This window comes from Lithobates pipiens, unplaced genomic scaffold (assembly GCF_037356315.1).
Source record: "Lithobates pipiens isolate NorthernLeopardFrog02 unplaced genomic scaffold, aLitPip1_a1.2 Scaffold_19, whole genome shotgun sequence".
Lineage (NCBI taxonomy): Eukaryota > Metazoa > Chordata > Amphibia > Anura > Ranidae > Lithobates > Lithobates pipiens.
The window spans coordinates 1,276,372-1,348,460 of record NW_027507764.1 but is presented as its reverse complement, the minus strand read 5'-3'; the positions used below and the strand labels follow the sequence as shown (position 1 = coordinate 1,348,460).

The following is a 72,089-nucleotide window of genomic DNA, read 5'->3' as shown; positions in this document are numbered from 1 at the left end:
TCCTTATCCCCCCCATCCTGTCCTTATCCACCCCCAATCCTGTCCTTATCCCTCCACCCTGTCTTATACCCCCAATCCCGTCCTTACCCCCCCCCCATCCTGTCCTTATCCCTCCCATCCTATCCTTATCTCCCCATCCTGTCCTTATCCCCTCCAACCTGTCATCCCCTCACCCTGTCCTTATTCCCCCCACCCTGTCCTTATCCACCCCCATCCTGTCCTTATCCCCCCAACCTGTCCTTATCCCCCCCACCCTGTCCTTATCCCCCCACCCTGTCCTTATCCCCCCCACCCTGTCCTTATCCACCCCCCAGTCTTTCCTTACCCCCCCATCCTGTCCTTATCTCACCATCGTGTCCTTATTCCCCCCATCCTGTGCTTATCCCCTCCATCCTGTCCTTATAAACCCCCCATTCTGTCCTTATCCCTCCACCCTGTCCTTACCCCCCATCCTGTCCTTATCCCCCCATCCTGTCCTTACTCCCCTTATCCTGTCCTTATTCCCCCCATCCTGTCCTTATCCCCCCATGCTGTCTTAAACCCCCCATCCTGTCCTTATCCCTCCCATCCTATCCTTATCCCCCTTATCCTGTCCTTATCCCCCCCCCCCCAGTTCTGTCCTTATCCCCCCATCCTGTCCTTATTCCCCCCATCCTGTACTTATCCCCCCATCTTGTCCTTATCCCCCCCATCCTGTCCTGATCCCCCCATTCTGTCCTTATTCCCCCCATCCTGTCCTTATCCCCCTTACCCTGTTCTTATCCCCCCATCCTGTCCTTATCCCCCCATCCTGTCCTTATCCCCCCGTCCTGTCCTTATCCCCCCATCCTGTCCTTATTCCCCCCATCCTGTCCTTATCCCTCCCACCCTGTCCTTATCCCCCTTATCCTGTCCTTATCCCCCTTATCCTGTCCTTATCCCCCCATCCTGTCCTTATCCCCCCATCTTGTCCTTATCCCCCCATCCTGTCCTTATTCCCCCCATCCTGTCCTTATCCCTCCATCCTGTCCTTATTCCCCCCACCCTGTCCTTATCCCCCTTATCCTGTCCTTATCCCCCCGACCTGTCCTTATTCCCCCCATCCTGTCCTTATCCCCCCATCCTGTCCTTATCCCCCCATCCTGTCCTTATCCCTCCCATCCTGTCCTTATCCCCCCATCCTGTCCTTATCCCTCCCATCCTGTGCTTATCCCCTCCTTCCTGTCCTTATCCCTCCCATCCTGTCCTTATCCCCCTTACCCTGTCCTTATCTCCCCTATCCTGTCCTTATCCCCCCCACCCTGTCCTTATCCCCCTTCCTGTCCTTATCCACCCCCCATCCTGTCATTATCCCTCCCATCCTGTCCTTATCCCCCCCATCCTGTCCTTAGCCACCCCCCACCCTATCCTTATCCCTCCCATCCTGTCCTTATCCCCCCCATGCTGTCCTTATCCCCCCCCATCTTGTCCTTACCCCCCCACCCTGTCCTTTCCCCCCCACCCTGTCCTTATCCCCCATCCTGTCTTAATCCCCCCCATCCTGTCTCAACCCCCCATCCTGTCCTTATACCTGTATCCCCCCATCCTGTCCTTATCCCTCCCATCCAGGTGGTCCCTCTTTGTGAATATGGGGGTCAAGGGGTCCCCTATTTGTGTATATGGGGCCCTCTTTGTGTATATGTGGGCCAGGGGGACCTCCCTCTTTATGTATATGTGGGTCAGGGGCCTCCTTGTGTATATGTGGGTCAGGGGAGCCCTCTTTGTGTATATGGGGGTCAGGGGGACCCTATTTGTGTATCTGTGGCCCAGGGGGACCCTCTTTGTGTATATGTGGGCCAGAGGGACCCTCTTTGTATATATGTGGATGAGGGGGGACCCTCTTTGTGTATGTTGGGGTCAGGGGGCCTCCTTGTGTATATGTGGGTCAGGGGAGACCCTCTTTGTGTATATGAGGGTCAGGGGGGCCCTCTTTCTGTATATAGGGGTCAGGGGGGCCCTCTCTGTGTATATGGGGTTCAGGGGGGCCCTCTTTGTGTATATGTGGATCAGGGGGGACCCTCTGTGTATATGGAGGTCAGGGGGGCCCTCTTTCTGTATAAGGGGGCCCTCGTTGTATATATGTGGATCAGGGGGGACCCTCTGTGTATATGGAGGTCAGGGGGACCCTCTTTCTGTATAAGGGGGCCCTCGTTGTGTATATGTGGATCAGGGGGGACCCTCTGTGTATACGGAGATCAGGGGGGCCCTCTTTCTGTATATGGGGGTCAGGGGGGCCCTCTTTGTGTATATGTGGGTCAGGGGGGACCCGCTTTGTGTATATGTGGGTCAGGGGGGACAGGGCCATCTTTATTATTGATTGGACCCTGGGCAAAAATTTTCTTGGGCCCCCCCCCATGCAATTTCACTCTCCACCTGCTCTGAGACATCCAATAAATAGCAGCAATACTATTACGGCTCACTGATTAGTTGCTAGAGGTTACAGCAAATGATTTCTCCTTATTAATTGGTTGCTAAAGATTACAGTACAGTAATACTGCTCACTGATTGGTTGCTAGAGGATCATACAAATATGAATGCCTCCTTTATTTACATAACAATGCCTTTGGCTGCAGCTATTTACATATGAATGCCGTTATTTACATGTAAACGCAGCATTAGTACCAGCACTTCACACTGAGATATTAGAACACAGCACGGGACTAAAACCTCAAGGGACAAGGGAATTTAAACTGGGATAGTTGGCAAGTATGAGGCAGCTGCTTTGGGCTCCACAACAATGACAGGGCCCAGGGCAGTTGCCTCTTTTGCCTTGCCTTAAAGACGGCCCTGAGGGGGGACCCACTTTGTGTATATGTGGGTCAGGGGGGACCCACTTTGTGTATATGTGGGTCCGAGGGGCCCTCATTTACACAAGGTATGCCCTCAATGACCAATGGTAAAAATAAAGTCTATACTCACACAATGAAATGTGGGTCTACAGTGTATTGGGAATCTAGAGGGCTCTAGGTGGGGCTGGGGGTACTAATGGAGAAAGAGGTTTCTGGTGGAAACTGGAATGCACTGTGGGAGGTTGGCAGGCACTGTCAGTGATGAGGGTTCTAAGGGGGTCTGGAGCTGGCTGGAGATTTGGGAGCAGGCAGGCGGCGGCAATGACCCAGTGATTGACAACCCCCTGGTGTAGGGGGGTCAGAGGGGACTGATGCAAAGGTCCCCATTGAAAGTTTTATATGGTTGACTTTCATGACATGGTGGCCCCTGAATTGGATCCCTGACATCACTAAAGGGCCACACTTATTTTGTGAATTACAGGAGATGGTCAGAGACTGCAGACATACTAAAGGGAATAATTAGAGACAGGTCACACTGGGGGTCTTTGCAGCATTGCCCCCCCCATCACTGCTTCCCAGGTCTCAGTACCCCCGACTTTGATCACTCTCTGATTGGAGCCCCCCCCTCCCCCATCCTCATTAATGATGGGATATTATGGACTCTAGGTGGACAAGGTCGTCTCTCATACAGTCCTGATGATGTATGGATTCTATACCTGGGGGGGGGGGGATGGATCTACGTCACACTGACCTTCACACACACCATGCTGGCCTAGAAAATGAGTGAGGCCCGGAGCATGCGGTGGCCCTGGGGTGCGCGGTGGGGGAGGGGACGTTCTATGTCTGTTCCCTGGAAGGGTGACATTGTACGTCTTTCAGTTACGTGATCTCAGAAGAAAGGAGAAGATATTGTCAATGTAACAAACGTGATAAAATACAATGTATTACTTCCATGACACTCTCCCCATTAGATATATATATATATTGAATGCATTTTATTCCTGTGATTTCCCTGTAAAATCCTCCCCTATATAGACATCTGCTGGGTGCCGCCATCACATAACACTTCATACTGCCTCTTCTCCAGATCTCCTCTCTGTCATGGCTACATCTGGGACATGGGGTAGTGTGAGGCTCATGGGAAAACGGTTACAGCCAAGAGTTGGAGGAGACCATAATCTGCCTTCCAGAGCCAGTTCTGGATTCCGGGCTTGAAAAGGCCACAGCCTGTCTTCAAGGATCGGTTCTAGATTCAGGGCTGAAAGATTCCATAGTCTAGCTTCCAGAGCCAGTGCTAGATTCAGGTCACAAGGAGACTATAGCCCTGATTCCAGAGTCGGTGCTGGATTCAAGGCTAAAGGAGGCCATAGTCTGTCTTTAAGGATCAGTTCCAGATTAACGGTTGAAAGATGGCATAGTCTAACTTCCAGAGTCTGTGCTGGATTTGGGGCACAAGGAAGCTATAGCTGGGATTCCAGTGTTGGTGTTGGATTCAAGATTGAAGGAGGCCACAGCCAGTCTTTAGGAAATGGTTATAGATTCAGGTCTGTAGGATGCCATAGCCTGTCTTTAAACGTGATATCTAGATTCAGGAGGCCCTTGTTTAGCTTTCATTGTTGGTGGTGGATTCAGGGTATGGGGGGGGGGAGCTACATATAACCTGGATTGTAAGGTTGGTGCTGGATTGGGGGCTGGAGGAAGCCAGGGCCAGTCTTAAAGAATTGGGAATGAGGAGGCCATAGCCTGGCTTCCAGAGTCAGTGCTGGATTTGGGGCTGAGGGAGGTCATAGCCTGGCTTCTAGAGGTGGTTCTAGATTTGGGGCTTGAGGGGGCCATTGTCTGGTTTTTAAAATTGGTTCTAGATTCAGGGCTGGAGGGGGCCATAGCCTGGCTTCCAGAATCAGTGCTACATTTGAGGCTGGCGAAGGTCATAGCCTGGTTTCCAAAGTTGGTGCTGAATTTGGGGCTGGAGGAGGTCATAGCTTGATTTCAAGAACCGGATCTAGATTCAGGGCTGGAGGAGACCATAGCATGATCTCCAGAGTTGGTTCTAGATTCAGGAGTGGAGAAGGTTATAGTCTGGCCTTAGGAACTGTCTCTAGATTCAGGGCTTGATGAATCCATGTCCTGGCTTTCAGAGTTGGTTCTAGATTCAGGGCTGGAGAAAACCAAAGTCTATGTAGCACCCTGGTGTTTAGGCATGGTTGCTCTTAAATTTCTTTGCCAAGAGATAGTTGCCTTGGCCAATTGCTAGGAGGTCAACTTGGAATTGCTGCACTTCTCTCTTTTGTCACTAGATGGCTGGGTATCTGGTGGCATTCGATAAGACAAGGGCATTGCAAGGACAGCTTCGGAGTATATGGGGTATCTCAGCCAATGGGCAGGGATTTTCTTGAGTCCCTTGGCCTATTTATTTGGGTGGAATCAGGTGATCAAGGTTCGGTGCCAACTGGGCGGCTCTCAGGCTGGACATCTGGCTGCTAGGCTGTCTGAGGGGCCTATCCAGAAGGAAGAGAGCAGCGCAGGTTTAGGACTGCGGCTTTCAGTCCAACCAGAAGTGATGGTTCTGTCGGCCGGGGACCCTGTTGTGGTTGGTGGTAGAGGGGAAGCAGTAGCCACTAATGGACCTTTTACCTTGCTACCAGGTGACTCTTGCAGAGCAGTACTGTGTATCAAGCCAGGGACCCGGCCAGTAGAGGTGACGCTTGCAGAGCAGTACTGTGTATCAAGCCAGGGACCCGGCCAGTGGAGGTGACGCTTGCAGAGCAGTACTGTGTATCAAGCCAGGGACCCGGCCAGTGGAGGTGATGCTTACAGAGCAGTACTGTGTATCAAGCCAGGGACCTGGCCAGTGGAGGTGACGCTTGCAGAGCAGTACTGTGTGCCAAGCCAGGGACCCAGCCAGTGGAGGTGATGCTTACAGAGCAGTACTGTGTATCAAGCCAGGGACCCGGCCAGTGGAAGTGACGCTTACAGAGCAGTACTGTGTGCCAAGCCAGGGATCCGGCCAGTGGAAGTGACGATTGCAGAGCAGTACTGTGTGCCAAGCCAGGGACCTGGCCAGTGGAGGTGACTCTTGCAGAGCAGTACTGTGTGCCAAGCCAGGGACCCGGCCAGTGGAGGTGACGCTTGCAGAGCAGTACTGTGTGCCAAGCCAGGGACCCGGCCAGTGGAGGAGACACTTGCAGAGCAGTACTGTGTGCCAAGCCAGGGACCCGGCCAGTGGAGGTGACGCTTGCAGAGCAGTACTGTGTGCCAAGCCAGGGACCCGACCAGTGGAGGTGACGCTTGCAGAGCAGTACTGTGTATCAAGTCAGGGACCCGGCCAGTGGAGGTGACGCTTGCAGAGCAGTACTGTGTGCCAAGCCAGGGACCCGACCAGTGGAGGTGACGCTTGCAGAGCAGTACTGTGTATCAAGTCAGGGACCCGGCCAGTGGAGGTGACGCTTGCAGAGCAGTACTGTGTGCCAAGCCAGGGACCCGGCCAGTGGAGGTGACGCTTACAGAGCAGTACTGTGTATCAAGTCAGGGACCCGGCCAGTGGAGGTGACGCTTGCAGAGCAGTACTGTGTGCCAAGCCAGGGACCCGGCCAGTGGAGGTGACGCTTGCAGAGCAGTACTGTGTGCCAAGCCAGGGACCCGGCCAGTGGAGGTGACGCTTGCAGAGCAGTACTGTGTATCAAGCCAGGGACCCGGCCAGTGGAGGTGACGCTTACAGAGCTGTACTGTGTATCAAGCCAGGGACCCGGCCAGTGGAGGTGACTCTTGCAGAGCAGTACTGTGTATCAAGCCAGGGACCCGACCAGTGGAGGTGACGCTTACAGAGCTGTATTGTGTATCAAGCCAGGGACCCGGCCAGTGGGGGAGACGCTTGCAGAGCAGTACTGTGTATCAAGCCAGGGACCCGACCAGTGGAGGTGACGCTTGCAGAGCAGTATTGTGTATCAAGCCAGGGACCCGACCAGTGGAGGTGACGCTTGCAGAGCAGTACTGTGTGCCAAGCCAGGGACCCGGCCAGTGGGGGTGACGCTTGCAGAGCAGTACTGTGTGCCAAGCCAGGGACCCGGCCAGTGGAGGTGACGCTTGCAGAGCAGTACTGTGTATCAAGCCAGGGACCCGACCAGTGGAGGTGACGCTTGCAGAGCAGTATTGTGTATCAAGCCAGGGACCCGACCAGTGGAGGTGACGCTTGCAGAGCAGTACTGTGTGCCAAGCCAGGGACCCGGCCAGTGGGGGTGACGCTTGCAGAGCAGTACTGTGTATCAAGTCATGGACCCGGCCAGTGGAGGTGACGCTTACAGAGCAGTGCTGTGTATCAAGTCAGGGACCCGGCCAGTGGAGGTGACGCTTGCAGAGCAGTACTGTGTGCCAAGCCAGAGACCCGGCCAGTGGAGGTGACGCTTGCAGAGCAGTACTGTATGCCAAGCCAGGGACCCGGCCAGTGGAGGAGATGCTTGCAGAGCAGTACTGTGTGCCAAGCCAGGGACCCGGCCAGTGGAGGTGACGCTTACAGAGCAGTACTGTGTATCAAGCCAGGGACCCGGCCAGTGGAGGTGACGTTTACAGAGCAGTACTGTGTATCAAGCCAGGGACCTGGCCAGTGGAGGTGACGCTTGCAGAGCAGTACTGTGTGCCAAGCCAGGGACCCAGCCAGTGGAGGTGACTCTTGCAGAGCAGTACTGTGTGCCAAGCCAGAGACCCGGCCAGTGGAGGTGATGCTTGCAGAGCAGTACTGTGTGCCAAGCCAGGGACCCGGCCAGTGGAGGTGACTCTTGCAGAGCAGTACTGTATGCCAAGCCAGGGACCCGGCCAGTGGAGGTGACTCTTGCAAAGCAGTACTGTGTGCCAAGCCAGGGACCCGGCCAGTGGAGGAGACGCTTGCAGAGCAGTACTGTGTATCAAGCCAGGGACCCGGCCAGTGGAGGTGACGCTTGCAGAGCAGTACTGTGTGCCAAGCCAGGGACCCGGCCAGTGGAGGTGACGCTTACAGAGCAGTACTATGTATCAAGCCAGGGACCCGGCCAGTGGAGGTGACGCTTGCAGAGCAGTACTGTGTGCCAAGCCAGGGACCCGGTCAGTGGAGGAGATGCTTGCAGAGCAGTACTGTGTGCCAAGCCAGGGACCCGGCCAGTGGAGGTGACGCTTGCAGAGCAGTACTGTATGCCAAGCCAGGGACCCGACCAGTAGAGGTGACGCTTGCAGAGCACTACTGTATGCCAAGCCAGGGACCCGGCCAGTAGAGGTGACGCTTGCAGAGCAGTACTGTGTGCCAAGCCAGGGACCCGGCCAGTGGAGGTGATGCTTGTAGAGCAGTACTGTGTGCCAAGCCAGAGACCCGGCCAGTGGAGGTGACGCTTGTAGAGCAGTACTGTGTGCCAAGCCAGGGACCCGGCCAGTGGAGGTGACACTTACAGAGCAGTACTATGTATCAAGCCAGGGACCTGGCCAGTGGAGGTGACGCTTGCAGAGCAGTACTGTGTGCCAAGCCAGGGACCCGACCAGTAGAGGTGACGCTTGCAGAGCAGTACTGTATGCCAAGCCAGGGACCCGGCCAGTAGAGGTGACGCTTGCAGAGCAGTACTGTGTGCCAAGCCAGGGACCCGGCCAGTGGAGGTGATGCTTGTAGAGCAGTACTGTGTGCCAAGCCAGAGACCCGGCCAGTGGAGGTGACGCTTGTAGAGCAATACTGTGTGCCAAGCCAGGGACCCGGCCAGTGGAGGTGACACTTACAGAGCAGTACTATGTATCAAGCCAGGGACCCGACCAGTGGAGGTGACGCTTGCAGAGCAGTACTGTGTGCCAAGCCAGGGACCCGGCCAGTGGAGGTGACGCTTGCAGAGCAGTATTGTGTATCAAGCCAAGGACCCGGCCAGTGGAGGTGACGCTTGCAGAGCAGTACTGTGTGCCAAGCCAGGGACCCGGCCAGTGGAGGTGACGCTTGCAGAGCAGTACTGTGTGCCAAGCCAGAGACCCGACCAGTGGAGGTGACGCTTGCAGAGCAGTACTGTGTGCCAAGCCAGGGACCCGACCAGTGGAGGTGACGCTTGCAGAGCAGTACTGTGTGCCAAGCCAGGGACCCGACCAGTGGAGGTGACGCTTGCAGAGCAGTACTGTGTGCCAAGCCAGGGACCCGACCAGTGGAGGTGACGCTTGCAGAGCAGTACTGTGTGCCAAGCCAGGGACCGAGCAGGCCAGAGGGGTGACTCTCCAGGAGTATCTGTGAGTGCCAAGCTAGGCACCCAGCAGGGACACGAGGGTGACGCGGGGGTTGGAAAGTTCAGGGGATGCAGTGGATCAGCAAGTCTAGTGAGAGAGACCGGGAGCTCAGTGGAGTGAAGATCTACAAGACATTGTAGAGGAAGTAAAGGAGTCGTTGCAATTTGTGTTAGAAACTGTTACAAGACTGTTGCCATAGGAGACAGCGATCCTTCTCGTGCATATATGGTGTCTTGCTGGATGCCTTTCCCTGCATGGCTGTCTACCTGTAGCAGTTACCATTGTAACTACTAAAAGGTGTCCTGGCCCTCACCCTCTCTCCCACAGTTCTGTTTAAGAGACAACAAATCTCTTGGCATTCAAGAAGTACCGTGCATTGCACCTGCCATGCCTTATAACCCGCTCTGCATAGAAGGACATCAGCTGTCTCTAACCCTGGAGGTCACCATTAGGCCTGGAGAGGCCCCGGACTTGGCTACATCTGGCTTCCAGAGCTGGTTCTAGATTTGTGGCAGCGGGAGGCCTCAATGTCACAGATCAACAGCAAACCTCCATCTCTGTGTAGTCTGTCCCCGTGTTATCTCTGTTCCTTTGCTCTGATCCCCAGGACTGGGAGCCAGAGGATGGATTTCACATGCTGATTAATATCGCAGCTACCCAGCCCCTCCCCCACCCAGCCTGTCAATCAAACTCACTATTTAGCTGTGGTCAGGCCAAAACCCGTTTCCTGAGCAGTGGGTTCCTTTCCCAGCCCGAGGCTCCGGTCTGGCGTCACTCCTGTGGTTTTGCTTTCTCTGGTTAGTGACTTTGGTCTGTATTTTGATGCCCATGGATTTTGGGAATTGTTTGACCTTATTGGGTCATGTTGTATGTCATATGAATCAATAATGACCCTCCTGGAAAAGGAGGACTGGGGGTCTTTGTCCTGGGGGGGGGGGGGGGCAAACCCAGCCAGTCGGGCCCCTCCTGGTAGGGGCAGGTTTCTGTACACTGGGTACCGTGGTGCCTCATTGATTGGTGGGCATGGTGGAAGGGGGGCATGGTTTATTGTGACACACCTTCACCTCTTTCAGCAGCGGCTTCCTTTGCGACTCTCGGTGTTCAATCACATGATGTCTCAGAGCTGCAAAGCCATTTGGTTCTGGAAGACTTGCAGCTGGCCAGTGCTGTGATCACAGGTCTGTACTGGGGGCAGATCGGTATATAACACCCACCATGTACCACTGGCTGCGGGGTCCACCCTGACTGACCTCTGAATAGTAAAGTATCTCCACCCAGGGCCACCAGCCCAACAAATCTGTAGCACCCCTCTGACACCCCAAGGGCAGAATAGCACCTCCAGAGGCCAGGGGCGGGCTAGGATTTCATCCCAGGGTTGAGACCATGGCTATAATGGGGGGACGGAGAAAAGGACATTGGACCCCAGGCTCCACCCCTTACAAGCTGCCTGCAGAAAACTACAGAAAGGGCGGAGACGAGACCAGTCCCCCTGCACAAGGAGAGAGGGCAGCAGTGAGCGGTCTATTACAGGAAGTCTCACACTGGATGACGGCACAGATCTGGGAGAAGATTCCAGAAGAAGACACATGATGACCGATGGATTTATTATCCTGGAGATCAGATTTAATGTAGAAACCAGCCAGAGCTTTGTAAGAAGGAGAATGATCAGTATTGTCCCCTAAGAGTTGTGCTCTGTCACTGGTGCAGCATGTTGTCCCCTGTCTCTGGTGCAGCATGTTGTCCCCTGTCTCTGGTGCAGCATGTTGTCCCCTGTCGCTGGTGCAGCATGTTGTCCCCTGTCTCTGGTGCAGCATGTTGTCCCCTGTCTCTGGTGCAGCATGTTGTCCCCTGTCGCTGGTGCAGCATGTTGTCCCCTGTCACTGGTGCAGCATGTTGTTCCCTGTCACTGGTGCAGCATGTTGTCCCCTGTCTCTGGTGCAGCATGTTGTCCCCTGTCTCTGGTGCAGCATGTTGTCCCCTGTCTCTGGTGCAGCATGTTGTCCCCTGTCTCTGGTGCAGCATGTTGTCCCCTGTCACTGGTGCAGCATGTTGTCCCCTGTCTCTGGTGCAGCATGTTGTCCCCTGTCACTGGTGCAGCATGTTGTCCCCTGTCTCTGGTGCAGCATGTTGTCCCCTGTCTCTGGTGCAGCATGTTGTCCCCTGTCTCTGGTGCAGCATGTTGTCCCCTGTCACTGGTGCAGCATGTTGTCCCCTGTCTCTGGTGCAGCATGTTGTCCCCTGTCTCTGGTGCAGCATGTTGTCCCCTGTCACTGGTGCAGCATGTTGTCCCCTGTCTCTGGTGCAGCATGTTGTCCCCTGTCACTGGTGCAGCATGTTGTACCCTGTCTCTGGTGCAGCATGTTGTCCCCTGTCACTGGTGCAGCATGTTGTCCCCTGTCTCTGGTGCAGCATGTTGTCCCCTGTCACTGGTGCAGCATGTTGTTTACTGTCACTGGTGCAGCATGTTGTCCCCTGTCACTGGTGCAGCATGTTGTCCCCTGTCTCTGGTGCAGCATGTTGTCCTCTGTCACTGGTGCAGCATGTTGTCCCTTGTCTCTGGTGCAGCATGTTGTCCCCTGTCTCTGGTGCAGCATGTTGTCCCCTGTCACTGGTGCAGCATGTTGTTTACTGTCACTGGTGCAGCATGTTGTCCCCTGTCACTGGTGCAGCATGTTGTCCCCTGTCACTGGTGCAGCATGTTGTTTACTGTCACTGGTGCAGCATGTTGTCCCCTGTCACTGGTGCAGCATGTTGTCCCCTGTCTCTGGTGCAGCATGTTGTCCCCTGTCTCTGGTGCAGCATGTTGTCCCCTGTCACTGGTGCAGCATGTTGTCCCCTGTCACTGGTGCAGCATGTTGTCCCCTGTCTCTGGTGCAGCATGTTGTCCTCTGTCACTGGTGCAGCATGTTGTCCCTTGTCTCTGGTGCAGCATGTTGTCCCCTGTCTCTGGTGCAGCATGTTGTCCCCTGTCACTGGTGCAGCATGTTGTTTACTGTCACTGGTGCAGCATGTTGTCCCCTGTCACTGGTGCAGCATGTTGTCCCCTGTCACTGGTGCAGCATGTTGTTTACTGTCACTGGTGCAGCATGTTGTCCCCTGTCACTGGTGCAGCATGTTGTCCCCTGTCTCTGGTGCAGCATGTTGTCCTCTGTCACTGGTGCAGCATGTTGTCCCTTGTCTCTGGTGCAGCATGTTGTCCCCTGTCTCTGGTGCAGCATGTTGTCCCCTGTCACTGGTGCAGCATGTTGTTCCCTGTCACTGGTGCAGCATGTTGTCCCCTGTCACTGGTGCAGCATGTTGTTTACTGTCACTGGTGCAGCATGTTGTCCCCTGTCACTGGTGCAGCATGTTGTCCTCTGTCACTGGTGCAGCATGTTGTCCCTTGTCTCTGGTGCAGCATGTTGTCCCCTGTCTCTGGTGCAGCATGTTGTCCCCTGTCTCTGGTGCAGCATGTTGTCCCCTGTCACTGGTGCAGCATGTTGTTTACTGTTACTGGTGCAGCATGTTGTCCCCTGTCTCTGGTGCAGCATGTTGTCCCCTGTCACTGGTGCAGCATGTTGTCCCTTGTCTCTGGTGCAGCATGTTGTCCCCTGTCTCTGGTGCAGCATGTTGTCCCCTGTCTCTGGTGCAGCATGTTGTCCCCTGTCACTGGTGCAGCATGTTGTTTACTGTCACTGGTGCAGCATGTTGTCCCCTGTCACTGGTGCAGCATGTTGTCCCCTGTCTCTGGTGCAGCATGTTGTCCTCTGTCACTGGTGCAGCATGTTGTCCCTTGTCTCTGGTGCAGCATGTTGTCCCCTGTCTCTGGTGCAGCATGTTGTCCCCTGTCACTGGTGCAGCATGTTGTTTACTGTCACTGGTGCAGCATGTTGTCCCCTGTCACTGGTGCAGCATGTTACACCTGATTGGGGTGTTTCCCCCTTTCATCCCTCAGTTGTCAGCTGTGATTGTACTGCTGACATTGCTGGACCCCCTCCCCCCATCACACACACAAAAAAGGGGCGGAGTCGTTGATTGCTTCAATACTTTATTGGAGGTGCAATAAAAGGCCTATGATAAGAAGTACATTGTGCTTTCATACTGCTAACAGCTCCCCCTCAAACTGCGCAAAAATAGAAGACCGCCAGGTGAGCCCCCCCGGGGGCCGGGGGGCCAGAATCCAAAAATCCCTCAAGAAAGAAATCGCCGCAACCTCCAAACTAAAAAGACCCGGCTGAGGGACTATATACAGGAAGGCCGCTGGCGGCGGACAGCTTCCCGCTCTCCGTACAAAATCCCGGAATTCCTGGCGGACAACGTCCCGCTCTCCGTACAAAATCCCAGAATTCACGGCGGACAGCGTCCCGCTCTCCGTACAAAATCCCAGAATTCATCCCGGAATTCCCGGCGGACAACGTCCCGCTCTCCGTACAAAATCCCAGAATTCATCCCGGAATTCCCGGCGGACAACGTTCCGCTCTCCGTACAAAATCCCAGAATTCATCCCGGAATTCCCGGCGGACAACGTTCCGCTCTCCGTACAAAATCCCGGAATTCCTGGCGGACAACGTCCCACTCTCCGTACAAAATCCCAGAATTCACGGCGGACAGCGTCCCGCTCTCCGTACAAAATCCCGGAATTCATCCCGGAATTCCCGGCGGACAACGTCCCGCTCTCCATACAAAATCCCAGAATTCATCCCGGAATTCCCGGCGGACAACGTCCCGCTCTACCCGTACAAAATCTCAGAATTCATCCCGGAATTCCCGGCGGACAACGTCCCGCTCTCCGTACAAAATCCCGGAATTCCCAGCGGACAATGTCCCGCTCTCCGTACAAAATCCCGGAATTCCTGGGGAACAACGTCCCGCTCTCTGTACAAAATCCCGGAATTCCCAGCGGACAACGTCCCGCTCTCCGTACAAAATCCCGGAATTCCCGGCGGACAACGTCCCGCTCTCCGTACAAAATCCCGGAATTCACGGCGGACAGCGTCCCGCTCTCCGTACAAAATCCCGGAATTCACGGCGGACAACGTCCCGCTCTCCGTACAAAATCCCGGAATTCACTGCGGACAGCGTCCCGCTCTCCGTACAAAATCCCGGAATTCACGGCGGACAACGTCCCGCTCTCCGTACAAAATACCGGACGTCCTGCTCTCCGTACAAAATTCCGGAATTCACGACGGACAACGTCCCGCTCTCCGTACAAAATTCCGGACGTCCCGCTCTCCATACAAAATTCCGGAATTCACGACGGACAACGTCCCGCTCTCCGTACAAAATCCCGGAATTCACGACGGACAACGTCCCGCTCTCCATACAAAATCCCAGACGTCCCGCTCTCCGTACAATATCCCGGAATTCACGACGGACAACGTCCCGCTCTCCGTACAAAATCCCGGAATTCACGACGGACAACGCCACGCTCTCCGTACAAAATCCCAGACGTCCCGCTCTCCGTACAAAATCCCGGAATTCACGGCGGACAGCGTCCCGCTCTCCGTACAAAATCCCAGACGTCCCGCTCTCCGTACAAAATCCCGGAATTCACGGCGGACAGCGTCCCGCTCTCCGTACAAAATCCCAGAATTCACGGCGGACAACGTCCCGCTCTCCGTACAAAATCCCAGACATCCCGCTCTCCGTACAAAATCCCGGAATCCACGACGGACAACGCCCCGCTCTCCATACAAAATCCCAGACGTCCCGCTCTCCGTACAAAATTCCGGAATTCACCGCGGACAACGTCCTGCTCTCCGTACAAAATCCCGGAATTCACGGTGGACAGCGTCCCGCTCTCTGTACAAAATCCCGGAAATCCCGACGGACAGCGTCCCGCTCTCCGTACAAAATCCCGGAAATCCCGACGGACAGCGTCCCGCTCTCCGTACAAAATCCCGGAATTCCCACATTTTTGATTCCATTTTTTAAATTTTTTTTTTTCATTCAATGAAAGAAGTGCAGAAATACCTGAAGAAGTCGCCGCCCCTTCCTTGCCCGAGGCGCCTCTGGAGCAAAGCGGGCCTTTTCCCCCCGCCCCCGCTGACCTGTGCGTCATTGTACCTGGATACCAGATGGGAGTGCTGGCTGAGGGCCCCGCCTTGGAGGAACCGTCCAATGAGATTGGTCCCCGGTGCTCCGCGCACGCTCAGGCCGGGAAGGAGTGCCGAGGTTTATTTCATAGTCTTATTGGTAATATTTGTGCTGCGTTCACATTTTTTTTTCAGTTTTTTTTTATTCTTATTATTATTATCGTTCGATTAAACATTATCGCTATAGTAAGAGCAATACAAGTGCTAACTGTAAAAAGAGATGCGCATGGCTTTTCTGGAATACTATCAAACGCCCAAACTCTGGCTCTCTTGTCCATAAAATTAGCTTTTTTTAAAAAAAAACATTTTTTTTTTTGTGAAAAATAAAAATGACTTCCAGTCACATCATCACCATTCATCGGCTGCATCTTGATGCAAAGATCCGTCTGGCACTAAAAGCTAGAATCATTTCCATTAAAAATTCAGAAGTAAGTTCTATGTTCCTATGTCTAAATTCGAGCTACTATGCAGGCAATGCATTACATGGAAGAGAAGAAAAGAAGAGAAAAAAGATGGCCGCTTTCCTGGCGAGGTGGATGGTGAGAACCGCTCTGCCAGAGAAAGGGGAACTCAGCACTGCATGTGTCCGTCTGGAGTCCCTGTACATGGGTGACTTCTATTGCTAGATAGGTGATTAGATAAGGGGGTACCTGTCCTTCCCATCTGGGCTCTAAAGGAGACCCTCCAGCTCTGAGGAGCTATTAAATGCAAATATTCAGTAACAATAAAGTGGACATGATAACCATCAATCACCGAGCTACCAAACTGAGGCACTACTTGGACATTCTGCACTAATATGAGTATTGAAGAGTCAGTCCACCCAAGAGACAACCCACCCAACATGGATATTGAAGAGTCAGTCCACCCAAGATTCAACCCACCCAAGGTGGATATGAAAGAGTCAATCCACCCACTCAAGATGGAAATTAAAGAGTCAACCCACCCAAGAGGGATATTGAAGAGTCAGTCAACCCAAGAGTCGGCCCAACTAAGATAGAAATTGAAGAGTCAGTCCACCCAAGATGGATATTAAAGAGTCAGTCCACCCAGGAGTCAACCCACCCAAGATGGATATTGATGAGTCGGCCCACTCAGGATGGATACTGAAGAGTCAGTCCACCCAAGTCTCTATCTTGAGTTCTCCAATCTTCACACCTGCCCTTGGGGAAGGAGGGGGTTTCTATCTCTTGGATTTTTAAAGCACAACTCAATAGAGGTCTATAGGGGTTCCCTCCCCACTTAAAATAAGGGTCCCAACCCAATACTCTCCTTGCTCCTGTGGTGCATTCCTCATCCTTCTCCAATCCTGGCTGCTGGTCCTCTTCTGAGTTGCATGATGCCTAGCATCCTCCCCCCACCTTTGATGAGCCAAGGCTGTCAGACTATCCCCCTTGGAGTGCATCATCCAATCATCTTGGATTTATGGAGGTGAATGATACAGAGAATAGAGTCTGTCCTTACATGGCACCATCCTCTGCATAAACCCACTGTGGCCACAAGAAGAAGTCTGACTCTATGGAGGTTTATTTCAAATAGCTCTTCCCTCTCCACTTAAATAAAAAGGGTACCAGCACAGTACTCAGCCCCATTCTCCAGCACCACAACCCTCATCCTCCTCTGGTCTTGGCTGCTGCTCCTCTTCTGGGTTGCATGATGACCAGCATCATTCCCCCACCTCTGATGAGCCCAGGGTGTAAAAGACTCCCCCCCTTGGGTAGCGTCATCCAGTCATCAAAGATTCATAGATGAAAGATGCAGAGGACAGTCCATGTCATTACATGGCACCATCCTTTGTATTGTTAAAGACCACCCACTGTTGCCACATAGAGAAGAGGGCCTTCAGAAGTCACAGACAGCTCCATAAGTAGGGGGTTCTTGATGGGGATGGGCACTCTGGGGGTCAGCCAAAGTGAACAAGAAAGAGCCAGTAACTATGAGGTGGCAGGAAGACCTGACTAGACCTCAAAGAGTTTTAAGAAGCCACAGTAATAGGTCCACCTACCCCCAAAATATCACACTGTCTGGGAATAAGAAGTCCACAGAGACTTTTACCGTCCCTCAGACCTCTACCAAATTTTCATTGGAAACCAAGAAGTATGATGTCTGAAATTCAGATCATCACGCTGTCCGGTCACACCAGTCAGAGGTTCCTTAGCTATTCCGTATGTGGGATAAGGTTTTGCATTCTGCCACTTGGGTCCATCCAGTGGTAGGAAATAGTTTGGCGTTCAGCATAATGTTTAGTCTTTTTGGGCTTAGGTTAAGAGTTCAGGTATGGTGAAGTTAAGTAGGAGCTTTAGGATTTTCCCCACCCTGGTCTCCCGTCACAGAGAATCCATGTACCCTTCCAGATGTGGGGGAGTGGGGTCAGTAAACTTTGGTGTATATCTGAAAGGTTGAATTGTCTAAAGACCTGATGATAAATTAGAAGTTTGGGGATGATGGTTATAGTTTCCCTTTTCTTTGGCTCTGCAAATAACACGGATAATTTAAAGAGAAGAGGACCTCCTCCGTTCTATAGGATGCCACACATTTCAGAAAGGCAGGTCCCGTGTTTCTGTATGGTTCACCTAAATTTGAATGAAAGTGCTACAGAATGTCATTTGTGGATAAACAGGGAATACATGACACCATTGGAGGAGGATTAGGAACTAGGGGTCCAATCTTATTCTATGGCCCCACCAGGGCGGACCGAGGACAATATCGTAAATATCCTTCTGTACTTTACAAGGGACACATTTATTGTATCCGATGGGTCGATGGACTACATTTAAGGTAGTGTAAAATCACTAATGTTTTGGGTTTATGCTGGATTGTCCATCTTGGAACAAATGGAATGATTTATTGCATTAAGTTACTGAACATTTGCATGGTGCCTTCGGATAAACCCTTGGCTGCCGGCTCACTTCTCCCAAGGGAACATGCAGTGCTGAGCCAAAGAGTAATATTCCCCAAAACACAATATCATTCAGTAAATCCCTGATACAAGAATAATTGAGGCAGTACCTGATTACTCAGAATCGCCACATCTCCTAGAAACAGCATGCATTAATTTGTGATTATTATTATTATTATTATTATTGCTTTACGTTAAGTATAGGATTCCTTGCAGGAATATATTGCAACTAAGCTCTAACATTTGGCAGAAACCCCCCAAAACCCTACAAAATTGGCATAGATTCAAAACTCTGGCATGCAAAACCCCCATAAAATAACATGACATGGATCAAAAAACCCCAAATCCATGTGCAGTCCCTAAGTTTTTGTTTTTTTTGTCAAGTCATTTATGTTTTTTTTTGTTTACCATGTGACCATTTTTCATTTTTTGCCTAAATTTAAAAATTTTCTGAACAAAAAAGTGACTTATGCTTTGGCATAGTTATAGAATACTGGGGAAGTCCGTTAAGTTTAACCCAGACCTACAACTGGTCAGCGCCCGAGGCCACCATCCACCTAGAGTGTTGGCCAGCCACTGACCTTCAACACAGGTCAACTCCTGAGGTTTTCTACCTATAGTACTAGTCAGTCACTGATCTTTCACATCCAATACTGGTCAGACCTTAAGGCCACCACCTGCTTACAGTATTGGACAGCCACTGACCTTCTACCCAGATCAACACCTGAGGTTGCCATCTACCTACAGTACTGGTCAGTCACTGACCTTTCACATCCAAAACTGGTCAGATCCTAAGGCCACCACCTGCTTACAGTATTGGACAGCCACTGACCTTCTACACAGGTCAACTCATCAGGTTGCCATCTACCTACAGTACTGATCAGTCACTGACCTTTCACATCCAAAACTAGAAGTCCTACAGAGGTCAACCCCTGAGGTCACAACAAATCTAGAATATTGATCACCTCCAGGCCTCCTACACTAGTTAACCTCAATGGTCACATCCATCTACAGTACTGGTTAGTCACTGACTCTACAGAGCCAGTACTGGGCAGACCCCTAGGACACTCCATTTATAGTCATCCACTGACCTCCTACTACTGAGCTTACTACCTACCTACAGCATTGGTCAGTCGCTGATGTTTCACATCCAATACCGGTTAGCCTCCAAGTCCACCACCCACCTAGAATATTGGATAGTCACTGACTTCCTACACAGGTCAACTCTTGAGTTTACCACCATCTTACAGTACCCATCACTGATCTTTCACTTCCAATACTTGTTAACCCCCAAGACCACCACCCTCCTAGAGTATATGACAGTCACTGACTCCAAGAACTCCTACATGGGTTAACCCCTGAGGTCACCAACTCTAGAATATTGATGAGTTGCTGATCTCTAGGATTCAACCCCGATGGTCAACATTTACCTACAGTACTGGTCAATAACTGACCTCTACACATTCAATACTGGCCAGCCATTGATGACATCCTCTATCTAGAATATTGGTCACTGACCTCCAGACATCAACTACTGGTCAAGCCTTGAGGCCACAACCCACCTACAATATTGGTCAATCACTGACTTCCACTCCTCCAATACAGGTCAGATTCTAGATTTCAATTCAGCTAGTCACTGCCCAAAACTGTAGCTGTGGTCTGTTATACATGGACATGCAGAATAGTCAGACTGACCCCCCCCCCCCCCATAATTGCAATCATGGCCAATCCTTTCACCCCCCATACCTATAATACTGGCCTTTCCAGACCTGTAAAACTGATCAATCAGTGGTGTCCCCAACACCTGTCGGCCTACAGCATTGGTTTATCATTGGTCCCTGCAGATCTGCAGGACTGGTCAATGAAGCATTCCTTCAATCATCGACAGTCTGACCAATAATTCCCATAAGATTTTCAAGGAGATAAAACTAGGTAGTCACTAACACTGTTTGATGACATATAGTACTGGTCAACAACAGTCTTTAAATCCCAATGACTCTCCCAATCCGCAGACTATAAGGCTGATAAGTCATGACCTCAAAGCCTAACCAAACGCTGACCTAAGGACCAATATTCAAGACTCGGTTATCCAGTCTGCATCAGATATGACCCCCCACAGCAAGCAGCACATTTAAGATTAAAAGAAAGCACTGGGAGCCAGTGAAACATCTGGTCACCATGCTATTGTTATAACTATGGATGGAGTTATATGTTTGTTGAAAATGGAAAGTAACCTACTTGCTGCCACACGCATGCATTCCTGTGATTATATGGAGTTTTGCTGCTGTACATGCAATGTAGATTGAGGTCAAAACCTCCAAACTCTAAGAAATGAACAGTGAGAGGCCCAGGAGGAGACAAAAATCCCTGATGTAATATAGCCTTACTTTGACTATGCCATTCCCAAGAACCACTGACTTCATCTGCATTGCACCTCTGGCTGGATGGAGAGGTGGTCAAGTGACTCTGAGGCCATCTGGAAATTGTCTCTCTATACAAGCAGAGGAGGTAAGCAATGGAAGTCAATGATTACTAAGCATGTATTAGAACTGCTTGGACCGGCGATGCAACTGCCTCATTGTAAGAGGTAGCCATGACCCTACGATGGTGGGACGGAGGTGACAGATTGTCTGTGTGAAGGTGGAGGATTGCCATGGAGCAGGTGGAGGATTGTCTTGGTGGAAGTAGAATAAATGAACATGGTGGAGCTTGGAGGTAGACTGACATGAAAGACGAGCAGGCTTGTAAAATTCGAGGTAGACTGACACCAAGGAAATCCATGGTGCTCCTGACGTAATGAAACAAATATCTTCATTTATTGGTAAAATGATGTGGCGCTGCATTTAGGGGCCAGGCTTTCAAAGGGATCCCAATTATCCCCCAACAACAAAATTGTTTACCAATAAAGAAGGATTTCTGCTCAAGCACAAAAATGTAATATATTTCACCTTAGAAATCTTTAGATGTGGTGGCTGCATTCATTTTCTCTTTAAGGCTTTTTTCTTTTATTTTCCCTGGTGATCCTCAGGGCCACCTTATTAGCATCGTGGCCCCCTACCAGCCTGCCCCATTAGAATAAAAAGCAGCAGCAGTAGTAAGATTCTCTGCCTCGGGGATTCTTCCTTAACCTCTGGAAGAGCACCAAAATATTGGGGGTAGAAGAGGGACCAAATGTCATTCTAATTGTAGCTTTAGCCCTGTGACAGCCTGCTGCTGTCCCCGCAACCCAGATTCCGGGACATGGCCATCCTGGGACAGCCTAGTAAAAATCATGACTAGCCCGGCAAATCCAGGACAGTTGGCAAGTATGATGTACTGCAAGATTATCACAGGGCCCCCGGCCCACATGCACCTGGGTAATGCCCAGAGGTGCCCATGTGTTAAGACAGCCCTGGTGATCCTGCCAGTCACACACTTCCTGTCCTAGGATGACAAAAATCAATCATCTGTATCTATGGAGGAAGCCATGATGGTCACCCAGGCTGAACTCCAAATTCGTCTAATTTGTTCTTCTTCACAGGGTGTGTGTGAGGAAAAATTTGTATTTTGTAGACAGAAAAGAACATTGATTGTGCTTTGAGTTCAGCTCACAAGAAAATGACAACATTTCTGGCAGGATCAGCCAGTAGTTTCTGTCCTTGTCCAAAATGTTCTTGGTCTGAAAAAAAGGAAAATGAATACAGCCACCACATCCAAGTACGGGTAAGTGCCAATATATGACATTTTTTTCTTGGGTTTAATTGAAGTTTTTCTGTAACCCTCACAGACTGATCATGAGCACTGGTCAGAAATGAATGTCCTACATTTGGTTTGCAGTAAACCCATAGAGCAGCCATTCTCAATCAAGATTCCTCCATAGGTTGCTGGAGGTTCCTTGAGCTGTGGTTGATTGTCCCACCATTTGATGGTGCCTGCAAAGTTCCTGGGCCAACATAATTTGGCAATGCAGCAGCATGACACAACTGATCTTTTAGGCTGTCTGTAAGGGACCCCAATGGGCATTTTCCCCATTGGCTTCCAATGAATTAGTTTTAGTAAGGGTTCCTCAAGACCTTAAAATAGAGGTTCCTCTGGGGTAAAGGGGTTGAGAAAGGCTGCCCTAGAGAGTACAACGTGTGTTCCTATCTCTGTGTGTTTCTAAATTTAAATGGAGTTATTGTGTTTTCACCAACAGACTTCAGTGAACACACCCCCAGGGTGTTAAACAATGGATATCCAAGAATGGAATGGAAATACAGTACATAGACAGGGGCCTATAATAAGAAGACACCCCCAAACTGTGCTGTGACTTATGGTTATTGAGAAATATAGGCCTCCATCAACATGACTAGGAACATCGGCAAAGATTTGGGATACAGAACCTATAGCTCTCCCTGGTATAATGTGGATCTACACCAAGGACTTGGTATACCTGGATGGACAGCTATGAAAATATGGGGCTCCAACCTAGATGGACAACTATGGAAATAGGGGTCTCCAACCTAGATGGACAACTATGGAAATATGGGGCTCCAACCTAGATGGACAACTATGGAAATAGGGGGCTCCAACCCAGATGGGCAGCTATGGAAATAGGGGGCCTCCAACCTAGATGGGCAGCTTTGGAAGTAGCAGGCCTCCAACCTAGATGGGCAGCTATGGAAATAGGGGGCTCCAAACTAGATGGACAACTATGGAAATAGGGGGCTCTAACCTAGATGGACAACTATGGAAATAGGGGGCTCCAGTCCAGATGGACAGCTATGGAAATAGGGGGCCTCCAAACTAGATGGGCAGCTATGGAAATAGGAGCCTCCAACCTAGATGGACAGCTATGGAAATAGGGGGCTCCAACCCAGATGCACATCTATAGAAATGGGGAGCTCTATCAATGTAATCAGAAAACCTGGTAGTCATGTAAAAGATTGGCAAATGGATCTCCATATATATATATGGCCTCTATTATGAACTGCTTTACATGAACTTTGAGCTGTCCTCCAACAACATCTCTGGACATGGACCTCCACCAATAACTGAAAATAACATTCAAGTCTGAGTCCTCTATGTGAGGATGGATATGACTGTGTCTCCTCCTTTCTGATCTGTACAGTTATGAGTGACAGTATGTAATGGAGAAAGATGAACCAGACTTGTATAGTGCCAACAGCATAAGGTTACCGCTAAAAAACAATTGTTCAGACTTCTCATTGATACAATCACTTAATGGGTCAACATAATGCTGCTCTAGACATGCTCCTCAATGACTAAAAACGAGGAGGTGTCCAGTGTGCGTTAAAAATAAATAGAATTGTATATAATATGTACAAGATACAACTGGGCCCACTGGCCAGCGGTAGTCATGTGACTCAACTATAAAAAACCCTCCACTCCATCCCCGATCTACATCTCCTGGAGTGAGATCCTTATTGCTCCTTAGAATCCTTCAACCCAACTTCCATTTTATTACTCCATATTTCGTACTACCCATTTGTCTTATTGCTGCAGGTAGCATATGTACGTTAGTTAGGATGAATGCTTAGTCTTAATTCTGATATCCCACATCGGAAAATAAAACCTAGCTATGGAAGTAAATGCTGAGAACGCACGTCTGTTCAACCCTACAAAACGGGTATTTTCCAGACCACTTAATGAAGGCCTCTGAACTGCCTGTTCCCCCACACCCTAAAAAAAGGAGTAGCACATCATACCCTACCCTGCCTCTTTCTTAGCTTCCATGACTGATAGTTTATAATTAAAAATGATTGGATAAATGATAAGCAAATATTAATCGTAAGGGTTCTGTGCATGACTTTTTAAAACAATTGCTTGCGATTTCTCCCCGTGAGAAGTTTCCACCAGCCTTGGAAGAACATTGGAATAAAACCAACTCGTTTTGGTGACCAAAAGTGGAATAAGAAGAAAGACTATCATCCAATCCACATGAAGAAGGGACGGAAGTGGGCAGCATCAGATCTGGCACAAGGCCACTGAAAGCGGAAAGGATGCAAGGACAAGCGAGCGTCCAGAGGATGTCGTATCAATGTTGAGTGTGGAATGGTGATGACGGGACCACCCTCAATCTTCCATTGGGCTGAGCGGAGGCGCTACACCCTTGAAGCAGGCTGACTCGTAGTGTTTGTTGAGATATGACTTGAGTGCGAAGGTCTTGCTGCATCGTTTGCACTTGTAGTGTTTGAAGGCGGAGTGTGTCTGCATGTGCGCACGGAGGTTGGAGCGGTCAGCAAAGGCTTTTCCACAATGGGCGCAACCAAAGGGCTTCTCCCCGGTGTGGGATCTCATATGGCCCTGGAGAAGCCACGGTCGGCTGAAGGCTTTGCCGCACGTGTCACACTTGTGCTTGAGGTCATGGGTGAGTAGATGCATGGCCATGGCCGGCATGGACACGTATACTTTGCCGCAGGTGGGGCACTTCTTGGCGAGCTTACTATCCAGACTACGGTGAGTCTGCTTGTGCCTGCTTAGATTGGAAGACGTGGCGTAACTCTTCCCGCACTCGCTACAGCTGTGCCTCTGGATGGAACGCCCCGCAGCCAGAACCTTGCGACGTGACCGGCCATCGGTGATGAAGAAGGCATCCACTGAGTAACCCTCACTGACCGCTGTGTCTCCATTGATGTACCCCTCGGTGATCTCTGAGCGCGGGCTGTCCGGTGGTTCTGAGTCAGGAGCTCCATATTCACTGTGCACTGCTGTATAAAGGGTGTCTGGAGAGGGGACTTTAATAGCTCCATCGCTGTCCCCGTCATATACGGAGGGGGTAATATATTCAGTGATGTAACCTGGAAAAGAAAATTGAGTGAAGGTCATTCCAGCAAAACACGTATTACAGGACATCATTATCAGATCATTCAACACCCCCACCTGAACATCATTATTAGATTGTTCTCCCCTTCCGCCCCAACTGGACACATGCACCCCCACACTGTAAAACGCAGATATCCAAGAATTCAATCTAAGGGGCATTCTTCCCACTGATCACCAATGTAAGGAACATTCTTCTCACTGATCACCAATGTAAGGAACATTCTTCCCACTGATCACCAATGTAAGGAACATTCTTCCCACTGATCACCAATGTAAGGAACATTCTTCTCACTGATCACCAATGTAAGGAACATTCTTCTCACTGATCACCAATGTAAGGAACATTCTTCTCACTGATCACCAATGTAAGGAACATTCTTCTCACTGATCACCAATGTAAGGATCATTCTTCTCACTGATCACCAATGTAAGGAACATTCTTCTCACTGATCACCAATGTAAGGAACATTCTTCTCACTGATCACCAATGTAAGGAACATTCTTCTCACTGATCACCAATGTAAGGATCATTCTTCTCACTGATCACCAATGTAAGGATCATTCTTCTCACTGATCACCAATGTAAGGAACATTCTTCCCACTGATCACCAATGTAAGGAACATTCTTCTCACTGATCACCAATGTAAGGAACATTCTTCTCACTGATCACCAATGTAAGGAACATTCTTCTCACTGATCACCAATGTAAGGAACATTCTTCCCACTGATCACCAATGTAAGGAACATTCTTCTCACTGACCACCAATGTAAGGAACATTCTTCCCACTGATCACCAATGTAAGAAACATTCTTCTCACTGATCACCAATGTAAGAAACATTCTTCTCACTGACCACCAATGTAAGGAACATTCTTCTCACTGATCACCAATGTAAGGAACATTCTTCTCACTGATCACCAATGTAAGGAACATTCTTCTCACTGATCACCAATGTAAGGAACATTCTTCTCACTGATCACCAATGTAAGGAACATTCTTCTCACTGATCACCAATGTAAGGAACATTCTTCTCACTGATCACCAATGTAAGGAACATTCTTCTCACTGATCACCAATGTAAGGAACATTCTTCTCACTGATCACCAATGTAAGGAACATTCTTCTCACTGATCACCAATGTAAGGATCATTCTTCTCACTGACCACCAATGTAAGGAACATTCTTCTCACTGATCACCAATGTAAGGAACATTCTTCTCACTGATCACCAATGTAAGGAACATTCTTCTCACTGATCACCAATGTAAGGAACATTCTTCTCACTGATCACCAATGTAAGGAACATTCTTCTCACTGATCACCAATGTAAGGATCATTCTTCTCACTGATCACCAATGTAAGGAACATTCTTCCCACTGATCACCAATGTAAGGAACATTCTTCCCACTGATCACCAATGTAAGGAACATTCTTCTCACTGATCACCAATGTAAGGAACATTCTTCCCACTGATCACCAATGTAAGGAACATTCTTCTCACTGACCACCAATGTAAGGAACATTCTTCCCACTGATCACCAATGTAAGAAACATTCTTCTCACTGATCACCAATGTAAGAAACATTCTTCTCACTGACCACCAATGTAAGGAACATTCTTCTCACTGATCACCAATGTAAGGAACATTCTTCTCACTGATCACCAATGTAAGGAACATTCTTCTCACTGATCACCAATGTAAGGAACATTCTTCTCACTGATCACCAATGTAAGGAACATTCTTCTCACTGATCACCAATGTAAGGATCATTCTTCTCACTGATCACCAATGTAAGGAACATTCTTCCCACTGATCACCAATGTAAGGAACATTCTTCTCACTGATCACCAATGTAAGGAACATTCTTCTCACTGATCACCAATGTAAGGAACATTCTTCTCACTGATCACCAATATAAGGAACATTCTTCTCACTGATCACCAATGTAAGGAACATTCTTCTCACTGATCACCAATGTAAGGAACATTCTTCTCACTGATCACCAATGTAAGGAACATTCTTCTCACTGATCACCAATGTAAGGAACATTCTTCCCACTGATCACCAATGTAAGGAACATTCTTCTCACTGATCACCAATGTAAGGAACATTCTTCTCACTGATCACCAATGTAAGGAACATTCTTCTCACTGATCACCAATGTAAGGAACATTCTTCTCACTGATCACCAATGTAAGGAACATTCTTCTCACTGATCACCAATGTAAGGAACATTCTTCTCACTGATCACCAATGTAAAGAACATTCTTCCCACTGATCACCAAGAACATTCTTCTCACTGATCATCAATGTACCAGCTTCTCTATAGCATGGACTACCTCATCCACTGAAATTGGTTCTGTCAAATCCATCAAAGGCAATGTACCATTTCCCGATCCTGGAGTAGAATCCAGAAAGCTTTCCATCTTGTCCCGACAAAGGTCCTTTCTTCCCAGAAGGTCTGCATAATATGATCTGAAGATCTCCAGGATCCCTGATCTGGACTTCACCAGGGAACCCGTACTATCCCTCAGGCCTATGACCGTCTTAACTGCTATGCCTTGCTTACAGTTCTGGTAAGGATCAGGCGAGTGATATTTTCCATAATCCCTCTCCAGAACCAAGGAGGCATGCCGGTCGTATTGACACTTTCTAAGAAGAAACTTCACCTCAGAGATCTCCCCTGGATCTCCTCTATACGAGACAAGACGATCAAGCTTCCTCCGCAAATGCTGGTAGGCAATGTACATACCAAGCTGCTTCTTCTTACTTATGGCCTTGAAAAGTCCAATCGCCCTTTGTTTCACAAGCTCCCACCACTCTGACTTACTGCTGCAAAAGTCCAGAATAGAAACCTGTGCCTGAAAAAAATCCTCAAAGGATTGTCTTACCTCTACATCTTCCAGGAGAGCCGAATTCAGTTTCCAGGTACCCCTTCCCCTGGGTGGAGTGTCCGAGGCATTCAGAGTCACAGACAGCATACAGTGGTCAGAGAACTCCACCGCCCTCAACTCAGGAGCCGAGAAAGCAGAGTTCTCCTTTAAAAAAAACCTATCTATCCTACTCTGACTATTCCCTCTCTGAAATGTGAATCCCGTGCTGCCAGGGCAGTGCTTAATATGCACATCTACCAGGCCTGCTTGTCTCACCATATCTCTAAGAAAAACGCTATCATACGCCAGCCTGTCTATGGAGCCTCTACTGTCTTCAGGCCTAATTATGGTGTTAAAATCACCTCCAAAGACAACCTGCTGGGACGTAAAAAGGAAGGGCTTGATCTCTGTGAGGAGGCATTTCCTGCCCCATCTTGACTGCTGTCCATAGATATTGATCAGACGCAGGTCCTGCCCCCTAACAGAGACGTCCAAGACCATGCATCTCCCAATCTCTACCTCAATTACCCGCCGGCGCATTGCCACCTTTATTGGAGTGGGAACTGCCATCAGGATGATTGGGGTAGTCGTTTCTTAACCTTTACCACACTCTAATCACTAGAAACAGCTCTCTTCAAACTATGTGACTCCCCCTCATCCATGGATGATAAAGAGAAGGATGGATCAGACATCCCATCACCTGACAAAACCGAAAAAGGGTTACCAAGAGGAACCCCTCCTGGGTCCGACTCTGAGGAAGAAATAACCCCCTTATTTGTCTTCCCCTTCTTCTTTTTCTTCCTCCTAAACGTCTCCCACCCCTCATCATCTGAATCTCCCTCAACAGAGGGTGAGACATGGGATATGGACACCCTTCCATCAGCCCCACCCCCATCCAGCACCCCCACACTCCCCTGACCACGTTTGCGCTGCCGAGGGACAGGGACTGGAGGCTGAGAAGGAAGATCCACCAAACCTGCCCCCCCAGCAGCCTCCGCTAGCCTGGAGGATCTACGTACAGCAGGACTAGGGACCACCACAGGAGGGAGAGACTCAGGGACCACCACATGGGGGACAGACTCAGGGACCACATTACCAGGGGAAACAGAACCTGAAACAGATGGAACAGACACAGGAGGGACAACAACAGTTACAGCGGCCTCATCCTCCTTATCCAGCCTCTGCAGCTCAGCCTCCAATCCTGGCAAGTTATGTAAAGCCTCCGGGGACTTACTGTAAGGATGACCAAGTTTTTGGCACAAATTGCACCGAATTTGGGTACAATCCTTTGCCAAATGGTCCAAATCCTGGCATAGCGAACACTTTTTACGGGTGCAGGTAGATGCAAAATGGCCTTTTTCACCACATTTATTACAGACTTTGGGCTGTCCCTGGTAGAATATAGTCAGCCAATCTCTCCCCAGAAAAGCTGAACAGGGCAGATGTTGGACTACATTGCCCAGCATCCCCAGTTTTAGTGACACCGTCCAGGCCCCTGTCCATATCCAATGTTCATCCAGGACCTTCCGCAGTGGAGTGAGGACCTCACCATATTGGCGTAGCCATACTATCAAATCAGCCTCTGGTATGGATTCGTTGCGCACCAGGATGGTCACCGATTTTATCAGAGGCTGCCTGGAAATCACCTTTGGCACCAAACCACTCCACTGCGGAAGGCCCTGGCACCTCCTATGCCGCTCCCAAAATAAATCCAGACCCTCAGGTTTTACAAAAGATAAATCAAACTCATAACTTCCCACTGGACAAATCAAAGCAAAAATATCCACAGCTTTAAACCCCATTTCCAAAACCAGCTCAGCCACCCTCCCCCTCACTGGTGGGGTCCCCCCCCCTCCCACTTCAACTGAACCACATTTCTCCTCCTATACCCACTACCAATCCCACCACCAAACTTCCCCAAATTGTGACCACCAATATTTACAGCTATCCCCCCACCCTCCTTGGTGCGACTCCCCAAAACTGACGCATAACTCCCCATATTCCTCCCAGCAGAAGAGACATTTGTGAGTTTTGAGCCTTCTGACACATTTCTAGCAGATATCGATTGTACAGATTTGGTCTGTACAATCGATGAGTCTTTCCTCTGCTGAGCAGAGAGAGAAATGTAATTTTTATCTTGGTCAGCAATATTAACCCCTCCACCACCACCCACCACATTCACTGCCTTATCAATATTATTGCTGTCATTATTTCCTGGCACATTCATAGTTCCTGTCGTGTCCACAGTCACTGCTGTCCCCATACACACGTCACCTCCCGGCAGACTCTTCTCCTCCATCAGGACAGGACTATCAGCTGAGCAGGGTGAATGTTGTTCTAATACAGCAACAGGTGAATCACTGCAGGAGACTTCCATGGCTGTCTCCACTTCACATGCTGCACTGTGCTGATCCCCTCCCCCACCTGCATCAATCAGCCCAGGTGAAGGAGAAACAGGCTCTCTGGAGCTGGCAGCCATCTTGCTTGTACAACTACAAGTCTCAGCAGTAGCACCAAAATCCAGGCGTGGGGTGTGTGATGGAGATCCATCCACATTGCTCTGGTGGGCTGATGACATCTCTGCCAGGGGTTCTCCCTCCATGTCTGCAGAAGGTTTCTCCACAGCAGAAACTCCAACAGGCAGCTGATTGCAGAGCTCCTTCCCTCTCTGTTCCTCAGCCGGGACACCATCCACTACAGCAGGTGGGGCAGACATGTTGGATGGAGGCAGTACAGCACACTGGGATCCCTCCACCAGTGCCGGCTCTGCCGGTCTGTAATCCCTCCGCTCATCCTCAGGGACCTCCGATGGTTCACCAACAGACCTGTCTGCCCTCAGGGGTGACTCCATCTGCTGGATGAACTGCAGGGTGCCATGTTCATTCTCAACCCCCTGGCTGGTTGCCGCTGGCGATTCCCCAGCCTGACATGGGGGGAGAGGTGCAGAGACAGATGAAGCCGGGTTGTCTGTTACCTGCGGCTGCTGATCCACAGAACTCACCGATGTCTGGCTGGAAAATCTTTTCTCGTTTTTAAACTTTTCTGCAAAAGCTCCGCTTCTGTCCTTCAATTTATTCAAAAATAAAGATTGTTTCTTTACCTTCTCCTCCAGCTGCTGTAACTCTGGCTTCATGGCCAAACGGTTCTTACTCCAGGCCTGGAAATACTTGGTCTTGAAGTTTTTATGTTCAGATTTTAAACATTTAAGTTTCTCCTCAGCCCTTCCGATTGCCCGAAAACGGTCAACAATCTTCTGTCTGTAGGCATCCACGTTCTCAGCAGGGCCTGGACCCACAGACAGATCCTCCACCTCCTCCTCCTCACTAGGCCCCGTATCATCAGGGGAATCCCTCCCAGGGCCTCCCCCAGGATCAGGCATTATTCCTGGGCCGAGCTAGCAGGCAAGGCCCAGGCTTGAAAAAAGGTGTGGTTCTCAGAGAGCTCCTTGGGTGTGTCCTCCTCCTCCTTCCCACTGATCACCAATTTTTATCACACCTCTCCTGGTGTGTTGACCCATTTAGCGGTTTATTGGTCACATGTAGGACAGAAAGAATTGTTCCCATTATCACAAGTATCCCAGTTTCCTGGCCCCAGACTTGTTTTGCTGTTTCCAAGAGACAGAAGGTCTCACCCAGGGCTTAGGGGTACCCCAGCCAGGAGTCAAGAGACAGGAGGTCTCACCCAGGGGTCAGAGAAGCCTCAGCCAGGAGACAGGTCTCACCCGGGGGTCAGAGGAGCCCCACCCAGGAATCAAGAGACAAGAGGTCCCACCCAGCCAGGGGTCAGAGGAGCGCCAGCCAGTAGCCAGGAGTCAGGAGGTCTCACTCAGGGGCCAGAGGAGTCACAGCCAGGAGTCAAGAGACAGGAGGTCTCACCCAGCCAGGGGTCAGAGGAGCGCCAGACAGTAGCCAGTAGCCAGGAGGTCTCACTCAGGGGTCAGAGGAGTCACAGCCAGGAGTCAAGAGACAGAAGGTCTCATTCATTGGTCTGTCAGAGACGCGCTGGCCATGGCATTTCTGGTGCTCAGGGGTTGACGCTAATGCGCTTGCGCAGGCACAATCCCGCAAGTGCCTATCCTGATGGGCACACAAATGTGCGCATGTGCACGGATATTCATGCCAATGCGCATGAGCAGAGGTTGAACGAGAGTTCTTCTCGATGCATGTCAGGTTAAACTGACAGGTACATGACAGGGTCAGAGGAGCCCCAGCCAGGAGTCAAGAGATAGAAGGTCTCGCCCAGGGGTCAGATGTTCCCCAGCCAGGAGTCAAGAGAAACAAGGTCTCACTCTCACCCAGGGATCAGAGATGGCCCAGCCAGGAGCCAAGAGACAGGAGGTCTCTGCCAGGGGTCAAAGGAGCCCCAGCCTGGAGTCAGGGGATGGGCGGTCTCACCCAGGGTTCAGAGGAGCAGTGATGGCCGAACGGTTCGCCCGGCGGTCGTTTCGTGGCGAATTTCGGCTGTTCGCGGTCCGCCAGTTCGGCAGACTATTGGCGCTGTTTGCCCGGCGGACTTCCATGTTTACTGTGTAAAAGAACTTTGACCTATGATGACACATCCATCATGGGGTACAGGACAGCCAATTCAGACATTACAGCACATGGACATTTGGACATTCCCCCTAACCTATAAATACACCCGATCCGGCGGCCATTTTACATTCTTTCTTCTGTCACTATAGGAAGAGATTGCAGTGACCCAAATCGCTAGCTATTTAGTACACAAAAGTTATTTTCAGGACTGGTATCGGTGTTAGGTGTATATAGGTTTGCTGTGCTACTGATTGTTGCAGCAGTCTGAGTGTCTTTTGTCAGTTTAGAGAAAGGGACAGGACGCTGTGTGCTGCAGGGACAGTCAGTTTAGTCATCATCATTAGCTGTTACTATCAGGTCCACAAAAGTGCTATTCCAGTTATTGTTCCAGTAGCCTCTGTTTTGTCAGTTTATATAGGGACAGGCAGGAAGCAGTGTGTGAGGCAGTGAGGGTCAGTTTAATCAGTAGCTGTTAGTAGATTAGGTCCACAAAGGTTATTTTCAGGACTGGTATCAGTGGTATGGTAATAGACTTGAACACGTATAATATTCTTTCTTCCAAATATAGAAAGAATATTATACTTGACTGCTGCCCTTCTGCTGCAGTCTGCTAATCATTCACAACCTACTTGTTCCACAAAGCTCCTTATAAGGACTGGTAATAACCTGGTGTAGGGTGCTATAGTACATAGGGTTGAGTGAGGTACAGTCTGCCATTCTATAATGACTGGTATAGGTCCACAATACATAGGGTTGAGGTGCACTACTGCTGACCGCTGCCCTATACTGCAGCAGTCCTTCATCGGTATAGGGACTGACGTACAGTCTGCTAATCACCCACACACAACCTTCTTGTTCCACAAAGGTCCTTATAAGGACTGGTAACTTGGTCTGTCTAGGGTGCTACAGTACATAGGGTTGAGTGAGGTACAGTCTGCCATTCTATAAGGACTGGTATAGGTCAACAATACATAGGGTTGAGGTGCACTACTGCTGACCGCTGCCCTATACTGCAGCAGTCCTTCATCGGTATAGGGACTGACGTACAGTCTGCTAATCAGTCACACACAACCTACTTGTTCCACAAAGGTCCTTATAAGGACTGGTAACCTGGTGTAGGGTGCTACAGTACATAGGGTTGAGTGAGGTACAGTCTGCTATTCTATAAGGACTGGTATAGGTCCACAATACATAGGGTTGAGGTGCACTACTGCTGACCGCTGCCCTATACTGCAGCAGTCCTTCATCGGTATAGGGACTGACGTACAGTCTGCTAATCACTCACACACAACCTTCTTGTTCCACAAAGGTCCTTATAAGGACTGGTAACTTGGTCTGTCTAGGGTGCTACAGTACATAGGGTTGAGTGAGGTACAGTCTGCCATTCTATAAGGACTGGTATAGGTCAACAATACATAGGGTTGAGGTGCACTACTGCTGACCGCTGCCCTATACTGCAGCAGTCCTTCATTGGTATAGGGACTGACGTACAGTCTGCTAATCAGTCACACACAACCTACTTGTTCCACAAAGGTCCTTATAAGGACTGGTAACCTGGTGTAGGGTGCTACAGTACATAGGGTTGAGTGAGGTACAGTCTGCTATTCTATAAGGACTGGTATAGGTCCACAATACATAGGGTTGAGGTGCACTACTGCTGACCGCTGCCCTATACTGCAGCAGTCCTTTATCAGTATAGGAACTGAGAGTTTTGTCACAGGGTCATTTAAAAAATGACAGGCAGAGGAAGAGGCAGGCCCTTCCGCAGGGGTGGTGATGATGACGTGTCTAGTGATGTCACGTGGGTGCCCACAAGAGAGGAAGAGGAGGGGAGTTCAGAGGGAGATATGGACCAGCAGATAGGGAGGAGAAGCAGGAATAACTTGCATTGCACAGGAGGGACAAAGCAGACTGCAAATATATCAGGAGCGAGTCATCGACCATGTACGGTCACATCTGGCGCTCCCAGGACACCGGCACATGGCTCCGCAGTGTGGGCTTTTTTTAACGTGTCCACTGCTGACAATAGTGTTACCATCTGCAATCTTTGCAGTCAACGCATTAGTCGCGGTAAGCCCAACACTCACCTAGAGACGACCGCCTTAAGAAGGCACATGAGCTGCCATCACCGAGCCGAGTGGGAGCAACGGATCACACAAAGCCACACTGCAGGCTCTCACCGTCCAGCCTCGTCTTCTACTTCTCCCTCTCCTCTCTCCTCACAATTGTCCTCCACTCCACCTTCCATCACGCCAAGCTCACGTTTTTCTGCAAAAAGGCATGCTTCCATGGGCCTAATGTTCGAGCGTAAAAAAATGATGACGCCGGATAACCCTCTTGCTCAACGGTTGACGGCTGGCTTGTCAGAACTCATAGCCCGCCAACTACTGCCATATAAACTGGTGGACTCGGAGGCCTTTCGCAAATTTGTGGCCATTGGAACACCACAATGGAAGGTCCCTGGAAGGAAGTATTTCTCAGAGAAGGGCATCCCAGAGGTATATGGCCATGTTCAGCGGCAAGTGAATGTATCTCTGGCACACAGTGTCGGTGCCAAGATACATCTGACCACAGACACGTGGTCTAGCAAACACGGGCAGGGAAGGTATATCACTTTTACTGCCCACTGGGTGAACCTTCTGATGGGCGTCAAGCATGTAACCCGTGGCACCCGTGTAGATTTGGTTTTACCGCCACGGATTGCATGCAGGGCTGGCTCTTCTTCTCCTCCTCCTCCCTCTCCTCCTCGGCTGACTCCTCCTTTTCCGCTGCTAGCGTCTCTTCCGCTGCGCCGCCCAAGCTCCCCAGAACCTACTCGACATGCCAGGTGAGGCGTTGCCATGCCGTGCTGCGTCTGTTGTGCCTGGAAGCCAAGAGCCACACTGGCCCGGCACTCCTTTCAGCTTTGCGTTCACAGGCAGATCAGTGGCTAACACCGCTCAATTTGACAGTTGGTAAAGTGGTGTGTGACAACGGTGCCAATCTGCTTAGCGCATTGAAACAGGGCAAAATCACACACGTGCCATGCATGGCAGACGTCTTAAACTTGGTCATGCAGCGATTCCTTGTCAAACACCCTGGGGTCCAGGACATCTTGCGGCAGGCAAGGAAAATCTCGGCCCATTTCAGAAGATCTTACATGGCCATGGCTCGCCTTGCTGACATTCAGCGGTGACACAATCTGCCGGTCAGACGTCTTATTTGCGATTGCCCGACGCAATGGAACTCAACCTTCTATATGCTTGATAGGCTGCTCCAGCAGAAACGTGCAGTTAACGTCTACCTGTATGAACTCTGCGGCAGAACCGGTTCTGGGGAGCTGTTTTTTTTTCACCGCGCCAGTGGCTGCTCATGCGCGACGCATGCAGACTTCTGCGCCCATTTGAGGAGATCACCAAACTGGTCAGTCGCAGCCATGGCGCCATCAGTGACATGGTACCTTATGCCTTCTTTATGGAGCGTGCATTGCGTCGTGTCATTGATCAAGCTGTGGAGGAGCAGGAGCGGGAAGATGAGGAAGTCGCAATGCTGGATGAATTCCCAGGGGGGGCTACTCTATCTGAGACAAGTCAACAACAGGAGTCTGAAGAGGAGTCAGAGGAGGATGGTGCCGGGGCAGATGAGGAGGAGCAAGAAGAGCATGCTTTAAACCTTTCTGGGATCCCTGTTGTGCGTGGATGGGGAGAGGAGAATAAAGAGGACGACATTATCCTGGATGATGAGCAGGAGCCAGGCCACCAACACCGCTTCCACTTTAGTGCAAATGGGGGCCTTCATGCTCCAGTGTTTTAATAGGGACCCCCGTATAAAAAGCATAAGGGTCAAGGACCAGTACTGGGTGGCAACGTACTTCGACCCCCGGTACAAACACAAAATGGCGGAAATGTTACCGCCGTCACAGAGGGCTGGCAGAATGCAGCACTTCCAGGCCTTGCTTCGAGAAATGCTGCATTCTGCTTTTGCGTGCGCTGGCAGAGGAGCAATTCCCACTCCCAGAGAAGGAGTTGCGGGTACCAATCCAACAGCGCCTGCAAGAAGAGGCCGGTTTGAAGATGTGTTGGTGACTTCGGATATGAGGTCATTCTTTCAGCCAACCCATCGACGGGTGTCATCCGGATCCAGCATCAGGGAACGCCTAGACCATCAGGTGTCCGACTACATCGGGGTAACGGCCGATGTGGAGGCTCTGAGGAGTGATGAACCCCTGGACTACTGGGTGGGCAGGCTTGACCTCTGGCCAGAGCTTGTCCAATATGCAATCGAACTGTTGGCTTGCCCCTCATCCAGTGTCCTGTCCGAAAGGACGTTCAGCGCAGCAGGGGGGATCGTGACCGATAAGCGTACTCGCCTAGCTCACGACAGTGTTAACTACCTCACATTTCTAAAAATGAATGAGGCATGGATCTCAGAGGAATTCAACACATGTGACCAGTAGACCATGTATATGTCTATAAACAATTTTTTTAATCGAGCACAGAGACCTTCTTTCTTCATTTGGCTCACTTCCTTGTCAAAAAAAAAGCACACCATACTATATGCCCGTACCCTCCTCTTTGAAGAGGTTGAGTGGTGTCATATTTCTACTGGGGCTGCTTATTATGAGGGGCTCCCACCATCCCTGTGCTGTGCTGACATCCTCCTGGGGCTGTACCTCTGCTGTGCATATTATGAGGGGCTCCCACCATCCCTGTGCTGTGCTGACTTCCTCCTGGGGCTGTACCTCTGCTGTGCATATTTTGAGGTGCTCCCACCATCCCTGTGCTATGCTCATTATGAGGGGCTCCCACCATCCCTGTGCTGTGCTGACATCCTCCTGGGGCTGCTTATTATGATGGGATCCCACCATCCCTGTGCTATGCTGACATCCTCCTGGGGCTGCTTATTATGAGGGGCTCCCACCATCCCTGAGCTATGCTCATTATGAGGGGCTCCCACCATCCCTGTGCTATGCTGACATCCTCCTGGGGCTGCTTATTATGAGGGGCTCCCACCATCCCTGTGCTATGCTGACATCCTCCTGGGGCTGCTTATTATGATGGGCTCCCACCATCCCTGTGCTATGCTGACATCCTCCTGGGGCTGCTTATTATGAGGGGCTCCCACCATCCCTGAGCTATGCTCATTATGAGGGGCTCCCACCATCCCTGTGCTATGCTGACATCCTCCTGGGGCTGCTTATTATGAGGGGATCCCACCATCCCTGTGCTATGCTGACATCCTCCTGGGGCTGCTTATTATGAGGGGCTCCCACCATCCCTGTGCTATGCTCATTATGAGGGGCTCCCACCATCCCTGTGCTGTGCTGACTTCCTCCTGGGGCTGCTTATTATGAGGGGCTCCCACCATCCCTGTGCTGTGCTGACTTCCTCCTGGGGCTGTACCTCTGCTGTGCATATTTTGAGGTGCTCCCACCATCCCTGTGCTATGCTCATTATGAGGGGCTCCCACCATCCCTGTGCTGTGCTGACTTCCTCCTGGGGCTGCTTATTATGAGGGACTCCCACCATCCCTATGCTATGCTCATTATGAGGGGCTCCCACCATCCCTGTGCTATGCTGACTTCCTCCTGGGGCTGCTTACGGTGCAGGTGTCAGTGCTGTACATCACGGTGCTGATGTCAGTGCTCTCTGTCACTGTGCTGCTGTCAGTGCTGTATATCACGGTGCTGGTGTGAGTGCTTTATGTCATGCTGCTGATGTCAGTGCTCTCTATCACGGTGCTGCTGTCAGTGCTGTATATCACGGTGCTGATGTTAGTGCTTTATGTCACGCTGCTGATGTCAGTGCTCTCTATCACGGTGCTGCTGTCAGATGACTCTATCACGGTGCAGGTGTCATTGCTGTATGTCATGCTGCTGATGTCAGTGCTCTCTATCACGGTGCTGGTGTCAGGTAACTCTATCACGGTGCAGGTGTCATTGCTGTATGTCACGCTGCTGATGTCAGTGCTCTCTATCACGGTGCTGCTGTCAGTGCTGTATATCACGGTGCTGGTGTGAGTGCTTTATGTCACGCTGCTGATGTCAGTGCTCTTTATCACGGTGCTGCTGTCAGTGCTGTATATCACGGTGCTGGTGTGAGTGCTTTATGTCACGCTGCTGATGTCAGTGCTCTCTATCACGGTGCTGCTGTCAGTGCTGTATATTACAGTGCTGGTGTGAGTGCTTTATGTCACGCTGCTGATGTCAGTGCTCTTTATCACGGTGCTGCTGTCAGTGCTGTATATCACGGTGCTGGTGTGAGTGCTTTATGTCACGCTGCTGATGTCAGTGCTCTCTATCACAGTGCTGCTGTCAGTGCTGTATATCACGGTGATGGTGTGAGTGCTTTATGTCACGCTGCTGATGTCAGTGCTCTCTATCACGGTGCTGCTGTCAGATGCCTCTATCACGGTGCAGGTGTCATTGCTGTATGTCACGCTGCTGGTGATCATCTCCTGCACCCTCTTCTTTGCCTACCCTGGTCCCTGACCTTCCCTCTCCTCCATTGCCTTCATGCGCTCCATAGTCCTGAATTGTCACAGCAATTTCCCATATAAAAAAAGAATGCTTGTAGTTATCGATCCCAAATTCACCTCATACATGTGTTATGTCATTGGCCATGTGGTGGGACTATGTTTGCACAGCTATTCATTATTTTGTGGCTGCAAATTTGACATGTAGGTTTGCGAAGTTTGCCTCCCATTGAAGTCAATGGGGCCCACCGCGAACGTTCCGGTTCGCAAACTATTGGCCGCGTTCGCGAAACATCCCGTTCGGAAGTTCGTCCATCACTAATCAGCATGTGGCGCCAGCGAGTCCTTTCTCCAGCTCACGGATCGCACAGGCGAACCGGGAGAAGCACCGGGAGAAGCAACGGAGGGCGGCAGTAGGTGGGGGTGATGTCTCCTCTCGCCGCCTATAGGAACAATCAAGTGGCTGAACAGCGACTATGATCATTCTTAGCCCTTGTACACACGGTCGGAATGTGTCCGATCGGAGCGTTTTGTCAGATATTCCGACTGTGTGTGGTCTGCATCGGACTGTTTCCATCGGAACATAAATTTTCCAACTTGCCGGAAATATTTTCCGACAAACTGCTCCGATCGGACATACTCCGATCATGTGTAGCCTACTCCGACGGACAAAGTGCCACGCATGCTCAGATCAAATTCCTCGACCAAAGCTATTGGCTACTAGCCTGAACATAGTCCCATCATAACGAAATAACGTCATCACATTATGTACAATCGGATCTTCCGACAACTTTGTCCGACCGTGTGTATGCAACAGTTTCGGACAAAATCCAACGGATTTGGTTGTCAGAATGTCCGACCCGTGTGTACAAGGGCTTACAGTGCAGGGAATTGCTGGCTCTAAAAGAAGATGATATCAGAATGATGTCGGTAGCTACCATCATTCAGATATCACCGCTCGAACCCGACGACAACATATGACATCGGGCAGGTGGCAAGCAGTTAAGTCCATTTTCGGCAGACAGCGGCTTGACGTCTGATTTTCGGATGGTCAGTACACAGATCTGTCACACAAAAGTGGAAAGTACAAACACGCATGCTCGGATTCAATGCCCATCACACAAGAAATTAGCAGAAGGGGCCCTAAGGGTGGCGCTCAAGAGCTGAAATTCCTAGTAGTACATCACTACGTTCGTGTTTGTGGCCCTGACAATTGTGGAACATTAATATGCAAGACTAGATTCCGGCGTGCACCCTTTTGACAAAAATCTGACGCTCGGTTGGCCAACAATCGTACCGTGTGTACAAGGCTTTAAAACTATTCCAGTCCCTGTGGAAGGATCTTATTCATCTGTATTCTATGGAGTTCTTAAATGGAAAATGAAAAATACTATCCAGGGAAGGAAAGCTAAGGATGAGAATTGAATGTGACTCAATAAATAATGGCCTCAATGTTGATTAAGGTCTTCTAAACTACTCGCCCCTCCGTCTTCCATAACGCTCCTCTCTACTCTCTAATAGTAGGAGCGCCTTTACTGCACTTTCTTTGTGAAACTCTTTGACATCTTATCTGAGCCTATTTAGGAACAATCAAAATTCCTTAGTTCTGATGAACGAGGAGTCTGTTTGGCCCCTGAAACATGTTGGGTTTTTCTACTGTGAACAAATTTTCAATAAAAACATTGGACTCTTGGACATTGGTTTGGTGCTCTCATTGGTCTAGATACATATGCGTGGATTCCCAACACTGGGTTTTCCCTTGGGTGTCCCTGTTTGTAGAGTACTGCTGAATCAGAATTCCATATTATCCTTATTGTAGATCCTTCAAGACATAAAAAGGAATCCAATACAGGGCAGGGCTGACATGTTTTCGCCCTTTTCCTGGGCCTCAATTGTAAAGACTAAGGCCCAGGAAAGGGGCTGAAACGTGTCAACCTTGCTTTGTATTGGATTCTGTTATATGTCTTGATGGATCTACAATAAAGAATATATGGAATTTTAGTACTTCTACACCATGATGCGAGACCTCTTTCTCATTATATTGATGGGCGGTGTGTGCAGCAGCTATCCAAGCAAAGGTATTTTACTTTGTCCAGTCAAGTATACTCATTATCTGGTTAGTAGCACCATACTTGTCTAGGCTGCCAAACTAATAATCATTGACCCAATAAGAATATCTGTATCCAGCACCTCGTCTTATGTTTGGGTGATGATTATGGCTCCCTCTATTGATTGACCCTGTCACCCTAGGACAGGATGTGTGTTACTGGCAGGATCATTGGGTTAAAATAAAGAAAAATAGAAAACAAATGCATCCACCACATCTTGAGACTGGTAATCTGCGGTATGTTACACTTTTGTTCTTGGGTTCAGACTTTAACGGCTACATATGCATATAACATGTGAAAGATGGAAAAAGTTCATCCACCTACAAATGCCATCCTTACTAACAGAACCACTCGTTGTACACCTTACTCTAAGTCCTCATTGGGTTCCCCACCTAGAAATCACCCACTCTTTGTGAATAATCGGCATGCCGTATCTTGTAGGTTCATCTGTCATGACTTCCTTCATGATTTCTTTCTTACATCTCAAAGAAATATGGAATAAGGAGCAGAATCTCTTTGCACATCCAAGGTCTGGTAATAGCGGACAACTGCATATTTGTCTTAGGGAACTTAGAGCTAGAAGAAGGGGATAGGCCTCGAAAAAATTAACTAGCATTGCTAAAAAAAAGTATAATGTACAGCACTACAGTGTTCTCACAGGACAGGACAAACATTGGACCTACAAACCCAATGCTCTCCTTCGAAGTCTCCAGGAAACAAAGTTCAGAAATAACTGAAAGGAAAACTGTATACCGTTTCAAAGATTACCACAAAGCAGAAATATATAAAAGGTCCAGAACAACTAACCTTTTTACCCGAGTAACCCTTGACTTCATTTCAAGGTCTTGGGAAACCCCTGCTAAAACCAATTAATTGGGGGTCAGTGGAAAGAAAGGATCTCACTGTGATAGCCATTGAGAAGACTGCCCCTCTTACATTGGTGGCCATTGCGAAGAAAGCTCCCTTACATTGGTGGCCATTGAGAAGAACGCTCCCTTATATTGGTGGCCATTGAGAAGAACGCTCCCTTACATTGGTGGCCATTGAGAAGAATGCTCCCTTACATTGGTGGCCATTGAGAAGAACGCTCCCATACATTGGAGGCCATTGAGAAGAAAGCTCCCTTACATTGGTGGCCATTGAGAAGAATGCTCCCTTACATTGGTGGCCATTGAGAAGAATGCTCCCATACATTGGAGGCCATTGAGAAGAAAGCTCCCATACATTGGAGGCCATTGAGAAGAAAGCTCCCTTACATTGGTGGCCATTGAGAAGAACGCTCCCTTACGTTGGTGGCCATTGAGAAGAAAGCTCCCTTACATTGGTGGCCATTGAGAAGAACGCTCCCTTACATTGGTGGCCATTGAGAAGAATGCTCCCATACATTGGTAGCCTGTCATATGGAGGGACTGGGATCACCAGCAAGCTGCTTCTAAACGTAAACAGTCTTTATTGGTCTTTCAAAACAGGCAAACACGATTAGTTTTCTTCAGCAAAAGTAAAGCAAAAACAGTTCATAGTTCTGGTATCATAAAAACACACAAGGGACTCACCACCAGGCTCTCAGTCCCACACTAGGTTTAGGGTTCCCAATTGCCTGAAGGTGTCACAAAGGCTGCAGGGGTTTAGCAATAAATGCCTCAGTTGCCAAAGAATTCAAACTTGTTCACAACTTATATACCATCCACTCTGCCTCAGTGACACAGGTTCTGCTCTTTCCTGCTGCTTTTTAAGGCTCCCTTCGTGACTTAACCCCTTCAGGACCAGAGTCCTTGTAATCCAGATTTGGAGGTTCTTCCCACCCAAAACTCTTCAAATCTCTCAAATTCTGGGTCACTAATAAGGACCTAACAATCCAGAGAGAACTGAAAGTCAGTCCTCTCTAGCCAGACTACCCTGGAACACTTCACCCTGCATGGGTGAGAACCCCTGAGTACACAGCCATGTCCTCAAAACTGTCCCCCTAAAATGGACCACAACTCAAATACTAGGGGAGTACACCTGCCTTCCAGGACACATTCTCAGTATCCTGTATAGGCAATTGAGAAGAATGCCCCCTTATAGTGGTGGCTATTGAGAAGAATGCCCCTTCTAACAGTGGTGATCATTGAGAAAAATGCACCCCATTACAGTGGTGGCCATTGAGAAGAATGCAGCTGTTACAGTGGTGGCCATTGGGAAGAATGCACCCTTTATAGTCCTGACCATTGAGAAGAAAGCACCCTTTACAGTAGTGGCCATTAAGAAGAATGTATCCCTTATAGTGGTGGCCATTCATAAGCATGCCCCATTACAGTGCTCACCATTAAGAAGAATGCCCTCCTTATAGTGGTGGTCAACTCAGAATGCCACCCTTACAGATAGTTGAAAAGATCATTGGCATCATGCATCTCACTCTGCCAAGTGACGTTGGCCTTAAAGCTATGTCAGCACCATCAGTGGAAAGGCCAGGCAGCCACAGCTCAAGGAACCTCAAGAAACCTCTGAAGCTGGAGTGGGCACTGGTGGCTATTGTGGAACTACATGTCCAAAGAGGCAGTTCAAAACTGAGAGTTACAAGCATGACTCCCATTGGCGAAGGCATGATGGGACTGGTAGTTCTGCAACAGCTGGAGGGCCGCAGTTGCCCACTTCTGCTCTGGAGGAGCCCTAAAATCTCATGGAACCCTGGTTGAGAATGGTTGCTATAAACTATAAAAGTGAACCTGTGTCCCTCTGGTGGGGAATGTTTTTTATGGGGCTGTTATACTTTTTCCAGGTATTTTTTTATTTATTAAAATAAAGTGACTTCTAGCGGTACACAGTTCCACCTTTATAGTTTATAGACTTGTTCTGGTCATCCCAGTAAATATTCCTAATTTGTGGCCATCTCAGATAGTTGGTGGTCATCTCAGTAAATATTCCTGGTTGGTGGTCATCTCAGATGGTTGGTGGTCATCTCAGATGATTGGTGGTCATCTCAGATGGTTGGTGGTCATATCAGATGGTTGGTGGTCATCTCAGATGATTGGTGGTCATCTCAGTAAATATTCCTGGTTGGTGGTCATCTCAGATGGTTGGTGGTCATCTCAGATGATTGGTGGTCATCTCAGATGGTTGGTGGTCATATCAGATGGTTGGTGGTCATCTCAGTAAATATTTCTGGTTGGTGGTCACCTTTGAAGCCGTATACACTAACTCCTTTGAGTTGTTTCTCCCGTACCCTACCGATCCGAGACGCGCAGTATAACCTAGACCCAGATCCTTGTTGTGCTCCTCTCTGGGGACATTTCTGGGACTCATCCTATCATTGTCACAGTCTTGTGATGTCCCTGTGCGCTCAATGACCTTAATGACGTCCTTCCTGCCTAGATGATGAATCCTACAGATCCCGCTGTGTAGACATGACAACCCCAACTATGGAGAAGTGGGCAAAAAAAAAAATGTGGATGAGCTGAAAATTGTTATGGCTGCATTGCAGTAAGGGAGAGCCACCCACATGGACGGTATGGCCCAATGTATGGCGGTATTATACGTAATGTGACTTCCTATGGGAGGGTAGACATGGAGGGGGCTCCATGTGACAGAAGCACTGCTCAGAATTTTATTTGGCTGAACATTCTGTACGGTATCCATACATTTTTGGCCTGGATGCCCAGTGTTATGCACCTTTATGTAACACACTCAGTACTGCCCCCTTGTGCCCTCTCTCAGCAGATGTTGACTTCCCCCCCCACCTTTCCTCAGTCTCTCTGCTGCTTCTCGATTTCCCTCACCTCAGCAGATTCTCTCTGCTGTGTACCCTACCGCTCTTCTCACTGGTGTCAGCAACCCCCTCCGTCATCCCACCACCAGTTTCATGACCCACTTCTGCAGGCACTCCCCAGATGTGATGAGGGGGTGCACCGTGTGACCAAGCTGTGTGTGATATCCATCTCCTGCAGAGTAGAGGATACCTCTGCAGACTAGAGGGCAATCAGGACACACACAGGCAACAGCCAGGGAAGGGGTGACCTTGGCACCGGGAGGGGGGGCAGGAAGAGCAGCTGCCGGCTACGGAGTTGAGTTAAGCCCTGTTGCTTGCCTTGGCCTCCATCTTTGTTCCTTCTTCATAAAAGCCACAAAAGAAAGCACCTCTCCCCCTTTCTATTTACCCCCAGCGGGGGGTGGTGGAGGGGGGCTCAGAATCAGAGTCGTGATGAGATCTCGGCATTCTGCTGGCCAAAAACAGGTTAAATTTTGTTCTGCAATGCCCAAAGCTGCGCAATCAGCAAATTTCCCAAAATAGCATCTTGCCTGGCTTTTTTTTTTCACTCCAAAACAATGAAATTCCAGCAGTTCTGAGCCCCCTCTCCCCTCCTCCGCCTCCCTCCCTCCTCTCCCTCCGGAATATCTCAAGGTCAGAAGCAGAATGGTGGGACCCCCCATGTCCATGCACAGGGACAGGGGGGACGGGGACTGGGATATTGGTCAGGAAGTCATTCGATGTGTTTATTCCCCATTATAATTAGGGGAAGGATCCGGCTCTACCCCCCACCCCCACCCCCATATACACTCACTCCCGGTGCCCTTCAATGGATGCAGATAATATTCTCCCCCCACCTTCTTCTCACCCAGCTGCTGTTCTCCCCAAGCTCTAAATATAGTTCTGCATTCAAAACGCAGGCCACAGATCCGCTGCAGAGCATTCTGTGTATATGCCAGAGGCTCCAGAGCATTGCATGTAAATATGACCCCTGGCAGAGCATTCTCTGTATAAGAGAGCCATGGCAGAGAATTTTCCATATAGGGGACACATAGCAGAACATACTCTGTATAGGTGACCCATTGCAGAGCATTTTCTGTATATGAGACCCATAGCAGAGCACTGCATGTATATGTGACCTATGGTGGAACAATTTTTGTATAGGTGACCCATAACAGAGCATTCTCTGTATAGGTGACCCGTAGCAGAGCATTCTCTGTATAGGTGACCTGTAGCAGAGCATTCTATGTATGGGTGACCCATGGCAGAGTATTCTATATATAAGTGACCCATAGCAGAGCATTCTATGTATAAATGACGCATAGCAGAGCATTCTATGTATAGGTGACATATAGCAGAGCATTCTAGGTATAGGTGACCCGTAGCAAAGCATTCTATGTATAGGTGATGCATAGCAGAGGATTCTATGTATAGATGACCCATAGCAGTGCCTTCTATGTATGGGTGACCCATAGCAGAGCATTCTACTTATAGGTGACCTATTGAAGAGCATTCTATGTATAGTTGACCCATAGCAGAGCATTCTCTGTGTAGGTGACACATAGCAGAGCATTCTATGTATAGGTAACCCATTGCAGAGCATTCACTATATAGGTGACCCACGGCAGAGCATTCTATATATAAGTGACCCATAGCAGAGCATTCTATGTATAGATGATGCATAGCAGAGCATTCTATGTATAGGTGACATATAGCAGAGCATTCTATGTATAGGTGACCCATGGCAGAGCATTCTATGTATAGGTAACCCATTGCAGAGCATTCACTGTATAGGTGACCCATGGCAGAGTAATCTATATATAAGTGACCCATAGCAGAGAATTCTATGTATAAATGACGCATAGCAGAGCATTCTATGTATAGGTGACATATAGCAGAGCATTCTATGTATAGGTGACATATAGCAGAGCATTCTATGTATAGGTGACCCAAAGCAGAGCATTCTCTCTATATGTGACCCATGGCGGAACACTTTTTGTATAAGTACCCCATGGCAAAGTACTCTCTGTACAGGGGGCCCATAGCAGAGCACTTTGTGTACAGGTGGCCATTAGCAGAGCACTTTGTGTACAGGTGGCCCATGGCGGAGCGTTGTATGTGCGGCGGTGGAACACTGCGGAGGACTGTGCTGGGGTAGGAGTGACTGTAGATTTTTGTATGTGTCAGGGATTGCAGGGCACTGCGTGTGTTTGCAGCGTAATATCTTTGGAGCACATGGTGTGTGGATCCCGGGACATGCTGCAGTCAGCTGTTTGTTGGGTACTGCAGAGTTGTGTCCTCACATGTGCAGTGCAGGGACTCAGACATGAGTGATCAGCACTGTTGGGTACAGAGGGGGATATTTGCCAACATCGGTGTAATGTGCGACAGTCCGTAATGACCAATCAGTGTTGGCAGGCCTAGGGGGAGATCAACTAATGAGAGCACAACTGGTGCTCAGGGTCACTGCTGCTCCGAGGGGATGACCCCCAATTATCTCCATATGGGATAAAAGCTGTGTCAGATATCTGCCCCCTCCCCCCATCGCCCCCCGCTATGTGATCTCATGCTCCTTTATGTGTGTGAACTCGGTTTACCCCTTTGCTGTGTATGTGTCATGGTGTGTTTGGTTGGGTTCTCCCAGCTGAAGCCCTCTACAAGTCTTGGCCTTACTAGGTCACATACATTTAGAGCCATGTACCCTGTGAGGGTCACCCATCCACCAATGCCCAGTACTGGCCCCTAAGGGTTTATGGGGTCTAGGGGGTGGAGATGGAGCTCACCTTTGTCAGAGATATGTGCAGTGAAGTCTGACCGATGCCTGACATAAGAACTCTCGCTGTCAGTCGAGCAGAAGCCGTCCTTTACCTTTTTCACCAGAAAGGACCTTGGCATTGTTCCTCTTCCCCTCCAGAGGTGAAAGGTCAGAGCAGGGTCAGGGAGGAGGAGGAGGAGAGGGTTATGGAAGTGAAAAGAAGAATGAAGAAAGATACTGAAGGAGGGACATCAACTGCAGTTCTCCACGCTCCCTGGAATGGGACACCAAATGTTCTGTTGGGTCAGAGAGATGGAACCAGTGGAGGGAAAGGGGTAGAGTCCCAGCCCTCAGAATAAGGAGAACCTCTGCTGGGCACCATCAGGTCTCTGGAGGTTAGCACTGGACAGTAGTTTAGATGTTTCCCCAGATACCAGCAGGAGCTTGGATGGTCCCCCAGATTCTGCCACAGGACAGTAGGTCGGATGGTCCCCAAGATTCCAGCACTGGACAGCAGCCTGGAAGACCCTCTAGATTTTAGCAATGGACAGTAGTTTGGATGGTCCCCCAGATCTTGAGAAAGGACAGCAGCTTGGAAGATCCTCCAGATTTGAACACTGGACGGAATCTTGATGATCCCCCAGATTTCAGCACTGGATAGCAGCTTGGATGACCCCCCAGATTTCAGCACTGGACAGCAGTTTGCTGGATGATTCCCCAGATTTCAGTTTTGGATACAAGCCTGGATTAACAGCAGTGGACAACAACTTGATGATCCCTCAGATTTCAACATTGGACAGCAGCTTAGATGATTCCCCGAATTTCAGTACTGGACAGCAGCCTTGATGATTCTCCAAATTTCAGCATTGGACAGCCAGCTTGGATGTTCCCCCAGATGTCAGAACTGGACAGAGACTTGGATGTTCCCCCAGATGTCAGAACTGGACAGTAGCTTGGATGTTCCCCCAGATGTCAGAACTGGACAGCCAGCTTGGATGTTCCCCCAGATGTCAGAACTGGACAGTAGCTTGGATGTTCCCCCAGATGTCAGAACTGGACAGTAGCTTGGATGTTCCCCCAGATGTCAGAACTGGACAGTAGCTTGGATGTTCCCCCAGATGTCAGAACTGGACAGTAGCTTGGATGTTCCCCCAGATGTCAGAACTGGACAGTAGCTTGGATGTTCCCCCAGATGTCAGAACTGGACAGTAGCTTGGATGTTCCCCCAGATGTCAGAACTGGACAGAGGCTTGGATGTTCCCCCAGATGTCAGAACTGGACAGAGGCTTGGATGTTCCCCCAGATGTCAGAACTGGACAGAGGCTTGGATGTTCCCCCAGATGTCAGAACTGGACAGAGGCTTGGATGTTCCCCCAGATGTCAGAACTGGACAGAGACTTGGATGTTCCCCCAGATGTCAGAACTGGACAGCAGTCTGTATGATCCTCCAGGTTTCAGCACTGGACAGCAGTCTGTATGATCCTCCAGGTTTCAGCACTGGACAGCAGTCTGTATGATCCTCCAGGTTTCAGCACTGGACAGCAGTCTGTATGATCCTCCAGGTTTCAGCACTGGACAGCTCCCAGGACCAGCAAGCCCCACATTCCTCTATACCTGTGCTGTCCTGCACCTTGCTGTGTGTCCTGGTGGTCTCCCAGGTGTCTTGGTTGGTTGGGGGGGGTCTGTCTCTCTTGCCTTGCGCTGTATCTTCTGCTGTCTCAGTATCCTTGTCAGTCTGTTGCTATTTGTTCCTCTCTTCATCAATTCTGCATCATTCCTCTTCTTTTTTTTTTTTGCTGTCTTTCTCCCTCCTGGCTTTCTGTTTTCTCCCAGCTCCTCCTTCTTCCACTGATCTCTCCTTCTATAGAGCTGTCATCCCCTCACACGGCTTCCATCCCTCCTTTTCCAAGGCGTTTTCCTCTCCTACCTTCCTGCTCCAGTGCTCAGGATGTGTGAAGGCTTTCCACTTCAGCTGGTCCATTTAAAGGGCTGTGATCAGGTGCTGCTGCGGGATGGCCTGCCATAATATCCCAGAATTCCCGGGGGAGCCCCACATCTTTATTACTGCCGCTCGCAATCTTCCTCCCCGACCTCTGCAGACGGATTCTCCCTGAAAAACAGAAGGGGGGGAAAAAAATGAGCCCAAGGGAGGAAGAGGAGCTCCAACAGAGGGGGGAGAGATTCCCCCCAAAACCATTCTGTCTCTTTGTCTTGGCTTTTCCCCCCCGTCTTGTCATCTCCTCCGTCTGCCTGACATCTGTCTGTCCCTCTGATCCCTACATTCTCCAGATGATTATTTGGTGAATTAGTAGAGAGGCTACAAAGCTTTGCAGTAAATGAAATGTAGGCCTCTGGTATCCCCTTCAGAATAAAGCCTTCATCACTTAGAGCCAGTGTATGGGACTTAATTCCCTTTAAGGGTTAAATTCGCCATACGATCTCTGTGCGATGCTCTATAGATTTACAAACCATGTCCTTCTGGGCCGACCTCTCAATTAGGCCGGGTCCTTGCACTGGTTCCTTAGATCTAAGAAGGATTGTATGATTAGATTGCAGTGTGTGTGGTCAGCCTCAGGCTTATGGGTTAGGCTGACGCGGTTGTATACCGCCCCCTTTTAATGAGCGCTTATTAGGAAAAATGGGCAAAGAGATGAAGATAAGGGAACACCGGCAGCTTCTTTTGTGTCTGAAAGTCGGTGAAATCGCCAGAAAATTGGCTTGTGTATGACCGGTATTAGGTTTACAGTTAAGATAAACGACTATTTTTTTTGGGTGAAATTAATACATTTTCTGGTGTTGTAAGTATAAAACAACGATATACATGTTCTTCCCCAAAATGAGTGATCTGAGGTTCCCGAGGTAAAAACCCGTGCGCTACAATTCCAATACCAATTTCCATATCTATGTGTCTTCCATATAATCCATCTGCTATTATATACACTACATGATTGAGCGTGTGAGACCCCGTGACCATCACACATATGAGCTTACTGGACATCGCACTCCAGAACATGGCTATTAATATGGAGTAGGCCCATCCCCCTCATAGCCATACAATATATGTCCTAAAGCTGGTAGACACCTAAACATTATATCTATATGAGCTTGCTGGACATCCCTTTCTAGAACCATGACTGATAATATGGAGTTGTGGCCTCCACTCTCCTGGGAAGACTTTACACAAGATTTTGGAGGGTGTCTGTGGGAATTTGTACCCATTTATGAGGTCAAGTACTGATGTTGGATGAGAAGACCTGGCTTACCATTGACATTCTCATTGATCCCAAAGGTGTTTAGTAGGGCTGAGGTCGAAACTCTGCACAGGACATTCAAGTTTCTTCATAGAGATATTTAGTTATCACTAGAGGGGTCACCAGCAGGAGGAAGGAGGTCCTGATTCCTCTATATGGATCTTTATATCACTAGAGGGGTCACCAGCAGGAGGAAGGAGGTCCTGATTCCTCTATATGGATCTTTATATCACTAGAGGGGTCACCAGCAGGAGGAAGGAGGTCCTGATTCCTCTATATAGATCACTAGAGGGGTCACCAGCAGGAGGAAGGAGGTCCTGATTCCTCTATATAGATCACTAGAGGGGTCACCGGCAGGAGGAAGGAGGTCCTGATTCCTCTATATAGATCACTAGAGGGGTCACCAGCAGGAGGAAGGAGGTCCTGATTCCTCTATATAGATCACTAGAGGGGTCACCGGCAGGAGGAAGGAGGTCCCGATTCCTCTATATAGATCTTTATATCACTAGAGGGGTCACCAGCAGGAGGAAGGAGGTCCTGATTCCTCTATATAGATCACTAGAGGGGTCACTGGCAGGAGGAAGGAGGTCCTGATTCCTCTATATAGATCACTAGAGGGGTCACCAACAGGAGGAAGGGGGTCCTAATTCCTCTATATAGATCTTTATATCACTAGAGGGGTCACCGGCAGGAGGAAGGAGGTCCTGATTCCTCTATATAGATCTTTATATCACTAGAGGGGTCACCAACAGGAGGAAGGGGGTCCTAATTCCTCTATATAGATCTTTATATCACTAGAGGGGTCACCGGTGGGAAGAAGGAGGTCCTGATTCCTCTATATAGATCTTTATATCACTAGAGGGGTCACCAGCAGGAGGAAGGAGGTCCTGATTCCTCTATATAGATCACTAGAGGGGTCACCAACAGGAGGAAGGGGGTCCTAATTCCTCTATATAGATCTTTATATCACTAGAGGGGTCACCGGCAGGAGGAAGGAGGTCCTGATTCCTCTATATAGATCTTTATATCACTAGAGGGGTCACCAACAGGAGGAAGGGGGTCCTAATTCCTCTATATAGATCTTTATATCACTAGAGGGGTCACAGGTGGGAAGAAGGAGGTCCTGATTCCTCTATATAGATCTTTATATCACTAGAGGGGTCACCAGCAGGAGGAAGGAGGTCCCGATTCCTCTATATAGATCTTTATATCACTAGAGGGGTCACCGGCAGGAGGAAGGAGGTCCTGATTCCTCTATATAGATCTTTATATCACTAGAGGGGTCACCAGCAGGAGGAAGGAGGTCCTGATTCCTCTATATAGATCTTTATATCACTAGAGGGGTCACCGGCGGGAGGAAGGAGGTCCTGATTCCTCTATATTGATCTTTATATCACTAGAGGGGTCACCGGCGGGAGGAAGGAGGTCCTGATTCCTCTATATGGATCTTTATATCACTAGAGGGGTCACCGGCGGGAAGAAGGAGGTCCTGATTCCTCTATATAGATCTTTATATCACTAGAGGGGTCACCGGCGGGAGGAAGGAGGTCCTGATTCCTCTATATTGATCTTTATATCACTAGAGGGGTCACCGGCGGGAGGAAGGAGGTCCTGATTCCTCTATATAGATCTTTATATCACTAGAGGGGTCACCAGCAGGAGGAAGGAGGTCCTGATTCCTCTATATAGATCTTTATATCACTAGAGGGGTCACCAACAGGAGGAAGGGGGTCCTAATTCCTCTATATAGATCTTTATATCACTAGAGGGGTCACCGGCAGGAGGAAGGAGGTCCTGATTCCTCTATATAGATCTTTATATCACTAGAGGGGTCACCAACAGGAGGAAGGGGGTCCTAATTCCTCTATATAGATCTTTATATCACTAGAGGGGTCACCGGTGGGAAGAAGGAGGTCCTGATTCCTCTATATAGATCTTTATATCACTAGAGGGGTCACCAGCAGGAGGAAGGAGGTCCTGATTCCTCTATATAGATCTTTATATCACTAGAGGGGTCACCGGCAGGAGGAAGGAGGTCCTGATTCCTCTATATGGATCTTTATATGACTAGAGGGGTCACCGGCAGGAAGAAGGAGGTCCTGATTCCTCTATATGGATCTTTATATCACTAGAGGGGTCACCGGCGGGAAGAAGGAGGTCCTGATTCCTCTATATAGATCTTTATATCACTAGAGGGGTCACCGGCGGGAGGAAGGAGGTCCTGATTCCTCTATATAGATCTTTATATCACTAGAGGGATCACCGGCAGGAGGAAGGAGGTCCTGATTCCTCTATATGGATCTTTATATCACTAGAGGGGTCACCGGCGGGAGGAAGGAGGTCCTGATTCCTCTATATGGATCTTTATATGACTAGAGGGGTCACCGGCAGGAAGAAGGAGGTCCTGATTCCTCTATATGGATCTTTATATCACTAGAGGGGTCACCGGCGGGAAGAAGGAGGTCCTGATTCCTCTATATAGATCTTTATATCACTAGAGGGGTCACCGGCGGGAAGAAGGAGGTCCTGATTCCTCTATATAGATCTTTATATCACTAGAGGGGTCACCGGCGGGAGGAAGGAGGTCCTGATTCCTCTATATAGATCTTTATATCACTAGAGGGATCACCGGCGGGAGGAAGGAGGTCCTGATTCCTCTATATAGATCTTTATATCACTAGAGGGGTCACCGGCAGGAGGAAGGAGGTCCTGATTCCTCTATATAGATCTTTATATCAATAGTGGGGTCACCGGCAGGAAGAAGGAGGTCCTGATTCCTCTATATAGATCTTTATATCACTAGAGGGGTCACCGGCGGGAGGAAGGAGGTCCTGATTCCTCTATATAGATCTTTATATCACTAGAGGGGTCACCGGCAGGAAGAAGGAGGTCCTGATTCCTCTATATAGATCTTTATATCACTAGAGGGGTCACCGGCGGGAGGAAGGAGGTCCTGATTCCTCTATATAGATCTTTATATCACTAGAGGGGTCACCGGCGGGAGGAAGGAGGTCCTGATTCCTCTATATAGATCTTTATATCACTAGAGGGGTCACCGGCAGGAAGAAGGAGGTCCTGATTCCTCTATATAGATCTTTATATCACTAGAGGGGTCACCGGCGGGAGGAAGGAGGTCCTGATTCCTCTATATAGATCTTTATATCACTAGAGGGGTCACCGGCAGGAAGAAGGAGGTCCTGATTCCTCTATATAGATCTTTATATCACTAGAGGGGTCACCGGCGGGAGGAAGGAGGTCCTGATTCCTCTATATGGATCTTTATATCACTAGAGGGGTCACCGGCGGGAGGAAGGAGGTCCTGATTCCTCTATATAGATCTTTATATCACTAGAGGGGTCACCAGCAGGATGAAGGAGGTCCTGATTCCTCTATATAGATCTTTATATCACTAGAGGGGTCACCAGCAGGATGAAGGAGGTCCTGATTCCTCTATATAGATCTTTATATCACTAGAGGGGTCACCGGCGGGAGGAAGGAGGTCCTGATTCCTCTATATAGATCTTTATATCAATAGTGGGGTCACCGGCGGGAGGAAGGAGGTCCTGATTCCTCTATATAGATCTTTATATCACTAGAGGGGTCACCGGCGGGAGGAAGGAGGTCCTGATTCCTCTATATAGATCTTTATATCACTAGAGGGGTCACCGGCAGGAAGAAGGAGGTCCCGATTCCTCTATATAGATCTTTATGTCACTAGAGGGGTCACCGGCAGGAAGAAGGAGGTCCTGATTCCTCTATATAGATCTTTATATCACTAGAGGGGTCACCGGCAGGAAGAAGGAGGTCCTGATTCCTCTATATAGATCTTTATATCACTAGAGGGGTCACCGGCAGGAGGAAGGAGGTCCTGATTCCTCTATATAGATCTTTATATCACTAGAGGGGTCACCGGCGGGAGGAAGGAGGTCCTGATTCCTCTATATAGATCTTTATATCACTAGAGGGGTCACCGGCAGGAAGAAGGAGGTCCTGATTCCTCTATATAGATCATTATATCACTAGAGGGATCACCCCGGCAGGAGGAAGGAGGTCCTGATCCCTCTATATAGATCTTTATATCACTAGAGGGGTCACCAGCAGGAGGAAGGAGGTCCTGATTCCTCTATATAGATCTTTATATCACTAGAGGGGTCACCCCGGCAGGAGGAAGGAGGTCCTGATTCCTCTATATAGATCTTTATATCACTAGAGGGATCACCGGCAGGAGGAAGGAGGTCCTGATTCCTCTATATAGATCTTTATATCACTAGAGGGGTCACCAGCGGGAGGAAGGAGGTCCTGATTCCTCTATATATAGTAGATCTTTATATCACGCTCTATCTACTAGCAGGGTGGACCTAATAAAGGGGGTCCAACCCGCTACCAGAAAGGGGGACCTCATAAAGTGGCCGGTGAGTGGATATTTGAAAGCACTTGCACTTCACATTATTTCTTCACACGTGCCTAAAACTTTTGCACAGTATTGTACACAGCAAAATGTTGAATTCAGATATTTCCTTTATAATATTGAACACTAGTGATGGACGAACTTCCGACGGGACGTTTCGCAAATGCGGACCGCGAACGCGGCCGATAGTTTGCGAACCAGAATGTTCACGGCGGGTCCCATTGACTTCAAAGGGAGGCGAACTTCGCAAACCTACAGGTCAAATTTGCAGCCACAAAATAATTATTAACTGTGCAAACATAGTCCCACCACATGGCCAATGACATAACACATGTATGAGGTGAATTTGGGATCGATAACTACAAGCATTCTTTTTTTATATGGGAAATTGTTGTGACAATTCAGGACTGTGGAGCGCATGAAGGCAATGGAGGAGAGGGAAGGTCAGGGACCAGGGTAGGCAAAGAAGAGGGTGCAGGAGATGATCACCAGCAGCGTGACATACAGCAATGACACCTGCACCGTGATAGAGTGATCTGACAACAGCACCGTGATAGAGAGCACTGACATCAGCAGCGTGACATAAAGCACTGACACCAGCGCCGTGATATACAGCACTGACACCAGCACCGTGATAGAGAGCACTGACATCAGCAGCGTGACATACAGCAATGACACCAGCACCGTGATAGAGAGCACTGACATCAGCAGCGTGACATAAAGCACTGACACCAGCACCATGATATACAGCACTGACATCAGCACCGTGATAGAGAGCACTGACATCAGCAGCGTGACATAAAGCACTGACACCAGCACCATGACATACAGCACTGACACCAGCACCGTGATATAGAGCACAGACAGCAGCACTGTGATAGAGTGATCTGACACCAGCATCGTGAAATAACACATGTATGAGGTGAATCTGGGATCGACAACTACAAGCATTCTTTTTTTATATGTGAAATTCTGACAATTCAGGACTCTTGAGACAATGGAGGAGAGGGAAGGTCAGGGTAGGCAAAGAAGAGGGTGCAGGAGATGATCACCAGCAGCGTGACATACAGCAATGACACCTGCACCGTGATAGAGTCATCTGACCGCAGCACCGTGATAGAGTCATCTGACCGCAGCACCGTGATAGAGAGCACTGACATCAGCAGCGTGATGTCAACTCAACCCTATGTACTGTAGTCCCCTATACCTTACCAGTCCTTATAAGGACCTTTGTGGAACTAGTAGGTTGTGAATGATTAGCAGACTGTACCTCAGTCCCTATACTGATAAAGGACTGCTGCAGCAGAAGGGCAGCAGTCAAGTATAATATTCTTATTATATTTGGAAGAAAGAATATTATACGTGTACAAGCCTATTACCATACCACTGATACCAGTCCTGAAAAGAACCTTTGTGGAACTAATAGTAACAGCTACTGATTAAACTGACCCTCACTGCCTGACACACTGCTTCCTGCCTGTCCCTATATAAACTGACAAAACAGAGGCTACTGGAACAATAACTGGAATAGCACTTTTGTGGACCTGATAGTAACAGCTAATGATGATGACTAAACTGACTGTCCCTACAGCACACAGCGTCCTTTCCCTTTCTCTAAACTGACAAAAGACACTCAGACTGCTGCAACAATCAGTAGCACAACAAACCTATATACACCTAACACCGATACCAGTCCTGAAAAGAACTTTTGTGTACCAAATAGCTAGCGATTTGGGTCACTGTAATCTCTCCCTGCTCCACACAGCAACCTCTCCCTATAGTGACAGAAGAAAGAATGTAAAATGGCCGCCGGATCGGGTGTATTTATAAGTTAGGGGGAATGTCCAAGTGTCCATGTGCTGTAATGTCTCAATTGGCTGTCCTGTACCCCATGATGGATGTGTCATCATAGGTCAAAGTTCTTTTACACAGTAAACACGGAAGTCCGCCGGGCGAACGGCGCCAATAGTCCGCCGATCGGGCGGACCGCGAACAGCTGAAATTCGCCGCGAAACGACCGCCGGGCAAACTGTTCGGCCATCCCTATTGAACACTTCACATATTTGAAATGAACCTGATTAGTAATACAAATGTAAACAAATCCTTTCGAAATAGTGAAACAAAATTTGTCTGAAATAAAGAGATTCGAATTTGAATGCCGATTCAATATTTTTTGACTCGATTGAATTTAATTCAATTCAACAAATTTGAATGGAAGTCAAAAAACGAATAAAAGAAACAAAACAAATTTAACTAAACGAAATAAGTTCAATAAGGAATCAAAACCATCTTTTTTTCATTCTGCACATTTCTACTTCATATAAATAAAGGAATTAGTGATGGCCGAACGGTTCGCCCGGCGGTCGTTTCGCGGCGAATTTCGGACGTTCGCGGTCCGCTCGTTCGGCGGACTATTGGCATCGTTCGCCCGGCGGACTTTCGTGTTTAATGTGTAAAAGAACTTTGACCTATGATGACACATCCATCATGGGGTACAGGACAGCCAATTGAGACATTACAGCACATGGACACTTGGACATTCCCCCTAACTTATAAATACACCCGATCCGGCGGCCATTTTACATTCTTTCTTCTGTCACCAGGGGCGTAACTATAGGGGGTGCAGCAGTCGCGACCGCAACTGGGCCCTGTGCTGCAGGGGGCCCATGCAGCCCCCTCTACATATGGCCGGCAGCAGCATAGGCAGCTAGGGGTACCAGTGCACCATGCACACGGGTGGGTGGAGGTGGAGGGGGACTAGCAGAGCTCCATGCTCGACTATCGCACTGGCTGCTCTTTAGTTGTGCATTCCCCGCATGGCCTGTGTCCTCAGCCGGCTCCTCAGAGTACCCCTCTCCTGCTCCATGCATTGCCGCTCAGTCCGATGTCTGTTCTCCCCAGCCAGAGTAGCGCCCCCCCCCCCCCCCCCGAGTCCGGCCCACACTGCACTGCATACTTCTCCCGGGTAAACAAACTTTAAGCACCCAGATGCAGTGCAGCCCTATGAGAGCCCCCCGGAGGACACTGCAGGCTTGTCTGCCAGCCCCCCTCCTCCCCCGTCATACACAGATGATGAAAGGTCTTTCGGGGAGATATGCTGATCACCCGTCCAGCACACTGGATGGAGCCCAGGCCAACATGGATGAGTGTGCAGCCTGCAGCTTGGTCATGGTGAGTGAGAGGACCCCATCCCCCACACACCATTACATACCCCCTCCATCTCCCCCTGGGGACAGGGGCCCCTTCTCACGTGGGGACAGGGACCCCCATCTCCCCTGGGGACAGGGACCCCCATCTCTCCTGGGGACAGGGACCCCTTCTCACCTGGGGGCAGTAAATTCATCTGCCCTGGAGAAAAGGACCTCATCTCTTCTGGGGACAGGGACCCCATCCTGCCTAGAGACAGTCCCCCAATGGGGCACCTAAAAATAAAAATAAAATAATAAAAAAAACTACTGATGCCAGTGGTGGAACTACAGGGCTCACAAAGGTCATACCTGTGACCACGCCCTGGAGTTCCACCGCCGGACTCGGAGGGAAGGGCCCTGGCTTGGGTTCAGGGGGGCCCTTCATGGTTTCTTGCATCGGGGCCCTGAAGGTTCTAGTTACGCCACTGTCTGTCACTATAGGGAAAGGTTGCTGTGTGGAGCAGGGAGAGATAAATCGCTAGCTATTTGGTACACAAAAGTTCTTTTTAGGACTGGTATAGGTGTATATAGGTTTGCTGTGCTACTGATTGTTGCAGCAGCCTGAGTGTCTTTTGTCAGTTTAGAGAAAGGGACAGGACGCTGTGTGCTGCAGGGACAGTCAGTTTAGTCATCATCATCATCATCATCATTAGCTGTTACTATCAGGTCCACAAAAGTGCTATTCCAGTTATTGTTCCAGTAGCCTCTGTTTTGTCAGTTTATATAGGGACAGGCAGGAAGCAGTGTGTCAGGCAGTGAGGGTCAGTTTAATCAGTAGCTGTTACTATTAGTTCCACAAAGGTTCTTTTCAGGACTGGTATCAGTGGTATGGTAATAGGCTTGTACACGTATAATATTCTTTCTTCCAAATATAGAAAGAATATTATACTTGACTGCTGCCCTTCTGCTGCAGTCTGCTAATCATTCACAACTCACTTGTTCCACAAACCTCCTTATAAATAAGGACTGGTAACTTGGTCTGTCTAGGGTGCTACAGTACATAGTGTTGAGGGAGGTACAGTCTGCCTTTCTAGAAGGACTGGTATCGGTCCACAGTACATAGGGTGGAGGTGCACTACTGCTAACTGACCGCTGCCCTATACTGCAGCAGTCCTTCATCGGTATAGGGACTGATGTACAGTCTGCTAATCACTCACACACAACCTACTTGGTCCACAAAAGTTCTTATAAGGACTGGTAAGGTATAGGGTGCTACAGTACATAGGGTTGAGTGAGGTACACTCTGCTACTCTATAAGGACTGGTATAGGTCCACAATACATAGGGTTGAGGTGCACTACTGCTGACTGACCGCTGCCCTATACTGCAGCAGTCCTTCATCGGTATAGGGACTAAGAGTTTTGTCACAGGGTCATTTAAAAAATGACAGGCAGAGGAAGAGGCAGGCCCTTCCGCAGGGGTGGTAGGGGTAGGGCAGGAGCAACAGGCTTGAGCCAAAGTGGGAAGTTGCAGAAGGTGCGTTCAATTACTTTAAAGGACGCACCAGACTTGGTTGAGTGGCTCGCTCAGCCTTACTCTTCTGCACCCTCCTCATCCTCTCGATCTGCACCCTCTTCTTCACTCTCTGCTGTGTGCACCCCCAAAGACACTACCACCAACAACACCACCACCACCACCACCACCACATACCTTCCGCTTGAGTCACAGGAATTATTTTCCGATCCATATCAAGAGGACATTTCTAATGTGCAGCCACTCTTGGTATTGGATCAGGAAGAGGAGGTAGCAACAACCGCTACTCAGCAGTCTGACGACAGTACCCAGATCAGCCCAAGGAGGAGGTTGGTCCCCGGTGTTGGTGCTTACTCCAAGATCTCTACTTATAGCGGTGGGGAAGGTGACGTTGATGATGACGTGTCTAGTGATGTCACGTGGGTGCCCACAAGAGAGGAAGAGGAGGGGAGTTCAGAGGGAGATATGGACCAGCAGATAGGGAGGAGAAGCAGCAATAACTTACATTGCACAGGAGGGACAAAGCAGACTGCAAATGTATCAGGAGCGAGTCATCGACCATGTATGGTCACATCTGGCGCTCCCAGGACACCGGCACATGGCTCCGCAGTGTGGGCTTTTTTTAACGTGTCCGCTGCTGACAATAGCGTTGCCATCTGCAATCTTTGCAGTCAACGCATTAGTCGCGGTAAGCCCAACACTCACCTAGGGACGACCGCCTTAAGAAGGCACATGAGCATCCATCACCGAGCCCAGTGGGAGCAACGGAACACACAAAGCCACACTGCAGGCTCTCACCGTCCAGCCTCGTCTTCTACTTCTCCTTCTCCTCTCTCCTCACAATTGTCCTCCACTCCACCTTCCATCACGCCAAGCTCACATTTTTCTGCAAAAAGGCAGGCTTCCGTGGGCCTAATGTTCGAGCGTAAAAAAAATGATGACGCCGGATAACCCTCTTGCCCAATGGTTGACGGCTGGCTTGTCAGAACTCATAGCCCGCCAACTACTGCCATATAAACTGGTGGACTCGGAGGCCTTTCGCAAATTTGTGGCCATTGGAACACCACAATGGAAGGTCCCAGGAAGGAAGTATTTCTCAGAGAAGGGCATCCCAGAGCTATATGGCCATGTTCAGCGGCAAGTGAATGTATCTCTGGCACACAGTGTCGGTGCCAAGATACATCTGGCCACAGACACGTGGTCTAGCAAACACGGGCAGGGAAGGTATATCACTTTTACTGCCCACTGGGTGAACCTTCTGACGGCCGTCAAGCATGTAACCCGTGGCACCCGTGTAGATTTGGTTTTACCGCCACGGATTGCATGCAGGGCTGACTCTTCTTCTTCTCCTCCTCCTCCTACTCCATCCTCCTCCCTCTCCTCCTCGGCTGACTCCTCCTTTTCCGCTGCTAGCGTCTCTTCCGCTGCACCGCCCAAGCTCCGCAGAACCTATTCGACATGCCAGGTGAGACGTTGCCATGCCGTGCTGCGTCTGTTGTGCCTGGAAGCCAAGAGCCACACTGGCCCGGCACTCCTTTCAGCTTTGCGCTCACAGGCAGATCAGTGGCTAACACCGCTTAATTTGACAGTTGGTAAAGTGGTGTGTGACAACGGTGCCAATCTGCTTAGCGCATTGAAACAGGGCAAAATCACACACGTGCCATGCATGGCACACGTCTTAAACTTGGTCGTGCAGCGATTCCTTGTCAAATACCCTGGGGTCCAGGGCATCTTGCGGCAGGCAAGGAAAATCTCGGCCCATTTCAGAAGATCTTACACGGCCATGGCTCGCCTTGCTGACATTCAGCGGCGACACAATCTGCCGGTCAGACGTCTTATTTGCGATTGCCCGACGCGATGGAACTCAACCTTCTATATGCTTGATAGGCTGCTCCAGCAGAAACGTGCAGTTAACGTCTACCTGTATGAACTCTGCGGAAGAACCGGTTCTGGGGAGCTGGGGTTTTTTTCACCGCGCCAGTGGCTGCTCATGCGCGACGCATGCAGACAAACAGCACTTCCAGGCCTTGCTTCGAGAAATGCTGCATTCTGCTTTTGCGTGCGCTGGCAGAGGAGCAATTCCCACTCCCAGAGAAGGAGTTGCGGGTACCAATCCAACAGCACCTGCAAGAAGAGGCCGGTTTGAAGATGTGTTGGTGACTTCGGATATGAGGTCATTCTTTCAGCCGACCCATCGACAGGTGTCATCCGGATCCAGCATCAGGGAACGCCTAGACCGTCAGGTGTCCGACTACATTGGGTTAACGCCGATGTGGACGCTCTGAGGAGTGATGAACCCCTGGACTACTGGGGCTGTTGGCTTGCCCCTCATCCAGTGTCCTGTCCGAAAGGACGTTCAGCGCAACAGGGGGGATCGTGACCGATAAGCGTACTCGCCTAGCTCACGACAGTGTTAACTACCTCACATTTCTAAAAATGAATGAGGCATGGATCTCGGAGGAATTCAGCACATGTGACCAGTAGACCATGTATATGTCTATAAACATTTTTTTTAATCGAGCACAGAGACCTTCTTTCTTCATTTGGCTCACTTCCTTGTCCAAAAAAAGCACACCATACTATATGCCCGTACCCTCCTCTTTGAAGAGGTTGAGCGGTGTCATATTTCTACTGGGGCTGCTTATTATGAGGGGCTGCCACCATCCCTGTGCTGTGCTGACATCCTCCTGGGGCTGTACCTCTGTTGTGCAAATTATGAGGGGCTCCCACCATCCCTGTGCTGTGCTGACTTCCTCCTGGGACTGTATCTCTGCTGTGCATATTTTGAGGTGCTCCCACCATCCCTGTGCTATGCTCATTATGAGGGGCTCCCACCATCCCTGTGCTGTGCTGACTTCCTCCTGGGGCTGCTTAAGGTGCTGCTGTCAGTGCTGTATATCACGGTGCTGATGTCAGTGCTCTCTATCACGGTGCTGCTGTCAGTGCTGTATATTACGGTGCTGGTGTTAATGCTTTATGTCACGCTGCTGATGTCAGTGCTCTGTATCACGGTGCTGATGTCAGTGCTCTCTATCACGCTGCTGATGTCAGTTCTCTCTATCACGGTGCTGTTGTCAGATGCCTCTATCACGGTGCAGGTGTCATTGCTGTATGTCACGCTGCTGGTGATCATCTCCTGCACCCTCTTCTTTGCCTACCCTGGTCCCTGACCTTCCCTCTCCTCCATTGCCTTCATGCGCTCCACAGTCCTGAATTGTCAGAACAATTTCCCATATAAAAAAAGAATGCTTGTAGTTGTCAATCCCAGATTCACCTCATACATGTGTTATGTCATTGGCCATGTGGTGAGACTATGTTTGCTATTAATTCTTTTGTGGCTGCAAATTTGACCTGTAGGTTTGCGAAGTTCGCCTCCCATTGAAGTCAACGGGGCCCGCCGCGAACGTTCGGTTTTTGTGAACTATTGGCCGTGTTCGCGGTCCGCGTTCGCGAAACGTCCCATCGGAAGTTCGTCCATCACTAAAAGGAATTACAAAAGAAAAAGTGAAAAGTCTTTTCTGTACTTTGTTACATTGAGGAAAGTCCCGCCCTTGGCATTCAGCCAATAGACAATTCTAAACGAATAAATTAATATTAAAGTTGCCATTGGTCCAGAAGAATATAAAAAAAAAAAAAAAAACTTTATAAAGAAGCGTCTGATCCAATAGGAATGAACCATTGGCTGGCTGGTTGGTGGAAGGCTCAGTGGCGCCCTCTGGGTGTCCTCTCGGGTTCTGCCCTCCATCATATCACTTTTCCTTCATACATGTCCCGGGAAATGTGTTTAGAACGTAGACAAGTTCTGAAAGACGTGACGTATTGGATCTGAACTCTGCGACATCCGAATATTTTATTTGGAGTCTCCATAGAAGAGACAAATCTTTCCCGTAAGCAGACCATAGCGGGGTCCTTTGTGTATGGGGGTCCCGGGTCAGAGGTGGGGAGCAGATGGGACAATAGGACTTTATCACCCACACAGGACACAGACGGCTGCTCCCACATGCTCCACGCTCTGTAATGAGCCCCTCTCCCCCCAGGCTGCTCCCCCCACCCATGACATCAATCACACATTCCTGGGACAGGAGACATCGAGGGCACGACAGGAGGGGGGGCATGGCATGAGGGGGGCCTGGCATGAGGGGGGCCTGGTATGAGGGGGGGCACGGCAGGAGAGGGGCTCAGCCAGACACAATGAGGCCGGGATAGAAAGGGATCCATTATCACCGATATAATAGAAGAGAAATAACCGCCCTACAAAACCAAATTACCGTCCCGCCAAACGTTTGTATCTCACAACTGACACCCGGGGAAGGTGCTGCGCTCCTATATCATCCTGCCAATCACCAAATCCACAACGCCTTCCGAGAACCCCGGATCACTCTTCAATGATACAATGTAGTCATCTTTATCCACGAAATATCAACCGTGTTTACCAAAAACCCTTAACCCCTTCCATACCGGACACCCCCCACCCCCGCCCAGACCAATTCTCAGCTTTCAGAGCTGTCACACTTTGAATGAAAATTGCGCGGTCATGCGACACTGTACACAAATTAAATTTTTATCATTTTTTTTTTTAGACAGATAGAGCTTTCATTTGGTGGTATTTAATATTTATTAGTATTTAGTGAAAAAAGAGCAAGCATTTTGAAAAAAAAAAAAGATTTATGAGTTTCTGTTTTGAAATTTTTGCAAATAAGTATTTTTTCTCATTTACTGATGGGCACTAATGAGGAGGCACGGATATGCGCCACTGATGAGGCTGTACTGCTAAGGAGGCACTGATTGGCACTGTTGGGCTACACTGATATGAGGCACTGATAGGCAGCCCCGATGGGCACTGCTAGGCAGCACTGATGAGGAGGCACTGATTGGCACTGTTGGGCTGCATTAATGAAGCTGCGCTGGCAGGCACTGATAAGCATCACTCATGAAGCTGCACTGATAGCCACTGCTAGGCAGCACTGATGAGGAGGCACTGATTGGCACTGTTGGGCTGCATTGATAGGCACTGGTGGGCAAATATAAGGCAGGACTGATGAGGCACTGATTGGCACTGTTGAGCTGCACTGATGGGCAATGATGGGGCTTCACTGATATGCAGAATTGATAGGCGGCCCCGATGGGCACTGCTAGGCAGCACTGGTGAGGAGGCGCTGATTGGTATTGTTGGGCTTCACTGATAGGCACTACTTAGGCTGCACTGATTGGCACTGTTGGGGCTGCACTGATGGGCCCTGCTAGGTAGCACTGATGAGGAGGCACTGATGGGCACTGCTTAGGCAGCACTGATAGGCACTGATGGGGACTGCTAGACGGCACTGACGAGAAGGCACTGATGGGCACTGCTTAGGCTGCACTGATATGCAATATTAGGCAGGACTGATGAGGAGGCACTGATTGGCATTGTTGGGCTGCACTAATAGGCACTACTTAGGCTGCACTGATGAGGAGGCATTTCTGGTGGTGTACACAGTACACAATACAGTGCAGCCGTAGTACAGTTGCTACTACTTTTCTGGTAAGGTACACACTACAGTGCAGTGCGGTGTTGCAAAACAAAATATACATCATGTCCGGAAGGACACCAAGGAGAGGCAGATGCTCACAGGCCACTAAGAGGGCAAGCAGGCTCTGTGTCTACAGTCAATAGAGCTGGTCATGAACATGGTGCATCCTCTGCAGGTGGCCATGGGGCACACTTATCCTTTTTTTCTGCTGCTGGCCGTGTTATTGAGACCCAACATGCAGAAGAGTTGGTGGAGTGGATAACAAAGCTGTCCTCATCCTCCTCATCCTCTGTCACCCAGGCTCAGAGTAGTTTGCCTTCCAATGCAGCTGCCAAAGCAGCCTATTCCACCAACTCCTTGTCCACAGTCACTCCCTCCGTAGCCCCACCATCATGCATGGAGGAGTCCCCAGAATTATTCAACCACAGTGTCGGGTACATGCTGCTGCTGGAGGATTTGCAGCGATTTGAAGGCTCCGATGTTGGTCCGCAGGTTGAGGAAGGGAGTAATGTGAGCCTAGAGAGAGGGGGTGCCCAAGAAGGACAAGAAACTGGCAGTCATGTTCCCCCAGCTGCAGCATACTGCCAAGTTTGCTCCAGTGACGAGGAGGGAGGGGATGATGAGGTCACTGACTCTACTTGGGTGCCTGAGAGAAGAGAGGAGGAGGAGGCACAACTTCAACGAGGCAGGATGCCCTGCAGGGGGCAGCTTAAGGGCAGCCACCCTACTGCATCACACCGCAGATCTCCACAGGTGCAGGGCGCTGCTGACTCCCTGCTGACTTTTGAAAGTTCCTTGGTGTGGGCTCTTTTTTGACATGTGTGCAGCATATCCCACCATTGCTGTTTGCAACCTATGTCTGAAGCGGATCAAGTGTGGCCAGAACATCAGCCGCTTGGTCACCACATGCTTGTCCAGACATATGACGACCTGCCATGCAGTCCGTTGGCAACAGCACTTGAAAGACCCACTTCAAAGAAAAAGGCAGACTTCTCCTTGTTCCTCATCTCCAACCCTACTATACCTCCAGTCCTCTCAAAAACCTGCACTGAGAGGAATGAAGGTATAGCAATAGGTGTCCCAAGTATTGCAGCCAATCTGCTATCAGTACACCACCATCTGATTTTAGCAGGCAAATTTCCCTACCCCAGTTGCTGAACTGTAAAAAGAAATTCGGTCCTAGCCATCCACATGCTCAAGCTGAATGCTAGCTTGGCCAAATTGCTAGTACTGCAACTGGTGCCTTTTCAGCTGGCAGACTCTGCCCCCTTTCGTGAATTTGTGGAATGTGCTGTACCTCAGTGGCAGGTTCAAAAACGTCATTTCTTTTCACGGAAGGCCATTCCAGCTCTCTACCGGCATGTGGAAGGCAATGTTTTGGCCTCGTTGGACAGGGTGGTCAGCAGTAAGGTGCATATTACCACTGACTCATGGTCCAGCAGGCATGGGCAGGGACGTTACCTTTCCTTCACAGTGCACTGGGTAACCCTGTAGGCAGCTGGGAAGGATGCAGGACAGGGTTCAGAATTGTTGGAGCTTGTTCCGCCACCATGCCTCCAAAATGCTAGAGGTAATTCTGCCACAGCTCTCTCCTCCACCCCTCTTCTTCTTCCTCTATGGCCTTTTCTGCAGATTTCTCCTCTGAACGAGCGGTGCTCCATAAGCGTTCAAGGGGCTATGCAAGCAGTCAGGTTAAAAGATGCCATGTGGTGCTTGAGTTGGTCTGCTTAGGGGATAGGAGCCACAGTGGGGCAGAGATTCTGGCAGCTCTACAGGGGCAGGCTCAGAGGTGGTTGACCCCATGCCAGTTTCAGCCAGGAATGGTTGTATGCGACAATGGCACCAATTTTCTCACCGCCTTCCAACAGGGACACTTGACCCATGTTCCATGATTGTCACACATCTTGAATTTGGTGGTGCAGCCGTTCTCGAGCAGGTATCAATGCTTACAGAATCTCCTGAGGCAGGCCACAAAAATCTGTGGATATTTCCGTATAATGCCAGTGCTCGGCTGGCTGACATTCAAAGGGAATTCAAGCTGCCCACCAACCGCCTCATTTGTGACATGCCCACTAGGTGGAACTCAACATTGCCAATTCTGCACCGGCTGCACATGCAGCAGAGGGTCATCAATGAGTACCTGTGCGAATATGGAACCAAGACAAGGTCAGGGGAGCTTGGCTTCTTTTTGCCACGCCAGTGGCTACTGATCAAGAGGAGGCCACAAGGATGGTGAGTAGCGACAATGCATGCATCAGTGATACTGTCCTTCTAGTCTTCCTGTTGGAGCATACGCTTCATGGGATAATGGACAGGGCACTTGAGGCAGAACAGCGGGTGGAAGAGGAGGACTTCCTTACCTCTCAAGGCCCCCTTTATGCAGATAGCATTCCTGCAGGCCAGCCAAACACACAGGAAGAAGAGAAGGAGGAGTATTGTGTCAGACGTGGAGGATAATACTCAGCAGCAGTCTTCAAGAGATGGTTTTCAGTCCCCAGAAACCCAAGGAGTTATACGTGGCTGGGAGGAGGTTGTTACGGATCATGTGATCCTTAGTGACCCAGAGGACTCTGAATCGAATGCCTCTGCAAACTTACGCTGCATGGCCTCCCTGATTCTGCAAAGCCTGCAAAAGGACCCTCGGATTTGTGGTATCAAGGATAGGGATCATTACTGGCTGGCAACCCTTCTTGATCCACGTTACAAGGGTAAGGTTGCAGAACTCATCCTGCCTTTGCAGAGGCAGCAGAGGATGAAACATCTTCAGGAGGCCTTGAAGAAAGGTTTGTACAATGTATTTCCAGACCCTGGGAGGCTACAATTTCCTGTTGCTGGACAACGTGTTGCTGAGGCTTCGTTCAGTCAGAGGAAGAACGGTGGAGAAGGTGGCCGGCTGACCGATGCCTTTAAACTATTTTTCAGTCCTCAGCGCCAAGGTCTGATCAGTTCAAGCCACCATTGCCAGCGTCTGCATTACATGGTGCAGGAATATCCAGGGGCAAGAGCAGACCTTTCCAACAGAGCATCCACTGGGTTACTGGGTCTTGAGGATGGGCCACTGGCCAGAACTTGCTCAATATGCAATTGAGCTACTGGCCTGTCCTGCATCCAGCATTCTTTCTGAATGCACATTCAGTGCTGCTGGAGGGTTTGTAACGGCTCATAGAGTGCCACAGACTCCATTGATAGGCTCACATTCATAAAAATGAATCAGTCTTGGATCAGCAGCTATCAAGCACCTGATGCTGATGTAACTGATTGAATTTTCTATAGATGTGGGATCCTTTGAAGACTGCCTATGCTGACTATCCCATTCCTGAGGATGCTAGCTTCCAACGATATTTTTGGTTTAGGGCACCACCACCACTACCCAAAGCCCAATTTTTCTGCCCCCTGTTTAACAGGGGCATGTAACTACTACTTTTGATCTAATATTTCACAGCAGGGCCCGTTCCTGCGCCCAACAGGTGTATCTGTGAGGGGTTACAGTGTTGTGGCACCACCACCACCACCACCCAAGGCCCAGTTTTTCTGCCCCTGTTTAACAGGGGAATGTAATTAACATTTTTGATATAATATTTCACAGCAGGGCCTGTTCCTGCGCCCAGCAAGAGTAACTGTGAGGGCTTACAGTGTTGTGGCACCACCACCAAAGGCCCAATTTTTCTGCTCCTGTTTAACAGGGGCATGTAATTACAATTTTTGATATAATATTTCAATGCAGGGCCCGTTCCTGCGCCCCACAAGAGTATTTGTGAGGGGTTACAGTGTTGTGGCACCACCACCCAAGGCCTAATTGTTTTGCCCCTGTTTAACAGGGGCATGTTATTACAATTTTTGATCTAGTATTTCACAGCAGTTGAGTTTTATCTATATTGCTGGGACCCGACAATACATTACAGCCGCAAGCAGTTTTAAATGACTTTTTTCCTTTAGAAATGTTATTTTGGTGTGGTATTGTTCTAAACACGGGAAAACTGCGCCACTTTACAGGCATTGCTATAGACTCCCCCCAGGCACGATATTTAAAGGAATATTTCATTTTTATTGTTTCACTTTAAGCATTATTAAAATCACTGCTCCTGAAAAAAACTCACATTTTTAAAACTTTTTTTTGCATTGATACATGTCCCCTGGGGCAGGACCCGGGTCCCCAAACACTTTTTATGACAATAACTTCTATATAAGCCTTTATAATGAGCACTTTTGATTTTTCACGTTCGTGTCCCATAGACTTTAACGGTGTTCGCGTCTTTGAACAAACTTTTTTGCCTGTTCGCATGTTCTGCTGCGAACCGAACCGGGGGGGGGGGTGGTTGGCTCATCCCTTCTTAAGACAACTCAGTATCCAATGCTGGGGCATATAATCAAACATGTTCAGGAAAAGGGTAAGGGGATTAAGAGGGGTAAGAATGGGGGGGGGGGTAGTAGAAAAGGAAAAGTTGAAAGGAGCAAAAACAGCACTCTCTGCCGCATAGTGCAATATAACATAGCCTATCAGGTTAAACTAGATGCGAAAGGCAATGTTTTTTTTTGATCAACAGGAGGACTCAGACTCACTCTGTTCCAGGCATAATGGTCTTAGTGGGTCGGGGGTCCTGAGGAGCCCCGACCGTACCCAATGCCAGGGTCAGATGAGGGTGATCTGTTAGAGGGTTTGATACAATCTTATAAGTATGTTTACCCAGGTTGCCCATATGCCATAAAATGTATCATAACTATCTTTGCAGGTCGCCATCCAATTCCTCCTCGTCATGATTTCATTCACCCAATCAGCACGGCTAGGCATCTGAGGTTATTTACAGAAAACCGGAATCAACCTCCTTGCTGCATTTAAATGGTGGGACAGTACAAACTTACGATAATAGCTCAGAGGAATGGATGGGACGTGAAGTAGGGGTTCCAATGGGGAATCAGGTAGTTCAATGTCTAGAATTTCTTTGATCTGGGATCTGATGTCCTGCCAGTAGGGCTTCAACCTAGGGCATTCCCATCAAATGTGTAGGAATGTGCATCTATGTCCACACTCCCTCTAAAAGGCATCCGACCCAGTGGGGAAGATCTGCTCCAATTTGGAGGGGATCAATATACCAATGGGTGAGTACCTTATAACCATTTCCCTGCATTTTCATGTCCGCAGAGATAGAATGGGTAAGGCGGTACAGGTGGTCGAGTTGGGTCTCAGAAAACTCATGTTGCAGGTCTCTCTCCCACTCCCTTATATAAGCAGGTTTCCCCTTAGTCTCAACGACTGTAGCATTCCATATAGCAGTGAAATGGAATGAGGAATTGTCGAGGTTGACATACATAGTTTCTCGAGAGAGAATGGTCTTGGGCAAGCTCTGAATGAAATGTTGGAGCTGCCAGTAACACTAGGCCTCCATAGGGAAAGTACCATACTGTGCTTTCAGATCATCCAGAGGCAACAAGCCATTGTCTTGCACAAATCTGCCACATTGCATCACCCTGTCGGCAGCCCAGGATCGGAAGAAAGAGAGGTGTTCCCCTGGAGCGAACCAAGGGAAGCCCCAAAGGAGAGTAAGGGGGGAGAATTGCGGAGTGAGCTGTCGCTGACTGTTAAGGGCGTCCCACTGTTTCAGGGCATGAATGGCTGTGGGAAAGGTAAACTCGGACAGGCCATGGCTTTCCCTAGGGAGCCAAGTGGCATGGAAGAGGTTACGACCCGCTAAAAAAAAAATTCAGTGGGGACCCACAATTTAGTGGATACACTATGATACCAATCTAGGACTCATTGAAGTGCAACTGCTTTGTAAGATTTTAAGAAGATCGGGTACAACCAAGCCTCCCATCCGCTTAAGGTGTTGCAGTATGCGGAGGGCCAGGTGAGGGCATTTCCCATTCCAAATGTAAAAACAAGCTGTTGAGGGTCGAGAAGAAAGACCTGGGTAGTGAGATGGGCACCATTTGCAAGTACGATAGAATACAGGGCAACACATTCATTTTCTCTGGTGCAAAGTGCCAATCTGGAATGTCCACTGAAGGTAACCCCAGATTTTTCAGGAACTAAGGCAGATCATCTTTGTTCCGCAGGATAAATTGCTGGCTGTTTTTGGTGACTGAGAGGTTGAAGGGGAAACCCCACCTGTAAAGTAGCTTTGCGTCCTGGAGGACCTCCAACAATGGCTGCATGACTCGATGCTGCATCAGGGTGCAGCGAGAGAGAGGTCTGGAATAAAGGATAGTTTGCACCATCAAAGTCCACAAAGCGTGTTCCCCTGACATGGAACATAATGCGTTTTTTCAGGGAGTATTTATAGAGCTTGCAGATGATGTCACGTGGCTTATCAGAGTCCTTTGATGGCAGGCGAAGAGCTCTATGTGTACGATCAATTTCAATGTGCACGGGCACCTCCCGGCCCAGTATTTTCGGGGGGCGCAGTAGCTTAGGGCAGCCCCCTAATATGAATGTTCACTCTGACTCCTGTTTTCCAGGTCATCTAACATAGTTAATTCGGAGGTCCTGTGTCTTACATTTCTCAGTAAGGGCCAGGAGTGTGGGATCCAGTTCCTCCAAGCGTGCCTCCAGGGCTTCAACTCTGCCCCAATGTACATAGTGTCAGCTTGCAGGGCCTCAATGTCCTGTCGCATGGCCTTCTCCACCTTGTGTCTAGATCAACCTTGGTGGGGAGGGAGAGAATGTGGGAGCGCAGGTCTTTATCTCCCAGGGCATCCCCGACATCTGATCATCTTTCCTGGCTATCTGAACCAGAGGGAGAGGAAGCGAGTGCAGAGGCAGGGATGGTGAAGGGATAGGAGAGGCTGCATGGGCAGCGTGCTCACCTTGTGCCATCTTGGATGATCTGGCGGGTCTCTGTAAAGTACACATCCAGAGTTCCAGTATGGCTCGAGGGGTCTGCTGTGATGGTGGGGGGAGGGCTTCCTCTTTGGGGGCATCGTTGCAGGTGTAAATCTCCCCCGGATGGCTGCTGGAAAGGCAATGCTGTGAGCGGGTCTCCCAGAGCTCAGTGAGAGCATGTCTTCGCGCTCTCATGCCAC

The 72,089-nt window shown here is 49.5% G+C and overlaps 1 protein-coding gene across 2 annotated transcripts; it reads right to left on the bottom strand.

Annotated features, from left to right (window-relative positions):
• Window positions 1-13,037: 13,037 nt before the first annotated feature.
• SCRT1 (scratch family transcriptional repressor 1) lies at window positions 13,038-49,430 on the bottom strand. 2 transcript variants are annotated; one of them, XR_013277472.1, is made up of 3 exons: window positions 47,272-49,430; window positions 22,793-24,772; window positions 13,038-22,757 (listed from the first exon to the last, which is right to left on the bottom strand). XR_013277472.1 is itself a non-coding variant. In XM_077490475.1 (2 exons), the coding sequence occupies exons 1-2, from the start codon at window positions 47,381-47,383 to the stop codon at window positions 24,048-24,050; spliced, it is 837 nt and encodes a 278-aa protein (XP_077346601.1). In that variant the 5' UTR covers window positions 47,384-49,430; the 3' UTR covers window positions 13,038-24,047. The 2 variants fall into 2 exon arrangements, 1 of the variants encoding a protein (XP_077346601.1); XM_077490475.1 differs by having other exon boundaries at window positions 13,038-24,772.
• Window positions 49,431-72,089: the final 22,659 nt, after the last annotated feature.

Coding starts and splice junctions, on each gene's coding strand:
- SCRT1 (XM_077490475.1), bottom strand. CDS start 47,383: ATGCCAAGGTCCTTTCTGGTGAAAAAGGTAAAGGACGGCTTCTGCTCG. Junction 24,773..47,271: donor TGCACATATCTCTGACAAAG/GTGAGCTCCATC, acceptor TTTCTTTTCCAG/GTTACATCACTGAATATATT.